We start from the raw sequence: 72,089 nt of genomic DNA, 5'->3' as shown, positions 1-72,089 counted from the left end.
CTCCCTGGAGCTGTGCAAAAATGTTCAGTGACCTCCCAATTCTTTCCTGAAGTGATGGCTCCCCCGACCATTTACTGTCAGGGTCTTTGATGATGTGCCAAGAATTCAATAGAAATTCATTCTAGATGGGAAAACCAAGTGTGAGTGGGACAGAAGGCAATTTATCTCATTGAGATAATTTGAGAAATTATTTTTCTCCCCCAAAGATTGAAAATATGAGGAATGATCTGATCTAGTGGGAAATATCACTGAAAGAAGAGCATTAAGGGATGTTTCTAAGCCCTTTGTCTAAAATTGCTAGAAACCATTGAATTTCTCCTTAGTAGGTCTCTACTACTTTCTTCATTTCTACTTAAAAGGTAAGTTTGTAATAAATTTAATGTTTTAGATAATGTCTAAAGATACAGTGTATGTAATAGAATCATGGCTGGTGTAAGCAAGCTAATTTTAAGCATCTCCTTTTACTGAAGTCAGAGTCACAGGTGCAATACTTTGTCCCCATTCCCTACCTCGTGGACCAACACCACACACACACACACACACACACACACATACGCGCGCGCACACACACACACACACACACACACACACACACTTCAATACCTACCTCTAATGCAAACGATTTTGAGTAACCTCCTTGATAATAGAGACTTTGTATTCCTAGTTGTATCCATTAAACCCAAATAGATGTGTAAATACATGTTTGTTGAATCAATTAATTAATTACTGAGTGAAAATGAGATAAATCAGATGAGACCTTGTGGATGACTAAGGCTAAAATCAATACTAGAAAAGGAAGAAAATCATAAAATATTTTTTAAAAAGTCAGCATGCATGTTCAAAGTCCGAGTATAGAAATAATATTTCTCATTGCCTTTTTTCTTTTATTCTAGAAAATAAAGTATTGCATACAATTGTCATCTTCTGTTTTTAAAGTTCTCCCATTTCATTTAACCTCTGAAATATAGACATCTTACTTATTCAGAACAGTACAAAAAGAAGCTAGTTACTGAAAGCTTATTCTAGAAAGTGACAGCATTCTCCTCACTAAGTAGCGCCTGGGTCTGGTCACTTATCGTCAACAGTCTGACAAACCTCACTCATGTGGGGAAAAACTGGCAACCTAGAATAAGATAACATAAGCTGTCAAAATTTGCTAGACACTTTCTTAAAAATCATTAAATATCTGCTACATTGGAGTTGATCTAATTATCCATTTAACAATGATATCTATAAAACAATATATAATGGATTTTTCAGAATAAAATGAATTTCTCTTGCAAATCTCTCATTGGTGTAGAAGTTCACAATCTTTCAGTGTTTTAACAAAAAAAACAAAAAATAGTTCTTTCCTTTGACCTCCCCGTGATTGTTCTCCCTTACAAAACATAAAGAATGCTAAAATTAACTATGTTATCAAAACTCATGTGGCCATATACCTTGAACTCATTTATGGATAGATTTATTTTTGATTTTGGTCACTGATTTCCAAACTATCCCGTATGGTGAGTTTCTTTATATCATTTTCTAATGATCCCCTATGAATCCTAAATATTTTTTTCTTGCAGTTAGATAGATAAAGTTCTCTTCTCTAACATGAATGCCCTCCTATGGTACACTTTTATCTCTCACCTCCCATCCTTTGTCACTATTTTGTCCTTTTCTAATAATTAAAGCTTCTTTGGTCATTTGCTTCAGGTATAATTTGCAGCATTCATTTTACTCTTACTAGAATTCTCTATCTTTTAAATGTTCAAACAACATAGTTTTAATTGTATTCTTTAATTTTTTTGTTCCCAGAAAAGCCCTTCTGTTTATGACAAAGAATGGTTAATAGTTCCCCTTCAAATTCTAAACTCTTCAGTTGGTGAATCAAAACTGAAGAAGCAGCAGTAACCACTTGGCTCCAGTCCTCTCAATTTCAAAGCTAACATGGGTTGGCCCTAAGTTAAAATGGGCTTGATGTGGCCATACCTGTCAGACATGAGAATATGAAGCAGCACCTGTGTGTGGACTCTTGATTATCTGTACATGAATTTCATTATAAAAACCAAGATAAAGTTGTCTAATAAAGCTAATGATATTATAAATTTGTGGATTAATTGTTTAATATGTGTTTTGTTTCCACATGATAACAAATATTAAATTAAAACCTTGTAAGAAGCAGAAACTTATAATCATCAGGTTTGTTTTTCCTAATTTGAGCAAGTAGCATTTTTGTTTAAATAATATTGCCTCAAGACCAAAGTTTCACTTTCATCCTTCTAGATCTACTCCATGCATCATTAAGTTATTTTTTTCTTATGTTTTTAAAAGCAAAAAGTAATTGATACAAAGATTTCCCTTGATAATACTTCTTTTCCCATTTCTTGAGATTATGGTTGTAATAAAAGCTGTGATATTTATTAAAATTTTATTAATTTGATGCTTAAAATATATAGCAGTAAATTATAACATATTTTACATGTATCCATTTCACATTTTCCATTATTAAAAATGAAATATAGACTTAAATCACATACTTACATGTGTGTATATTTATATCATGGTTATTAAGCATGATAAATTAATTATGCAAAATATTTCAATATAATTTCCTGTTTACCTTTGTTTGGAGGGTAAGTTTTAAATTTTTTTGTAGATAGATACAATCAGATTATACTGTATAGAACTTAATGATTTAATAACTCACAATAAATACTGGTAAGTATAAAGGGTACACTAGGGGCTATGCCAACCAGTTGGATATAAAATTGGAATCTAAGATTTTAAGCATAAAAAATGTATAACACATCACTCATGAAATAAACAAATGGTCACATTAAAATATAGAAAATGTCTAGGGTTCCTCTGAAATGAAGTATTTCTTTCAGAGCGATGTGTTAGCAGTAGACATACATACAAAATAAGCACTGGAGAGCCATGTTTTGGCAGAACCTGCTGAAGCCCTGTCCAAAGAAGATGGCTTTCCTGCCCATGACTCAATCACACCAGGTCCTCTGGCAAGTCTAGTCCTCTCACACTCGGATGCCAATAAATATCTGGATCATAAGACTTTCCTGTCCTGCTTCAGCAAACTTCTACGTACAATTTGGCTTCCAGTGTAGACATGCTTAAAGGATTATTGTGCTGGCCATGTTTCTGTAAATGTGCATGTTCACACGATAGCTCTACTTCCTTTTGGAAATTAGCAATTGGCAACCTGATTCGACATATCATTCTTTGTGATGTGTAATTTGAGTTCATACACTGATACATTTTAAGGGCTAAAATCTATTCATTGCATTAATGAATGAAAAATAAGAGGTTGATTCACATGCATGGTGATCATAAGATAAATATTGTAAACCTGTAGATGTGAGGGCCAAGTGAATTCTCCACAGTGTAAGATGACACATGAGGCTTCTTGACAATCTGACTGCTTTCTTTTCCTGGAGGCAGATTTCATGTGCAGTGTTTTCCCTTTACACTTTAACAGATTGTATCACTGTCTCTAGAACAATAAAATATTTTTGTACTTTTGCATACATAAACAGAGAACAATAGCCACTCTAAAAACAGCTAAATATAATGGATCAAAAATAGACATTTAAGTATGATTTTTTCCAAATCCCAGATTTAAAGATATTTCTTAAAGACATAAACCCATCAGGTCAAATATAACAATAAAGAGACAATAGAACAAAAGTTTCAAATCTGAAAGCAGAAGAATAAGGGGGAAGTAATTTAGCAAAAAAAAAAAAAAAATATATATATATATATATATATATATAGATATATATATATATATATCCACAAAATAAAGAAAACCTTTTTCTAAAACTACTGATAAAGGGAAAGTGGAAGATAAATTCATTCTGCAGAACTTATAATAAGCCTAGGAGTAGGCGGCAACAGTGCTCCTGGGGAGGGGAATGAAAGCTGCAATAACATTAAGAGGGCTGGTGAAAGTCTGTTAGAAGCAGGTAGGTCACCCTGAATATCTTCTCACCCACATCATGCAGGTGGAGGGTGGGACCTACCCACCTGGGCAGAAGATTGAAGTTCAATCCTCTGCAGAGAGCAAATCAGTCTAAAGAAGTCAGTCTAAATCTAACAAGCCTGTGGGTCTCTCTCTGTTTATAGGAGCTATCAGCTATGATAAAGGATCAAGTTAAAGGATAATACAAGGAACAATCAACCAAACCCAGTATGTAGAATATGCTGTAGTCTAAATAAGCTGGCTTCTTCTGTAAAAGCTCAATGGGCAAAAAATGAAAAGTGAAAAATGATGAAACATTGTTTTAGAATGAAAAAGAGTTATGCACATATGCACATAAAAATTAAATAAAATGTGTGGAGTTTTTTTTTCTCAAACTATATTTTATTAATAAATAAAAGATTATTATATACATTAATAACATCTATACACATAATATATACTAAATATCATAGTCATATAGGTATAAATACTATACTATACATAGTATAGTACATATAGATGTCTTATAATGGACATAATTCAATATGGGAAATGGTTATTTGACAACCATCAGACAAAGCTCTATATATGTATATTTGTGTATAGATATAGATTTAGATTACTATCATATATTTTATGTTGTACTATATTTACTATTTTATTTTTTAAAATTTTATTTTATATTAGAATATAGTTGGTTAAAAATATTGTACTAGTTTCAGGTGTACAGCAAAGTGATCCAGTTATACATATATGTGTATTTATTCTTTTTCAAATTCTTTTTTCATTAGGTTATTGCAGAATATTGAGCAAAATTCCCTGTGCTATACAGTAGGTTGTTGTTTGTTATCTATTTTAAATACAGCACTGTGTAAATGTCAATTCCAAACTCCCAATCTTTCCCTCCCCCTCCACTGTTTCTCCCTGGTAACTATAAGTTTGTTCTCTAAGTCTCTGAGTCTGTTTCTGTTTTGTAAATAAGTTCATTTGTATCATTTATATCATATAAGTGATCTCGTATGATATTTTTCTTTCCCTGTCTGACTTACTTTACTTAGTATGATAATCTCCAGGTCCATCCATGATGCTACAAATGGAATTATTTCATTCTTTTTCATAGCTGAGTAATATTCCCTTGTATATATGTACCACATCTTCATTATGCATTCATTCGTTGATGGATATTTAGGTTGCTTCCATGCCTTGGCTATTGTAAACAGCACTGCAGTGAACATTGGGGTGCAGGTATGCTTTCAAACCATGTTTTTCTCTGGATATATGCCCAGGAGTGGGATTGCTGGATCATATGGTAGCTATATTTTTTGTTTCTTAATGAACTTTCATACTGTTCTCCATAGTGACTATACCAATTTACCTTCCCACCAACAGTGTAGGAGGGTTCCCTTTTCTCCACACCCTCTCTAGCATTTAGTGTTTGTAGACTTTTTGATGATGGCCATTCTGACTGGTGTGAGGTGATGTCTTATTGTAGTTTTGATTTGCAATTCTCTAAAAGCCATGTTGAACATCTTTTCATGTGTTTGCTGGCCATCTGTACGTCTTCTTTGGAGAAATGTCCAGGTAGGTCTTCTGCCCATTTTTTGATTGGGCTCTTTGTTTTTTTGATATTGAGCTGCATGAGCTGTTTGCAAATTTTGGAGACTAATCCCTTGTCAGTTGCATCATTTGCAAGTATTTTCGCCCTTTCTGTGGGTCATCTTTTTGTTTTGTGTATGGTTTTCTTTGCTGTGCAAGAGCTTTTAAGTTTCATTAGGTCCCATTTGCTTATTTTTGGTTTTATTTCCATTACTCTAGGAGACAGATTGAAAAAGATATTGCTGTGATTTATGTCAAAGAGTGTTCTGCCTATGTTTTCCTCCAAGAGTTTTATAATATCTGGCCTTCCATTTAGGTTTTTAATCCATTTTGAGTTTATTTTTGTGTATGGTGTTAGGGAGTGTTCTAATTTCATTTGTTAACATGTAGCTGTCCAGTTTTCCCAGCACCACTTATTGAAGAGACTGTCTTTTCTCTGTCGTATATTCTTGCTTTCTTTGTCATAGATTAGGTGACCATAGGTGGGTGGATTTATCTCTGGACTTTCTATACTGTTCCATTGATCTATATTTCTGTTTTTGTGCCACTACCATATTGTTTTGATGGCTGTAGCTTTGTAGTATAGTCTGAAGTCCAGGAGCCTGATTCCTCCAGCTCTGTTTTTCTTTCTCAAATTGCTTTGGCTATCTGGGGTCTTTTTTGTCTCTGCAAAATTTACAACTTTTTGTTCTAGTTATGTCAAAAATGCCATTGGTAATTTGATAGGGATTGCATTGAATCTGTAGATATCCTTGTGTAGTATAGTCATCTTGACAGTATTGATACTTCCAATCCAAGAACTTGGTATATCTTTCCATCTCACCTGATACATTCCTATCAGCCATCAGTGTCCTCATCTGTGTCAGTCATACTTCCAGAGGGAAACAGAAGGCACATTGGGTTAGAATTCCAAAGAGATTAGAGAGATGAAAACAAAGTTAAAAGACTCAACATACTTTAGCCTGGCTATACCTTTTATTACCTGACTTACTGTAAACAGGGCAAAAGATATTCGGATATTACAATCCAAGGAGATAAGTACCCAGAGCACAGCTCACTGTAGAAGAGGGCACATGATGGACCTAGATAGCAAATGGAGAAAAGCCACCCAATAACCTACTGCATACAGGATTCTGACTGCAGCTCAAGTGTATCTCCACAGCTCATAAATTTTAACTCCAAAACTGTAAAACATTGTAATTCTACATCATTTTAGAGACTGCAGGAAAAAAAAAAAAAAGATCCAATTTAATAGAGACCATTTTGCTTTTTCTTAACAGAAAAACTCTGTTTTTTAAACATATGAATATTTAAAATATAATTCATAGAAATGATATAGTAAATATGAGGATAATTAAACTTTAAGCAGAAACTTTAGATTATTTTTCTACTCATTCTATTTTACTTTTTTACAATGATTTTCTCTTTGCATTATTTTGAATTATCAAGGCTGGCTTTGATCTCTGAATCATCCCTGACTGGTTGTCATTCAGCTCAAATCTAATTGCTTACTTCTCCAAATGTTGACATCTCTTTCTGGGCCAGTTATTTTTGTTAACTCAGCACCCCTTATTACATGAACACTTCTATCTTTCCCTATTTTGTACCTCAGAATAGCCAGTAAAGAAGTAGTAAGCAAAATCACGTTGCTTCTAATTTGGTGTTAAAAGGGACTTTCCTAATCAAGGCTCTATTTTACCAAACTTGTAAGATACTGTAAACTTCCATGATCCCTAGCCCATTGTATATAAGCAAGTTTTTTTATAGAGCTTCAGCATATGTTGTATCCTTTCTGTGTCTCATTATCCACCAAATCCCATCAGTTTGCAGCCTTAATTCTCCTCACAATGGGGGGAGAATCAGCTGGTAGGAAACACTATTTCCACTTAAATTTGAGACCTTGTTGCAAACAACTTCATCTTTGAAGTCCCTTGGTTCAGGGCAGCGTGTATTATGTATTGTGGGGTTTAGGTTCATGAAAAGGAAGGTAATTAAGATGACAGAGAGAGAAAAGATATAATTGTAAATAACACATTTTATTAAAAAAAAATGAGGACTAGAGTAAGGGAGAACATCACAATAACTGAAGATATTTAAATATGGACTAACAAAGTAGACTATCATGTCTATTTGCAAATATCTGGTATTTAAATTTTTCCAAATGACTTTGGCACTTACAACAACCAAACCATGTTAAATAAAAATGCATCGATATAGTCTGTTGTGAGAAAAGACCTGAATATTAATGCTATATATCCCTCTGTCAGTACTGCAAAGTTTATCAGTACTATCAATCCTCATATCTAGAGAACTAATGAGTTTGCAATCTTCAAATTATTCTTAGCAAAAATTTGTATAAAAATTATGTCTAAGTTTATATTTTATATAAGCTAATATTAAATAATCAACTTTAATCTGAGATGAATTTTATATCTATGATGTAAAACAAAATGATTTAACCTATTATGTTAATTATACAACTTGTGTTGTGTATGTAAGAGGTGCCATGTTTATAAAGGTTTTATCTATTCGTCAATACACTATAGAAATATTGATAATAAAACCTAGAGGCAAGCATTTTGAAAATGTAAGGACAAAATTAAGACATACTACAAGTCTTATATGACCTGGACTATATTCATCATCAATGCTGAATTTCATTGCTTAACATTTCTTATTCGTATCAGCAGCAAAAATTTTATATTAAGCATACATAAAGGAGATTATGGAAAAACAAACAAACAGAGAAGAAAGAAAAAAAATTGTTCTTAATTTTCAACATATGAATTAGTGTATCATGTCAATGTGATAAAACATACAGGACATAAAATAAGAAAAATGGTTGATTTAGAACAGATCAACTTTTAGAATATGTATTTCATGGAAATTGTGTTAAAAGCTTTTTTTCTATTGTTTTAATTAGAAATTTAAAATATATATAAATTCAAGATTATTTAGCTTATATACATAAAATTGTCCGATTGGTAATATTAACCTAATGTATTATGAAGTCTTTTAATACTTGAAATTATTTCTCACATTGACAGATAAAAATTATTTTGCTATTGATCTTTGGTATGCTGCCCTAATAAATTTGTATTGCTTCCTCTCTCCATTCATACATGACATCATTTTATTCATTCTCTGGCAATTCTATGTTGAGACTCTTCCTTAGTCTTATCCAATAATTCAATGCTCTTTCTACAAGGCCGTTGTTATGGACAGAATGTTTATGCTCCCCCTAAATTCATACATTGATGCCCGAACTTCCAATATGATGGTATTTGTACACAGGGCCTTTGGGAGGTAATTAAATTTAGATGAGATCGTGAGGATGGAGCCCCCACTATGGGACTGGTAAGAAGAGAAAGAGAGACCAGAGATCTCTCTCTCTCTGCCATGTGAGGACACAGTGAGAAGGCAGCCTATGCAAGCCAGGAAGACGGCCCTCAGCAGCAATGGAATCTTCTGGCACGTTGATCTCGGTCTTCTCAACTTCAAGCACTATGAGAAATAAATGTCTGTTCTTTAACCCAAAAAAAAAAAAAAAAAAAAATTTCCCCTAGCATACACATATATATATATATATATATATATACGTATATATATATATATATATATATATATATGTATGCTGAAAGCTCAGCCAGAAGGAAGTACTCACTCTTATTTCAGTATGACTAAAGCTCTAATTATTTTTCACCAGGAACTCTTGAGTAATCCTATTAAATCTCACACCCTAGGGCTGTGTTATTGCCATACAAATATGTAAGCCTGAAATAATACATATCTACCTAAAAATTGCAGAATATTGCCCTGTGCTAACTGCAGTGTTTTACATGTTTGTAAACATCAAGAAACTTTTTACCTTCTTTAAAAAATGGTAATAACAAAAGAATTATATAAAATAATAAATAAAATGAAAAGAGGAAAAACTAAAAGATGAGAACAAAGAAAAACTCAGATCTGAAAAAAAATATCAGATAACCTGAAAAATGAATTAAAAAATCATATAACTGGGGCTTCCCTGCTGGCACAATGGTTGAGAGTCTGTCTGCCGATGCAGGGGACACGGGTTCATGCCTACCTCAGATTTTGTGTGTTGGTGGGAGGATTATTGCGATAACACACTTAAAATATTTGGAAGTGGGACTGGCAAATGGAAAGCCTTCAGTGACAATTATTACTATTTTATTATTTCACCTGTATCTATAACAAATTCTCAAGGGCTACTAAAGCTCCTGAGGCATCAGTTTAAATGTGTTTCAGCTGCAAAATAACAGAAATGCCTCATTCAGATTGGTTTAATTAATAAGAAAATGTATTTTGTACATTGCAGGAAGTCCAGAAATGTGTATGTAGTAAATGGTAAGTGGTCTAAAGATCAGTTGATGCAGGGACTCAATGAGAACCTCAGTTTTTTCAATTCCTCTGCTCCATCTTTCACCAGACGGCTTCATCTTACAACTATAGCAAAAAGGTCTCTGCTACTGCAATCATCACATTCACATACCATAACAGCAAAAAAAAAAAAAAAAAAAGAGAGACATTGTTTTCTTTGTCTTTCTTTTTAGAGTGTAGATTTTTTTCCCCAAAGGCGTACAACATATTTATCATATATTATTGGCCTGAAGTAGTTTGCATACTCATTACTGAACCCGTGGGTCCAAAAGTGATGTTAGCTTTCCCTAAGGCTGGGTGGGGTTCATGGTCGAAAAGAGGAGTTGGGATGAAAGGAAGGAATGGGGGATACTGGATACCTTTAAAAGGCAGGTTTCTACCGAAAAGGAAGAAGAGGGAATGACTGGAGGATACACAACTGATATGCTATCTTCTATAGCAAATATGTCACTTTGAAGTCATAGTACCTATGATTATGTCCTGCACAAGATAAAAGTTCATGAAGTATTATTAACATTGATGTTGCTGATGTTGAAATGTCTTCAATAATATACAAGTTTTAATTAGCTCCAGAATGCACAATTATTCATTCTGTAGAATGTTTAATACTGTCCTAATTAAACATTGATTTTATAACTTAACTGTGTCAAATTCCTTACAAATAAACACAAATCTTTGGAGAGTTTCTTCATCCCTTAAATATGCTGTCAAAAATGAGGTGACAGAAAATACACAGTGCTGAAGATACAGGTTTGTGGTTGACAACAGTAGCCACATTTAATCTCAAGTCATTCTGGTTCCTTTGTGGCACTCCCTCTTTCCCCACTAACACAAAAAACACACACTCTACAGCCCACTGCAACCCGTTAATTGACTTGACGTTATGCTTATTTCAAAGTTGAGTGGAGCAGATTATCCAAAGGGAGATATTTTTCTCATTGATACCCTTTCTCAGACAATGGTCGGCATCTCCACCCTTCCTTTCTCTTAGTGAGGAGCTATTCAGGAACCAGCTATTCTTATATTCTGTGAGTCTTGCTATTTCAAATAGCAAGGTCAGAGTGGAGCTTTACGCCTTCCTTTGATCGTTTCCCATCTATAGTAGAAATACCTTGGGAAAATATTATGTGACAAGTATTGTGTCATTTGCTGTGAGAAAAATAAAAGTTGTATGATATATACTCCTGGTCCTTAAGTAAATTAGAGTGTTATTGTAGAAGCATCATAGATGTATGTAATTTAGAAAACATATATAATAATTTTTAATTTTGTATTAACTAGAAGATTCTAAAGGTACACTTCATAAGAGTTTTAGAAAGGTAGAAGTTATTATGATTTGTAAAAATTGGCAGACTTGGGAATCAAAACATGGTCTTTTAATATTTTTATTCCTTAAATTACTTCATATGAACGAAAACAAAGTCTGCAATAAAGATTGTAATAAAATTTTAGAATTCTTATATTTGGTTGCATGAAAGGATCATATGGCTAATTTCAAAAAAAGGCATCAGGGCTTCCCTGGTGGTGCAGTGGTTGAGAGTCCGCCTGCCGATGTAGGGGACACGGTTTTGTGTCCTGGTCCGGGAAGATCCCACATGCCGCGGAGCGGCTAGGCCCGTGAGCCATGGCTACTGAGTCTGCAGGTCCGGAGCCTGTGTTCCGCAACGGGAGAGGCCACAACAGTGAGAGGCCCGCGAACCGCAAAAAAAAAAAAAAGGCATCAGGTTGGATAGTGCAACATGAGACTAAGTGAATAAAACATTAAAATGATTTTAAGAATTGTTCAATTTAAATGTTTAACAATGACCCACACAAATTGGACGTGGGAATAAATGAAGATAATGCAAAAAGAGAATGTCAAAGTTAAATAAAGACTACATTGAAATTTCAAAATACACTAAAATCATCAATTATCTTTATTTGGCAAAGGGAAGACAATAACAGTAAAATGCATATCGGCACCAACTGTGATTTGAAATTTAAAGCTCTAAAACTCCTTTAAAATCAGGCTGGTAATGATGTACCATATGCACTGATCTACAGTTGCCTGAGGATCCCTAACCCGTGGCTTCCTTTTTTCTGTCAAATTACCTTGTTAAATAAGGATGAGTTGAGAATGTTTAAGTATTCACAAGATTGTAGATAATATAAAAGTTGACAATTTTAGCAATGTATATTTTTCTTCTTGCCTTATGAGATATTCTACATATCTGTTTTAATTTGCCATGTATGCTTGTTTCCAAATTTTAAATATAATGTAATAAAAGCTTTTTATATGGAGTAAAACAAATTAGTCATTCTGACTACAGATTTATAGATACATTCTGTCCGGTAAGGGAACTGGTTTAATATGATGATTACAGATGTCTATTAATCAAAGCACTGATCAGAAGTGATAACAAAAATGATCCATATTTTATCACCATCTTCCAAGACACCCAGTTCTTTACACTACTTTATTATTCACCTTTATAAATAATTCAGTGCCTATTTTCTTTTCCATACACTTATATCTCTTTCATTAACACCTGTGAAAGCTGAGATTTTATACTGAGGGTATAAAAACCAGCAGCTATAGCTGAACATTTTCATTTTTTTAGCTCAGAGAAATTATGAATAAATAAGCTCTGGGTCTATGAGATAAGTGAAATAACATTTTTATTTATATGTTTTTGACAAATTGATTATTCACATTATTTTCCTTTTCCAGGCTTAGTGGTTTGTCCTTACTAAACAGGCATGCCACCACTAGGATTTTCACAGGAGGAGAAAACTATCTTTGAAGTTATTACATATAGTTACGTAGTTTTAAGGCTTGAAATTTAATACATGAAAATTTTAAGGCTGCATGTATGAAATTTAATCTCCACCAAGTTAACTGACCAATCATCCATATTGTAAAATACATTACACATTTTTAAGAGGCTGGCATTATTTACTTTCAAAATTAATTCATTAAAATTCTTTGCTATCAAGTGACATAATCACAGGAACCTTAAATTGTATTACTTGAAGATATTAAAAGTCAAATATTCAATTCTCACATGACATTTCCCTTTCTCTCTCTCTCCCTCCTTTCTTCCCTTCTTTTAGATGAATTATTCTAGAAAACTCTCATGCCTTTTTAAAGAGGAAAAGGGATTTGAATCACTACTGACTTCCTCCCACTCTTTATCCACCTGCTTTCTCCCCACCCCCATTATTTTTGAATAATAATAATAGTTTCTGAAAGGATCAAGTGGAAGAGCACAAATATTCATTTATAATCACTTGAAGTAAAATAAAAGCTTGTTTTTGTTATATTACTTGCATGCATTGTAAAGTGTAACATGAGTCAACACACTTTTTCTGTAAAGGGCCAGCTAGTAAATATTTTCTACTTTGTGAGCCATACAATATTTGTCCCATGTCATTTCTGTCATTTTAGCACAAAAGCACTCTTACAGTATACGTAGATGAATGAATATGGATGTATTTTAATACAACTTTATTAATGGACACTGAAATTTGAATCTTATATAATTTTACTTATCAAAATATTCTTAATTTTTGTAAATTAACATCTAAAATACCTTCAAAATAATATCTAAAAATATAAAAACCAGTTTTATCTCTCTGTTCCAAAAGGGATGGCAGGCCATATTTAGCTTGCATGGTGTATAACCCCAGGTATATAATAATAATACATAGAATGGCTTCCAGTTAAATCATGATTCAGGTAAAAAAACAATAAGTACACATAAAATAATATTGCCCAAATCTCAAAGTTGTTTTTTTTTTAATTGATCTGCATAATACATAAATATTTGCAAGGTCAAGTATCTTATTCCTGTGTGTTTTCTACTGTTTTGAAGGAAATTACTTTGTTTCCTCATACATATATATGCATATATATATGTGTGTGTGTTTGGGTGTCTGTATTCCTTCCTGATAAGATGTTATAATCCAAATACAATTAATATTAATATTTTTCAAACCATAATCATAATCAATGAGTCCATTCTGCCTAGACACCTACAGTCAATTCATATCCTCTGTAAATAATTTGGAAATATACTTGGGACAAAGTTGAAACAATCCCTGCTAACTTCCTAACCTTTAGTTCCTGACCCTTCTATTTGAAAGTGCAAAATCTCTTTAAATGTCTGTTTAGAGGTTCTGGCATTGTTATATGCCCAAATCAGTCCATTTGTGTGTCCCACCTATAGATCTAGAAACACCAAACAAAGTACCTTGTGATTCGTCCTGCTTGGATGCACATAAAGAATCAGTTTGACCCTTGACTCATTGAAAATGCTTCCTTAATTGTATTTTTAAAAGCAAACTTAGAGCTTAGAGGAAAGTTCCTTTAAAAGCTTTGGTTTTACACTTGCAAATAAGCTAATTTACTTACTTTGGGGGTTAAGCATTATATTTTTGAATCATCATTTCTTGTTTCTGACTTTGAATTTCTTTCATTTATTTAAAATATATGTGTTAAATCTCAAAGAAGCAGCAATCTTCTTCTTTTTGTTTTGAATTTTATTACCTCTTTGCTATCAGAAACATGATTTGGTGGATAATTCTATATGCATTAAAGCAATTTTGCCCCCCACACCAAAAATGTAACAAATAAGAAAATACTGCTCAAGGTAATCCATTTGGGAGCAGAGAAACATTTTCAGTTATGTCATGTGACCATTATATTTTAGAATAGGAATAAATGTGCTTCACTTAATGTGTACCCTAATTTCCATATATCTTTAGGTCAGCAATATTTTTGGCATTAGCAGACATCTAGACTAAACTTAGGATAGAAACTATATATAATCAAATACCGAGGAATGAGGTCTGTCTCCGACTTTGACAAACTCTATACTTTTTATAGGTCAGTTTGATTATAATATCAAGCCAGATCAGAACCAATTTAGAACTGTTTACAATAAATACACAGAATTTTTGCTTAACATAGATTTAGCCTCACTAAACTTTAGACAGGTTTCTGCCTGACTCTGGACCTCTCTTGTCTTGGAGCATTTCCTTTAGAAAACCTGTAAAATGTAAATTCTTTCTCTGCCCTTTGAGGTATAAATTTTCTCCCAGCCTCTTTCCAGTTTTACAACCCAAGAATGTCTTCCTCAAGGACCTGGGAGTCATTCCTTTCAAATATAATCACCAAGAAAAATAGCACCCTTATCTCCCAGGCTCCCTGAAAAGGTAGCTGTCTAACTTCGATCAAGATCAATGTCAGTTAGCAAACGTAGATGGTCTAATCACACTGACCAGTACCCCCACTAATGACCTCCAGCACTGCTCCACTAGCTCACCCCAGTGCTTAAAAATTTTCCTGCTTTTTGTTTTAGCAGATTTAAGTTCAATCTCTCTCCCTTATTTAAATAGTCTTGAATATAGTCTTCCTTTCCTCTGGTGCAATTTTTCTTTGACATTTTCCTGCATCTGTCTTACTTGAAGTAAGTATGAGTGTTTCTGGTAGCAGACTGCATACATACACGCACTACATACATACATTCCCACACCAGAAAGAGTAATGCAGTAATAAATCATTCCAGGATAGAGTATAAATGCTGATAAAGCTATTCCTTGTTTCTTTATTTTTCCCCACAGAAAAACATACATAATTTCAAAGAGAAGTGGATTTGGTGGGAAAAGACAAAGGGGAAGGTCTATTCCATTAGAAGTTCAGTTAATTCTTACCTGCTACAAGTGCTGCCTCTTCCTCACATATAATGTAATGTGATTCCATTTGGAAATACCTGCTGATGGGTTATATTTTGCTTCTAATTCATTAGGTAGGTGTATTATTTATCTATTGCCACAAAAATGTTGAATAACAGAGAACATCAGTGATATAAAATAATAAACATGTATTTGGCTCCTGAGCTTACAAAGTTCAACTGATTTGAACTGGGCTCGGCTGATCTTGGCTGCTCTCTCTAATGCTTCTGCAATCAGTGGTGAGTCAACTAGGCAGCTCTAGTGACCTTGTATGGTCTCATTCACATAACTGAGTTTATAAAGGAAATCCTTGGCTGAAAACTTGGACAATTTGGTTCTGTTCCACATATCTTTCATCCTCCACCAAACTAGCTCAGGCATATTCTCTGGCAAAGGAAAGAAAGGCAAGTGGAAATACACAAATACATTACCGAGTCTTTTTTGCATCACATCTGCTAGCATCACATCTGATGACATCTTACTGAGCTAAACTAATCCAAGATACCAACAAGGCTAATCCAGATTCATGGTGGTGGTAGCAATGATGTAAGAGTGAGGAACATAGTGAAAGACCCAAAAAAGTCACATGGGAAAGAGCATGAATACATAAAAAAGACCCTAAAAAGTCACATGGGAAAGAGCATGAATATAGTGAGAGGCAGACAATTGGGGCCTTTCATATGCTTGATCCACTAAGGTAGAAATATGCTCTCTTAAGCCTATTTCTGCATCCTTTTTTTGGTTTACAATGTCCTACTAATTATTTTGCAAATATATTTATACATATGGTTTTATTGTAAATTTTTATGATCCAAGCCATTATCTGCTATGGCAAAATGCTCTATTTCAAGTATATAGTAATCATGAGTTTTAGAATAATGTGTTCTCTCATCCTTGGTTGAAATTTTTTTGATGTTCTAGGCACCTTTACTAGAAGAGGGAAGTTAAACATTAATAAAGTTTTCATTTTGAAGCATTTTAATTAAACTTTGGGTGATTTTACATTTCACTTAATCCTCTTACATTATCTCACATTTTTGGAAAAAATTAATGAAAAGGACACACAGTATTCATGTTTTATTAAAGGGTGGAGGCAAACTCAGTTGAAATAGATGTTCAACATTTTGCAACACTAGCCTCAGGATTTGTTACATACAAATCCTTGAGGTAGAGCTTCCACTTTTGATAAACCCACCACCATCTCATCTCATTTTAGGCAGGATTCTGTGTTTCTTCTGTATTCACAAACAAAGACACTGCAGTTCAATTGTTTGTATGGCAGCTAAAATTATGCAAATGTTTGATTCATTGTAGTCCTTGATTTTCTTTATCAGCTTGTATTCTTGCAGGGCCAGCTAGAGTTTAATGTTTCCTAATTGTAATCTTCCTAGTTGGCCACAAGCAGCTGGTTGAAAAAAATTAATTTTGTAGTCTTTAAACTTCCCACCCTTTTACTTGAATTTACTGCAAAGCACTGTGGCAATCATGCTAATAGGAATACTTGCACAAAATATGCAGTTTCCCCAAAACTCCAGATATATGACTAGAAAAGTAAAAATTTAGGACTCTGCAATTCAGAATACTCAATAATCCATATCTTTACTTTTTCTCTAAGAGACTTATAAAGCATTAGTTTACATGTCATCAAGGGGTAGTCTATGTGGACATCACTCAGAATTTTCAAATACTTTAGCTATTAGCCACTTGTTCCACTGATTCAATACCCGTATCTGCTAAGAAGCACACAGGAAAAAAAAATCTCCATCTCTGTACTATTTTGACCCTGGATTTGGGTTTGAGAAGAAAAAATCTTGCTTTCCCTTCTCTTCTCTATCATTACTTACTGTATGATTTTGGTTTAAGTCACTTCCATGTCTGAATCTTAGTTCATCTTTAATACGAGCTTAATATGATCTACCATTCAAGATATTGTAGAGTTATAGACAAAGCTACACAGGTCCCAACTCCGTGACAGCTAGACTATTAGCATAATTATCATTATTATTAGACTCTTCTGAAGTCAAGGGTATCTGTACAACACTAACAACAAATTCAGTTTTTTAATTTATGAAGTCCCAGATAAATCATGCAATTGCTCGTCACAGAGGTTCTCCTCATGTGTGTGTGCAACAGGCTGGGTACATTTTATGGGGGGGATGGGTATTTTTAATCCATTTGATAAATTCATAATATAGATAATTTAGACAAATAAACAGCCATTCCTAATTTTAAAATGGTTGAAGAGTGGTAGCTTTGATCAAAATGAGTAGAAAAGTCCTTAGAATCTGCCCCACGGAAAAGAATTGGTTTTAAAGCTGAGTTCTCTATGGAAGAAGTCCTTTGCAGCCTGGAGTTTTGGCTAACAAGGCTTCAAAATAACACTTCAAGATATATGAAGTTTCTATACACTCAAGTTGACTAAAAATGACATGTCCTGTTGAAAGCGGAAAACATTAAATCATATTTTCTAGTCATAAATTTACTTTTCATAGGAAAACTATTAAATTATATGGAATAGTGACAGAACAATCCTGGTACCAGTTTTCATTACTGGGTTGTAAGTGCTGTGAAAAAAATTTATTTCTTTTTGCATGTTTGTGGGGTATTTATAAAATCTGTGGAATTTGGAATTTTGTGAAATTACAGTTATATGCCAGTAGTAAATATAATTTAATACCCTCTATTCAGGAGGTACTATGATAGGCACTTCTACACACATTATCTCCTTTGATAGACTGGTGAAGCTACTCTGTTTACAAAAGAGCACTTTTATAGATAATACCTTTGTTGAACAGCAAGAGAGTTTTAATCAGTATGATAGAGCAGCTTATTTGGGGTGGTTGAGTTTGTTATTATCACATAAAGATAAGGAAAGTATCTTTTATGATAAATTTTAAATTTCCAAATTTTGTTCTTTATTTTAAATGTGTACACAATAAAAAGAGTTGACATTATAGAAATTTAATGCTAATATTTCTTGTTAAAGTAAGAAATACCACACTTATATGCATGAAATAATAATTTCTGCTGGAAATCCTAGCAAATCATTGCTACTAAGTATAAAAAGAAAATTATTAAGCAACTAGTTAGGCACAAACAGGGCTAGACTCAGGACAATAGCAGTTATCATAGGGTAAAATAACACATAAAGCTTTTTAATATCAAAGAGCAGGAGAAGTACAAAATAAATAATATTATATATTACATACAATATTTGAGTAGTTTGTCCTGAATATTCCATCACAGTCTCTGACATTAGATTAGGGCTTTTTTTACTGCCAATACATTATGTTTTATTCTATTCTTATTTAACACACTCTCACTCTTATCCCACCACCTCCCCTGGTGGCTGAAGCTGATAGTTCTGAAATCTGGAATTTTATTTTATTGTCCTCTGCATGCTCAATCTCTAACAGTTTACTGGACATCTCTCTTTGTTTTTTTCAGCAAGCAACTCCAGCTAACTATGTCCCAGAAACTTACCCTTTTTTTATATTTCTTATTTTAATTAGTGACCCTATGAGGCACCCATGATGGAGACTTGGAATTTAACGTGAAATTATTTCAATAGGCTTAATAACTACTTCTTAAATGCCTGTGTTTTCCACTCTATACTTATTGCAAATAGTTCCTTAGTTCAGATCACCATTATTCTTGTATGGCTTAATGCAATATACAGTATTGAAATTTATTGTGGAAAGTGATGGCTTAGCTGTGCCATTTGAGTAGTTGGAGGATATCTTTAAAGTCTGATGGTAATTTGAAGAAGTTGCCACAAGATAGTGTTTTCTTCTTTTTAGTTTAATTATAGACGTTTGAAACCTTGACTAAGCCATACAAGATAGGTATGATATATGAATTATATTTTCATTGTTGAAGGACTGACTTATGAAGTAGTCAATACATACATATATGAACTATGAGAGATTGTACCAATTGAAGTAAAATAATGAGGGATATGTTATCCAAGTTTAAATCAGTGTTTTCAAAGTTTTATAAGCAATATTGAGTGCTTGGCAATAGGGTAGTCCACATATACTATTAAGCTTCAAAGAGATTCTGCACTCTAATAAGGGGAACCCTATTAGTAAGATCATAATTTTATCTGTAAGGAGAAAGCAGCACAGGAGATGATAAATCAGTTTACTAGCTTTCAGACTTTTGACTTTCTTGCATCCCAGGATCCCATAAACTCCTGGGTCTTTTTTATTCAATAGTCTTTTCTTCTCTATTGCAAACTTCCTAGTTCCCAGACTACAGTTTCTATAAAGACAGCTCCCCAGTCCAAAGCTCTAGTGTCAACTATTCTTTCTAGAGCCACACACACTTTACTATAAACCTATTTATTTTTCAACACTCAGTAGTTTCTGTTTAACCTCAGATATTATTTTTATAAAAGTCAAAGCATGAATCTTCAGTCTTCTTTGATCGTATCCTCTTTCTCATTCTGTCCCTATGCACACATCCATCCAAAAAGATGTCGCATATTCAATATTGTGTTCTAATTTGTTCTCAAAGCTATTCGTTTGTCTTTATCCTAATGACTTTAAGGCCTTATTTCCTCAACTTCTAGCTCCAGAAGGCACTTTACATATATAAACACTCACATTCATCTCACAGAAATGTACACACACACATACATACACAAAAGTTTTGTTTTAAAAATAATAAGCCAACATATATCTGTCATATAATATTTATGTCGTATTATGTATACATAATAACAGTATATATTTTGATACATCTGTATTAATAAATAAAGAGTTGTTCTTAGGTAAAAGAGCTCATAATCACTTATTCAATTAATGCATATAAATCTACATCACTCCTTATTACCTTCATGTCATGATATTATATGGATGTTCTATAATTAAATTTGTTTTTTCTCTATAATGGACATTTAGGCTGTCTCCAATTTTTTCACTATTGCCAATAATATTACAGAGAATATCCTTATAAATGTGTCTATGCAAGACTTTTTCCCACCCTGTGAAATGGAATCACATATTATGAATCATTTGACTTTGTACTTTTAAAATTTTTGTAGCTACTTCAAGCTATCCTCCAAAAATGATATATTAAGTTGCACTATCACAAAGGTAAGAAATTGCCCATTTTTACTTATATTTAACAGCAAAGATATTATTATTTATTTAGTATTTCCTGAATTTACCATAAACTGTTGTTTTTGTAAATTTACATTTATAGATATATGTTTAATGAGGTTCAACAACTTTTTAGATATTTACTGGTCATTTTTGCTTCTACCTTGAATTTTTTCATATCCTTTGCCCATTTTTCAATTGATAGTTTAAATTTATTATTCCATTTATTTGTGAGAGACTTAACATAATATGTATATAGTATATCTATATATATATACTGCTATTGTTGTTAGGATATCAATTCTCCCCCAAAGTTTTAAGTGATTGCTAATTTTATCAAAAATTATTTCTATTTCTCATCAAAAATACCTTTTTGCTTCTCCATATTTCTGAATTTTCTATTACAAATATGTGATATTTTTGTTTAGGAAAACAAAACATAATTATTGCTTTAAAATTACTAATAGAATTTGTGGGGGTGATAAAATTAAAGCACTGTCAGTCTTTTTTTTTTACAGCTTTATTGGAGTATAATTGCTTTACAAAGGTATGTTAGTTTCTGTTTTATAACAGAGTGAATCAGTTATATATATGTTCCCATATCTCTTCCCTCTTGCATCTCCCTCCCTCCCACCCTCCCTATCCCACCCCTCTAGGTGGTCACAAAGCACTGAGCTGATCTCCCTGTGCTATGCAGCTTCTTCCCACTAGTTATCTATTTTACGTTTGGTAGTGTATATATGTCCATGCCACTCTCTCACTTTGTCACAGCTTACCCTTCCCCCTCCCAATATCCTCAAGTCCATTCTCTAGTAGGTCTGTGCCTTTATTCCTGTCTTACCCCTAGGTTCTTCATAACATTTTTTTTTTCTTAAATTCCATATATATGTGTTAGCATATGGTATTTGTCTTTCTCTTTCTGACTTACTTCACTCTCTATGACAGACTCTAGGTCCATCCACCTCATTACAAATAGCTCAATTTTGTTTCGTTTTATGGCTGAGTAATATTCCATTGTATATATGCGCCACATCTTCTTTATCCATTCATCCAATGATGGACACTTAGGTTATTTCCATCTCCTGGCTACTGTAGATAGAGCTGCAATGAACATTTTGGTACATGACTCTTTTTGAATTATGGTTTTCTCAGGGTATATGCTCAGTAGTGGGATTGCTGGGTCATATGGTAGTTCTATTTGTAGTTTTTTAAGGAACCTCCATACTGTTCTCCATAGGGGCTGTACCAATTCACATTCCCAACAGAAGTGCAAGAGGGTTCCCTGTTCTCCACACCCTCTCAACCATTTATTGTTTATAGATTTTTTGATGATGGCCATTCTGACTGGTGTGAGATGATATCTCATTGTAGTTTTGATTTGCATTTCTCTAATGATTAATGATGTTGAGCATTCTTTCATATGTTTGTTGGCAGTCTGTATAACTTCTTTGGAGAAATGTCTATTTAGGTCTTCTGCCCATTTTTGGATTGGGTTGTTTGATTTTTTGTTATTGAGTTGCATGAGCTGCTTATAAATTTTGGAGATTAATCCTCTGTCAGTTGCTTCATTTGCAAATATTTTCTCCCTTTCTGAGGGTTGTCTTTTGGTCTTGTTTATGGTTTCCTTTGCTGTGCAAAAGATTTGAAGTTTCATTAGGTCCCATTTTTTAATTTTTGTTTTTATTTCCATTTCTCTAGGAGGTGGGTGAAAAAGGATCTTGCTGTGATTTTTGTCATAGAATGTTCTGCCTATGTTTTCCTCTAAGAGTTTGATAGTTTCTGGCCTTACATTTAGGTCTTTAATCCATTTTGAGCTTATTTTTGTGTATGGTGTTAGGGAGTGATCTAATCTCATACTTTTACATGTACCTGTCCAATTTTCCCAGTACCACTTATTGAAGAGGCTGTCCTATCTCCACTGTACATTCCTGCCTGCTTTATCAAAGATAAGGTGACCATATGCACATGGGTTTATCTCTGGGCTTTCTATCCTGTTCCATTGATCTATCTTTCTGTTTTTGTGCCAGTACCATACTGTCTTGATTACTGTAGCTTTGTAGTATAGTCTGAAGTCAGGGAGCCTGATTCCTCCAGCTCTGTTTCTCGTTCTCAAGATTGCTTTGGCTATTTGGGGTCTTTTCTGTTTCCATACAAATTGAGAAATTTTTTGTTCTAGTTCTGTGAAAAATGCCAGTGGTAGTTTGATAGGGATTGCATTGAATTTGTAGATTGCTTTGGGTAGTGTAGTCATTTTCACAATGTTGATTCTTCCAATCCAAGAACATGGTATATCTCTCCATCTATTTGTATCATCTTTAATTTCTTTCATCAGTGTCTTATAATTTTCTGCATACAGGTCTTTTGTCTCCTTTGGTAGCTGTGTTCCTAGATATTTCATTCTTTTTGTTGCAGTAGTAAATGGGAGTGTTTTCTTGATTTCACTTTCAGATTTATCGTCATTAGTGTATAGGAGTGCCAGAGATTTCTTTGCACTAATTTTGTATCCTGTTAGTTTACCAAATCCATTGGTTAGCTCTAGTAGTTTACTGATAGCATCTTTAGGATTCTCTATGTATAGTGTCATGTCATCTGCAAACAGTGACAGCTTTACTTCTTCTTTTCCAATTTGGATTCCTTTTATTTCCTTTTCATCTCTGATTTGCTGTGGATAAAACTTCCAAAACTATGTTGAATAAGTGTGGTGAGAGTGGGCAACCTTGTCTTGTTCCTGATCTTAGTGGAAATTCTTTCAGGTTTTCACCATTGAGGATGATGTTGGCTGTGGGTTTGTCATATATGGCCTTTATTATGTTGAGGAAAGTTCCCTCTATGACTACTTACTGAAGGGTTTTTATCATAAATGGGTGTTGAATTTTGTCAAAAGCTTTCTCTGCATCTATTGAGATGACCATATGGTTTTTCTCCTTCAATTTGTTAATATGGTGTATCACATTGATTGATTTGCATATATTAAAGAATCCTTGCATTCCTGGAATAAACCCCACTTGATCATGGTGTATGATCCTTTTAATGTGCTGTTGGATTCTGTTTGCTAGTATTTTGTTGAAGATTTTTGCATCTATGTTCGTCAGTGATATTGGTCTGTAGTTTTCTATCTTTGTGACCTCATTGTCTGGTTTTGGTATCAGGGTTAACATGGCCTCATAGAATAAGTTTGGGAGTGTTCCTCCCCCCCTGCTATATTTTGGAAGAGTTTGAGAAGGATAGGTGTTAGCTCTTCTCTAAATATTTGATAGAATTCGCCTGTGAAGCCATCTGGTTCTGCACTTTTGTTTATTGGAAGATTTTTAATCACAGTTTGAATTTCAGTTCTTGTGATTGGTCTGTTCATATTTTCTATTTCTTCCTGTAGTTTTGGCAGGTTGTACATTTCTAAGAATTTGTCCATTTCTTCCAGGTTGTCCATTTTATTGGCATAGAGTTACTTGTAGTAATCGCTCATAATCTTTTGTATTTCTTCAGTGTCAGTTGTTACTTCTCCTTTTTCATTTCTGATTCTATTGATTTGAGTCTTCTCCCTTTTTCTTGATGAGCCTGGCTAATGGTTTATCAATTTGGTTTATCTTCTCAAATAAACAGCTTTTAGTTTTATTGATCTTTGCTATTGTTCCTTCATTTCTTTTTCATTTATTTCTGATCTGATCTTTATGATTTCTTTCCTTCTGATAACTTTGGAGTTTTTTTGTTCTTCTTTCTCTAATTGCTTTAGGTGCAAAGTTAGGTTGTTTACTCGAGATGTTTCCTGTTTCTTAAGGTAGGCTTGTATTGCTATAAACTTCCCTCTTAGAACTGCTTTTGCTGCATCCCATAGGTTTGGGTCATCGTGTCTCCATTGTCATTTGTTTCTGGGTATTTTTTTATTTCCTCTTTGATTTCTTCAGTGATCACTTCGTTTTTAAGTAGTGTATTGTTTAGCCTCCATGTGTTTGTATTTTTTTTTTTCTTTGGTATGCGGGCCTCTCACTGCCGTGGCCTCTCCCATTGCGGAGCACAGGCTCCAGACGCACAGGCTCAGCAGCCATGGCTCACGGGCCCAGCCGCCCCGCGGCATGTGGGATCCTCCCGGACAGGGGCACGAACCCGTGTCCCCTGCATCGGCAGGCGGACTCCCAACCACTGCGCCACCAGGGAAGCCCCGTGTTTGTATTTTTTACAGCTCTTTTCCTGTAGTTGATATCTAGTCTCATAGTGTTGTGGTCAGAAATGATACTTGATACAATTTCAATTTTCCTAAATTTACCAAGGCTTGATTTGTGACCCAAGATATGATCTATCCTGGAGAATGTTCCATGAGCAGTTGAGAAAAATATGTATTCTGTTGTTTTTGGATGGAATGTCCTATAAATATCAATTAAGTCCATCTTGTTTAATGTATCATTTAAAGCTGTGTTTCCTTGCTTATTTTCATTTTGGATGATCTGTCCATTGGTGAAAGTGGGGTGTTAAAGTCCCCTACTATGAATGTGTTAATGTTGATTTCCCCTTTTATGGCTGTTAGTATTTGCCTTATGTATTGAGGTACTCCTATTTGGGTGTATAAATATTTACAGTTGTTATATGTGTATATATATATATACTTGGATCAATACCTTGATCATTATGTAGTGTTCTTCTATGTCTCTTCTAATAGTCATTATTTTAAAGTCTGTTTTGTCTGATATGAGAATTGCTACTCCAGTTTTTTTTTTTTTTTTTTTTTTTTGGTTTCTATTTGTATAGAATATATTTTTCCATCCCTTCACTTTCAGTCTGTATGTGTCTCCAGGTCTGAAGTGGGTCTCCTGTAGACAGCATATATATGGGTCTTGTTTTTGTATCCATTCAGCCAGTCTGTGTCTTTTCGTGGGAGCATTTAATCCATTTATATTTAAGGTAATTATCGATATGTATGTTCCTATTCCCATTTTCTTAATTGTTTTGGGTTTGTTATTATAGGTCTTTTCCTTCTCTTGTGTTTCTTGCCTTGAGAAGATCCTTTAGCATTTATTGTAAAGCTGGATTGGTGGTGTTGAACTCTCTCAGCTTTTGCTTGTCTGTAAATGTTTTAATTTCCCCATCAAATCTGAATGAGATCCTTGTTGGGTAGAGTAATCATGGTTGCAGGTTTTTCTCCTTCATCACTTTAAATATGTCCTGCCAGTCCCTTCTGGCTTGCAGAGTTTCTGCTGAAAGTTCAGCTGTTAACCTTATGGGGATTCTCTTGTGTGTTATTTTTCCCTTGTTGCTTTTAATATGTTTACTTTGTATTTAATTTTTGACAGTTTGATTAATACATGTCTTGGTGTGTTTCTCCTTGCATTTATCCTGTATGGGACTCTCTGTGCTTCCTGGACTTTATTAACTGTTTCCTTTCCCATATTAGGGAAGTTTTCAACTATAATCTCTTCAAATATTTTCTCAGTCCCTTTCTTTTTCTCTTCTTCTTCTGGAAACCCTATAATTTGAATATTGGTGCATTTAATGTTGTCCCAGATGTCTCTGAGACTGTCCTCAGTTCTTTTCAATCTTTTTTCTTTATTCTGCTCTGCAGTAGTTATTTCCACTATTTTATCTTCCAGGTCACTTATCCGTTCTTCTGCCTCAGTTATTCTGCTATTGATCCCTTCTAGAGTACTTTTAATTTATTTTATTGTGTTGTTCATCATTGCTTGTTTCATCTTTAGTTCTTCTAGGTCCTTGTTAAATGTTTCTTGCATTTTGTCTATTCTATTTCCAAGATTTTGGATCATCTTTACTATCATTATTCTGAATTCTTTTTCTGGTAGACTGCCTATTTCCTCTTCATTTGTTAGGTCTGGTGGGTTTTTATCTTGCTGCTACATCTGCTGTGTGTTTTTCTGTCTTCTCATTTTGCTTATCTTACTGTGTTTGGGGTCTCCTTTTAGCAAGCTGCAGGTTTGTAGTTCCTGTTGTTTTTTGGTGTCTGTCCCCAGTGGCTAAAGTTGGTTCAGTGTGTTGTGTAGGCTTCTGGGTGGAGGGGACTACTGCCTGTGTTCTGGTGAATGAGGCTGGATCTTGTCTTTCTGGTGGGCAGGTCCACGTCTGGTGGTGTGTTTTGGGGTGTCTGTGGACTTATTATGATTTTAGGAAGCCTCTCTGTTAATGGGTGTGGTTGTGTTCCTGTTTTGCTAGTTGTTTGGCATAGGGTGTCTTGCTCTGTAGCCTGCTGGTCGTTGAGTGAAGCTGGGTGCTGGTGTTGAGATGGAGATCTCTGGGAGATTTTTGCCTTTTGATATTACGTGGAGCTGAGAGGTCTCTTGTGGACCAGTGTCCTGAAGTTGGCTCTCCCACCTCAGAGGCACAGCACTGACTCCTGGCTGGAGCACCAAGAGCCTTTCATCCACACGGCTCAGAATAAAAGGGAGAAAAAGTAGAAAGAAAAAAAGAAAGAAAGATAGAAAAAGGATAAAAGAAAATAAAATAAAGTAAGGTAAAATAAAATAAAGTTATTAAAATAATAATTATTAAGAAAAAAAAATTTAGTAAAAAAAAGAATGGATGGATAGAACCCTAGGACAAATTGTGAAAGCAAAGGTATACAGACAAAATCTCACACAGAAGCATACACATACACCCTCACAAAAAGAGGAAAAGGGGAAAAAAATAATAAATCTTGCTCTCAAAGTCCACCTCCTAAATTTGGGATTTTTCGTTGTCTATTCATGTATTCCACAGATGCAGGGTACATCAGGTTGATTGCGGAGATTTAATCCACTGCTCCTGAGGCTGCTGGGAGAGCTTTCCCTTTCTCTTCTTTGTTCACACAGCTCCTGGGTTTCAGCTTTGGATTTGGCCCCGCCTCTGCGTGTAGGTCGCCGGAGGGCATCTGTTTTTCACTCAGACAGGATGAGGTTAAAGGAGCCGCTGATTCGGGGGATCTGGCTCATTCAGGCCATGGGGAGGGAGGGGCACGGATGCAGGGCGAGACTGCGGCAGCAGAGGCTGGCGTGACGTACCAGTCTGAGTCATGCTGTGCACTCTCCCGGGGAAGTTGTCCCTGGATCCTGGGACCCTGGCAGTGGCGGGCTACACAGGCTCCCTGGAAGTGGGGTGTGGATAGTGACCTGTGCTCACACACTGGCTTCTTGGTGGCGGCAGCAGCAGCCTTAGTGTCTCATGCCCATCTCTGTGGTCCACGCTTTTAGCCGCGGCTCACGCCAGTCTCTGGAGCTCCTTTAAGCAGTGCTCTTAATCCCCTCTCCTCGCGCATCAGGAAACAAAGAGGGAGGAAAAAGTCTCTTGCTTCTCCGGCAGGTCCAGACTTTTCCCTGGACTCCCTCCTGGCTAACAATGGTGCACTAACCCCTTCAGGCTGTGTTCACGCCACCATTCCTCTCCCTTCACTCCAACCAAAGCCCGAGCCTCAGCTCCCAGCCCCACCCTCCCCGGCGGGTGAGCAGACAAGCCTCTCGGGCTGGTGAGTGCTGTCTGCACCGATCCTCTGTGTGGGAATCTCTCTGCTTTGCCCTCTGCACCCCTGTGGCTGCGCTCTCCTCCGTGGCCTGAAAGCTCCCCACACTGCCATCCACAGTCTATGCCCGCAAATGGGCTTCTAGTGTGTGTAAACCTTTCCTCTTTCATGGCTCCCTCCCACTGGTGCAGGTCCCATCCCCATTCTTTTTTCTCTGTTTATTCTTTTTTACTTTTGCCCTACCCGGATACGTGGGGAGTTTCTTGCCTTTTGGGAGGTCTGAGGTCTTCTGCCAGCGTTCAGTAGGTGTTCTGTAGGAGCAGTTCCACGTGTAGATGTATTTCTGGTGTATCTGTGGGGAGGAAGGTGATCTCCACGTCTTACTCTTCCACCATCTCTCCCCTTTTCCCCAGTCAAATTCACACTGTCAGTCTTGATGTTAAATTGTAAACCTCCTTTTTCTTCTTCCTCCTTTCTGCAATCAATCTCTGGCACTTGCACCCCACACAGAAAGTCAGGTATATAACTAGACAGGCGAGGGTGAAAAAGGAGAAAAGAATCAGATTCTTTATGGTATCTATTCAGATTGCTCAGTGTCTTGTCATACCAATTGTCAAATATTTTAAAATCACTTCTGCCAATGTCAAGTGTAAACTCTATTTAAGGTTTCTTGTTTTACATTTAGAAATCAAATTCTACTTTTGCCCCCATACTATGACCCTGATGGTAACTAAAATTCATACAGCTTCCAAAACTCACCAAATACGGTCATGCGTCTTATCTCATGACGTTCACAAAGATATGAGAAAAGTAGGGTAGTAACTAATATTTGCATTAAGGAGAAACAGAACTGAATCAAAACTAAGATGTTACTCAACTTGTCTAATATTATTCAGTTAATCAAGTGTTGGAACCAGGACATGAACTTAGCTTTTCTGATACTACCCATCTATCAGCATGGTTTCTCTGTTGAATTGAATTGAATGCTTTTCTCTAAACAAACCCTGCTCTTTACCAAACTCCTGTATTTTATAATACAGTTTACTTTATTTGGAATCCTTTCTTACTAGGATTGCCATATTTAGCAAATAAAAATACCAAAACACCAGTTAAATTTCAATTTTAGATAAACGATTTTTTTTAAATAATAGGTTTGTCCGATATATTACATAGGTCATACTTATTCTAAAATAATATTTATTGTTTCTCTGAAATGCTCCTTTAACTGAGAGGACTGTATTTTACCTGGTAACCCAACTTCCAGTCCTGTTTGTTCTCAGAATCTTAGCCATTCTTTAACAAAATGGATTCTTCCTCCTTGAAATGTATCCTAACCTTCTTAACTAATCACTTTTCTTGTGACTCATTAAATTCGATCTTATATCATAGTTTTGTGGCTTCTCCTTCCTTTCTACTATGTTACAATGACTTTGACAGATACAGGTTATTCATCCTGTAACATCCCAAAACAACTAACATCCTACATAGGATGTTCAAAAAACTTCACTAACTTGAGTTAGTATATGCCAATCTCTAGCCATCATTTCAAGTTACCTATATGTATTATCTACGACAATACACACTAATAAGAACAAAAAAAAAACTGTTCTTGTACATTTTAAAAGAGAAATTGTCTGAAATTAGTTAAATCATAAAGATGTTTGTATATTTGGGATATCTGCATGTTTAGAACAACTTCTTTTTCAAGGTGCTAAGTAGCCAAGGTCATATACTACCTGTTTTCCTTTTTAAGCTCCTGAGTAAAAGTCTACTTTTCTTTCAAATTCTTCAAATAATTGATCATAATCAGGATGAGAGAGCTGGGTCCGATTTTTTAAAAAATCTTAACAATAATTTATAAAGTTTCTCTTACATTCAAAGTAATTTAATTTCCAGATGCTGTCAGTGATATTGAAACAAATAATTGCCTCCATTTAATGTTTGGGTACTCTGTGCCAGGTCCTGTGTTAGAGATAAATGAAGTTACATGGTCCATGATCTTAAAACATTCACATTTGAAATTATATATATATATATATATATATATATATGAATTTTTAATGTAGGCTCAAAGTTTCAACTTATACTTTACATCTACCTTAAAATTAGCTTAAGGAAATGATGGATGCAAAAATTCAGCTAAACAGATGTCCATCCCATCCTATGTGTGAATGAATATATATATATATATATATATATATATATATATATGAAGTTGTGATAATATTGTCATGAAAAAGATGTTTTCAAGAAATTGTTCAGTGAAAAAAATTAATCATCATGGCAAGAACTATACAGTTGTTGCTGTTTTTGTATAAAATAGATGAGCCTATATGCATAGAAAAAAATTAAGAAAGGCAAATGAAACCACTTCAAGGAAAATGATTTTTTAATATCACTATATTTTTTACATATTTAACTCTTTTTATCTATTTTTCTGGTATACATATGTATTTTACTTTTCTATCTACCCATCTTCCATTTATATAAAAGTTAAAAGATAGTAAATAAAATTGTTCTAAGTAAAAGTTAGACTTGATATTAATAATTATTTTGGATACACAGATGCAGGAAACAACACAAATAATGTCACTGAGATTCAAGCTCTTTCTGTGACTAACCTACTCAATCTCAATGAATCCAGTTACCTCCAGGTACAAACAGCAGATTTGAGGATTGGCCAAAGAATTTTGATCCAGATGAAGCACTGATGGTGTTAAATGCATCTTGGAAAGGAACAATGGCATGTTTATGCTAGGTTAAACACACACACACACACACACACACGTGTCAGAATGACCATCATTGAAAAGTCTACAAATAACAAATGCTGGAGAGGGTGTGGAGAAAAGGAAAACCTCCTACACTGTTGATGGGAATGTAAATTGGTGCAGCCACTATGGAAAACAGAATGGAGGTTCTTCAAAAAATTAAAAATAAAGTCGCTATATGATCCAGCAATCCCACTCCTGGGCATATATCCCAACAAAACTATAATTCAGAAAGATACATGCACCCTTATGTTCATAGCACCAGTATTTACAATAAATAGCCAAGACATGGAAACAACATAAATGTCCATTGACAGATGGATAAAGAAGATGTATTACATATATACAATGGAATACTACTCAGCCATAAAAAAGTTGAAATAATGTCATTTGTAGCAACATGGATGGACCTAGAGATTATCATACTAAGAGAAATAAGTCAGAAAAAGAAAGACAAATACCATATATGATATCACTTATATGTGGAATCTAAAATACAACACAGATGAACATATCTATGAAACAGAAACAAACTCGCAGATATAAAGAACAGATTTGTGATTGCCAAGGGGGGGGAGGATAGTGAGGGAGGGATTGATTAGGAGTTTAGGATTAGCAGGTGCAAACTATTATATACAGAATGGATAAACAACAAGGTCCTACTGTATAGTACAGGAAACTGTATTCAATATCCTTTGATAAACCATAATGGAAAAGAATATGAAAAAGAATGTATATATTTCTATATAACTGACTCACCTTGCTGTATATCAGAAATTAACACAACATTGCAAATCAACTATACTTCAAGAAAATATTTTTTTTTTAAAAAGCTTTCCCCTTCTGTTACTGTCTTTATTTCAAAATGTAAATATGTCAATTCGTCACAGTAGAAGTGTCTTTTTTGAGCTCAGCAAATCAGTTTGGAGTTCAGTTTACCTACTAGGAGTTAAGTTATTTTGCCCTTCCTTCTGTGACACCCTTTACTCTAGTACCTGCCTCACACAATATTATAAATATGTAGCTCAGCTACTCTGTACTTAGAGGCTATCCATTTGGGTCAGACTTAACTTGTTAAACTCTTCCTCCTGCTGGAGGCTTTTCTATTACTTTTTTATAAGGTGACTGTTCTCTAGAATTTAGCAAGTGAAATTTATTTAACTTCAATAAAATAAATATTTGTTCCTAAAATTTTGGCATGAATTTAGCTTAGGATTTATGGGCAAGTAAAGTATATAATTTTTAAAAGAACTAAATCTATTTGTGTAATAATGTTCACATTTTAAAGAACATATTGAACATGTCAATAAAATTTGTTAAAGTACACACACAAGTGTTTCTAGATACAAAATATATTTTAATGAAGTGAAATTCTCTTTATTTTTTTTATTGTGTGTTCACAGAATAGATACAGAATAGGCGTAGCAAAAGAGCTTTCCAGTACTCTTATAAAAAAATGTGTCAACCATGTTGTATACAGAACACCTCTATGGGTGAGATGATAGTTCAGTGAGGATGTTGATTCAGTTTGTATCATTGACCGAGACTGCCAACAAGGGTACCACTTGCCAACTGGCACCCATTACCCTGGCTTTTCCCCTTAGGATAATTGCTTACCAACTAGGAATTTCATTTATTCATTGGCACTATAAATTTAACTTCAGTTTTTGAGGCAAGCTCTAATACCTCCAGAAATTTTGTCAATAAAATTATTTGAGATTTTTTATTAGGCTATTGTTTGAAAACATGGTATTGTTGGTTGATTTTGTTCCTCTTCACTGTACTAATTGTTTATAAAAATTACACTCCATAAGCTTTTTGAGGAATCAAGTACTTTAATGAGCACACCATTTTAAAAATTGAGGATAAGTGATGTAGGAGCCCAGGCACTAGAAATTTGCCTCAAATTATTTTAAACATATCATCCAGCAATCATTATCTCACTAAGTTTATCACAGGTAAAATTCAGAAAGGTTATGATTTTATTTATGTCTACTCAAGTGTGATTCAATGACCTACTAGAGAAGGAGCAGGAAACTTGCTTGTACCTCCGCCCACTCTGATTAATGTGAAATTTACTGTGAGGAGTTCTGCTACCATAGGCATATGCATGAGAGGAGAGGGATGGAGAAGAAAAATCAGCTCAGATCTAGGACCCTCCACTGATATGAAGCAGAATTCTGCTACCACTGTGGGAAGAGCAAGAATGCTGAGGGCACTCTACCAATGAGGCACTGCTGGAAAAGGTCTACCAGTGAGAAAGCGAGAGAACTAAGACACTCTTCTACAATGAGTAAAAAAGGAAGAAGAGTTTATTGCTGGGGAAGAGATAAAAGAAGAGAGAGAAAGAGACTTCTTCTATGACAAATGCATGTAGGACTTGTTGGGGAGTAACAGAAATGCTAAGAAATACTTCTCAATACTCCAGGCCTCATATTCTGCACAAGACATTAGCTGCATACAACCAAAGAAATGTGAAGCCTCTGGTTCCCTGAAGAGAACTAGGACAATCAGAAACCCACACTCAGCTCAACTTCAAGACTGACCTTCTCCTAATGTCAAGAAAAAAAAAAAGAGTTTTGCACATTTCTAGGTTTAAATATTATTTACCTCAGCCTCTATTGTTCTTTTACTTACAATATCTAGCAGTCTATCAAAAATTACGAGACATTCTCAAAAACGCAGCACAAGAGTATAATGCATGGCAAGGCAGAATAAACAGTAAAACAAAATAAACAAACAACCAAAAAATGAGACTCAGAGGCAAAGGAAAGTATTGAAAATATTAGAGATTTTAACAAAACTATGATTAATATATTGAATCATTTAGGGTACAGGGTGAAAAACAGGCATGGACAGATGGGGAATTTAAACAGAGATGGAAACTTTAATAAAGAATCAAATGGAGGAGATTGAATCAAGATGGCAGAGTAGGAGGACATGAAGCTCACCACTCCCCACAAACACATCAAAAATACACCTACATGTGGGACAATTCTCATGGAAAACTAGCTGGAAACTGGCAAAAGAACTCCTATACACACAAAACTGCAAGAAAGATTTCCATATAACCAGGTAGTATGGAAAAAAGGCATAGGGTTGGGACCTCCACCCCAGGATGGATGTGAAAGAAAGAGAAGCTCTACACACATGAACCCTCACCCTGGAAAGCGAGCAGGTCAAGCTACAGACTAGGCATTCCACTCCTGGGTTCCTACACAGAAGAGACAAGCTTGCTTGGCTGCTGGGAGAACTGCAGGGATAGATAGAAGGGCTAGAGAAGCTTATATTCTGCTCACAAAGAGTGTGTAGGTGCTGGCTTGCCAACAATCAGAGTAGAGAGAGCTCTGCACTCGTAGTTGCTGCCTCACTGTGTTCCCCAATCCAAGTGGAGAAGACACCTCAACACTGATCTCTCCACACCACAGCTGGCATAGGATCTGGGTCTAGCTATGCAGGCTGTCCATGGGCCTGGGGTGTAGTCCAGTTTGGGTGGTGGTGGCCATACCTTGGTCCCCACTCCAGGCCGCATCTCCCAGCCAAGGGAATTCTCCAGCCCCACCCACTGAACACTACAGCTTGGTGCAGTATCTGGGGCAAACAGGTTCTGAGAGAAGACTGTCATAAAGGCAGCCCAGATATCTGCCATCAGCATGGCCACCTCAATTCCTGCAGCCATGATGACTTTAACCCCATTGTCAGCCTAGCAGATACTCTGACTCCACCCACTCCATGCTGTAAGCTTACACTAGGTCTGAGACAACCACAACAGGGGAAGGGACGTGACCTTTTACTGAATGTGAGCAGAGCTGTGGACCCCAACACAGGTGGCACATCATTCCTCTTTTAGCATGTAGGCCTCACTTGCTGCAGAAAACCCCTCCTTTTGGGCAAAGGGGAATGGAGCCTGATTGAGTCCAAGTCTCAGGGCTTCTACTCCAACATCTAGGGGGCGGACCAGGACCCTGACAGAGCAGCAACATCCACAGAACATAGAGGAAGTCTCACCTCACACTCTGCACAAGCTTTAGATATTCCAACACCAACCACTACCCCAATCAAAGTGATAGTGGCCAGTACACCCTGAGGAAAGATGTGGCTGAAGTCCATATCAAAACCAACCCTTGCACCAAAAACACTGAACACACAGCTTACACAGAGACACTCACATAAAACACCCCTTCAAGACCAAAATAAATAACTGTTTCTCCTAAATTCACAGAGACAGAGAAAGTTAAGGAAAATGAAAAAGTAGAGGAAGTACTCCTAATTAAAAGAGCAAGAGAACTCCCATGAAAGAATACATAATGAAAAAGAGCTCATCACTTTACCAGATACTGAGTTCAAAAAGGTGGTAAAGAAAAAAAAAATACCTGGATTAAAAAAAGATTATCTTGATAGATAATCTTGTGGATCACTGCAACAAGGAACTAGAAACTATAAAGACAAAACAGAAACAATCAAAAATAGATAGTTCAATTTCTGAGATATAAAGCAATGAAACAGCAATGAATAGCTTACTGAATGACATAGAAGAATGAATAAGTAATCAAGAAGATAGAATAATGGAAATCACCCAATCAGAACAGCAGGAAGAAAGACAAATAAAAAAAAAAAAAGAAAGCAACATACAAGAGCTGTGAGATAATATAAAATGTGTCTACCTATGCATAATATGTGTTCCACAAGGAAGAAAAAGAGAGAAGGGGAACAAAAAGGAGAAAGTATTAGAAGAAATTAGTTCTGAAAAATTCCCAAATCTGAAGAAAGAAACAGATATCCAGGTAGAAAAAGCTCAGAGGATCCCAAAAAGATGAACACAAACGGACCTACAACAGACATATCATAATTAAAATTGCAAGAGTTAATGATCAAGAGAGAATTCTAAAGGCAAAGAGAGAAAAAACAAAGAGTCAGTTACAAGGGAACACCCATAGGGCTATCAGCTGATTTCTCTGCAGAATTTTTTCAGGTCAGAGGGAGTGGCATAATATATTCAAAGTCCTGAAAGGGAAAAAGTGCAACCCAGGATAATCTACCCAGAAATACTATCATTTAGAATAAAAGGAATGATAAAGAACTTCTCAGACAAACAAAAATTAAAGGATTCAACAATACTACACTTACTCTAAAAGAAATACTGAAGGGTCTTCTCTAAATAGAAAAGAAGCCAGAATCTATAGGAAAGGGAAAAATCACAATAGGAAGAGCAAATATATGATAAGGAATGAACTTCACTTCAGTAAGCCAATATGTAGATTAAAAGGCAAACAAAAAAATTGTAAAAGAGATTACAACAACAATAAACACTAAAAGGATAAGCATGGGGCTTCCCTTTTGGTGCAGTGGTTGAGACTCCACCTTCTGATGCAGGGCACACGGGTTCATGCCCCGGTCTGGGAAGATCCCACATACCACGGAGCAGCTGGGTCCATGAGCCATGGCCGCTGAGCCTGTGCATCTGGAGCTTGTGCTCTGCAACTGGAGAGGCCACAACAGTGAGAGGCCCACATACAGCAAAAAAAAAAAAAAAAAAAAAAAAAGTATAAGTATGAAGATGTAAAATAGGAAATCAAAATCACAAGATGTAGGAGTGGAGAGTATAAAAATGTCATTATTTAGAATGTGTTTGAGCTTGAATGATTATCAGTTTAAAGCAAGTATTGGGTTGGCCAAAAAGTTTGTTTGGTTAATTAATAGGTTGTTCAATAAAGTTCTTGGTGAAAATGAACAATGTGTTTTTTATTTTTTACTTAAAACAGAATGAATTTTTGGCCACCCCAATAGATATATTTATGGATCAACATATATGATCCCATGGTAACCACAAATGAAAAACTTAATAGATTTACAAAAGCCAAATCAAAAGGAATTCAAGCATACTACAAAAGAATATCATCAAAACACAAAAGGAAAAACTAAAAGAAATAAACAAAGAACTGTAAAAACAACTTGAAAACAAGGAATTAAATGGCAATAAGTGCATACCTATCTGTAATTACTTTAAACATCAATGGACTGAATGCTTCACTCTATGCTTCACATAGAGTGGTTGATAGGATTAAATAAAATAAAAGAACCTGCAATATTCTGCCTCTGTAAGACTCACTTCACAGTGAAAGACATACACAGACTGAAAGTGAGAGGATGGAAAAAGATATTTTAGGCAAATGAAAATGACAAGTAAGCAGGAGTAGCAATACTCATATTGGACAAAATAGACTTCAAAACAAAGCCCATAAAGAAAGACAAATAAGGACATTATATAATGATATATATGATAAAGGGATTAATACAAGAAGAGGATATTATTATGCTTATTAACATATATGCACCCAATATAGGAGTAACTAAATATATAAAGGAAATACTAACAAATATAACAGGAGAAATTAACAATAATACAATAATAGTAGGAGAATTTAATTCTATGCCTTTGGATTGGAAGAGTTAGTATCGCTAAATTGTCCAAAATGGGTAGCCAAAGCAATCTACAGGTTTTAATGCAATCCCTGTCAAAATACCCAAAACATTTTTTGCAGAACTAGAACAAGCCATCCTAAAATTTATACGGAACCACAAAAGACACAGAATTTCCAAAGCAATCCTGAGGAAAAAGAACAAAGCTGGAGGTATCATGATCCCTGACTTTAAACTATACTACAAAGCTAAAGTAATCAAAACGGTGTGTAAATTACACAAAAACAGAAACATAGATCAATGGAACAGAATAAAGAGACCAGAAATACGCCCACACACCTATGGTCAATTAATCTATGACAAAGGAAGCAAAAATACACAATGGAGAAAAGAGAGTCTCTTCAACTACTAGTATTGGAAAAACTGGACAGCTACATGTAAAACAATGGAATTAGAACATCCCCTCACATCATATACAAAGATAAACTCAAAATGGTTTAAATACCTAAATGTAAGACATAATGCCATGAAACTCCTAGAAAATAACATAGATGAAACATTCTTTGACATAAATCATAGCCAAATGTTCTTAGATCAGTCTCCCAAGGCAAAAGAAATAAAAGCAAAATAAAAGTGACACCTAATCAAATTTAAAAGCTTTTGCACAGCAAAGGAAACCATCAACAAAATGAAAAGACAATCTACAGAATGGGAGAAAATATTTGCAAATTATGCAACCAATAGGGTTTAATATCCAAAATATACAGACAGCACATACAACTCAATATCAAAACAACAAAGAACTCAATCAAAAATTAGGCAGAAGAGGCAACTCCCTCCCATCAGGAAAGTTGCAAAAGTCTCTTAGATAGCCTCATCCACCAGAGGACAGACAGCAGAAGCAAGAAGACTTATAATCCTGCAGCCTGTGGAACAAAACCCACATTCACAGAAAGATAGACAAGATGAAAAGGCAGAGGGCTATGTATCAGATGAAGGAAAAAATAAGACCCCAGAAAAACAACTAAATGAAGTGGAGATAGAGAACCTTCCAGAAAAACAATTCAGAATAATGATAGTGAAAATGATACAGGACCTCAGAAAAAGAATGGAGGGAAAGATTGAGAAGATGCAAGAAATATTTTAAAAAGACCTAGAAGAATTAAAGAACAAACATCTAGAGGAATTAAAGAATAAACAAACAAAGATGAACAATACAATAACTGAAATTAAAAATACACTAGAGGAAACAATAGCAGAATAACTGACACAGAAGAACGGATGAGTGACCTGGAAGACAGAATGGTGGAATTCACGGCCACAGAATAAAAAAATAAGAATGGAAAGAAATGAAGACAGCATAAGAGACTTCTGGGACAACATTAAACACACCATCATTTCCATTATAGGGGCCCCAGAAGGAGAAGAGAGAGAGAAAAGACTCGAGAAAATATTTGAAGAGATTATAGTCGGAAATTTCCCTAACATGGGAAAGGAAATAGCCATCCAAGTCCAGGAAATGCAGAAAGTCCCAGGCAGGATAAACCCAAGGAGAAACACATTGACATACATAGTAATTAAACTGACAAAAATTAAAGACAAAGAAATATTATTGAAAGCAACAAGGGAAAAATGAAAAATAACATACAAGAGAACTCCCATAAGGTTATCAGCTGATTTCTCAGCAGAAATTCTACAGGCCAGAAGGGAGTGGCATGATATATTTAAAGTGAAGAAAGGGAAGAACCTACACCCAAGACTAATCTACCCAGCAAACATCTCATTCAGAATCGACAGAGAAATCAAAAGCATTACAGACAAGCAAAAACTAAGAGAATTCAGCATTACTAAACCAGCTCTACAACAAACACTAAAGAAACTTCTCTAAGTGGGAAACAATAGAGAAGAAAAGGACCTACAAGAACAAACCTGTAGCAATTAAGAAAATGGTAATAGGAACATACATATTGATAATTACCTTAAACGTAAATGGATTAAATGCTCCAACCAAAAGACACAAGCTCACTGAATGAATACAAAAATAGGACCCATATATATGCTGTCTACAAGAGACCCACTTCAGACCTAGGGACACATACTGACTGAAAGTGAGGGGATGGAAAATGATATTCCATGCAAATGGAAATCAAAAGAAAGCTGGAGTAGCAATACTCATATCTGATAATATAGACTTTAAACTAAAGAATGTTACAAGAGACAAGAAGGACACTACATAATGATCAAAGGATCAATCCAAGAAGAAAATATAAAAATTATAAATATATATGCACCCAACATAGAAGCACCTCAGTACATAAGGCAAATACTAAAAGCCATAAAAGGGGAAATGGACAGTAACAAAATAATAGTGGGGGATTTTAAATAACACCTCAATTAAACCAATGGAGAGATCAACCAAACAGAAAATTAATAAGGAAACAGAAGCTTTAAATGACACAATAGACCAGATAGATTTAATCAATATTTATAGGACATTCCATCCAAAAACAGCAGATTACACTTTCTTCTCAAGTGCACATGAAACATTCTCCAGGATAGATCACATCTTGGGTCACAAATCAAGCCTCAGTAAACTCAAGAAAATTGAAATTATATCAAACATCTTTTCTGACCATGATGCTATGAGATTACAAATCAATAACAGGGAAAAATGTAAAAAAACACAAACACATAGAAGCTAAACAACACGTTACTAAATAACCAGGAGATCACTGAAGAAATCAAAGAGGAGATCAAAAAATACCTAGAAAAAACTTATAGCAAAAACACCATGATCAAAAACCAATAGGATGCAGCAAAAGCAGTTCTAAGAGGGAAGTTTATAGAAATACAAGCCTACCTCAAGAAACAAGAAATATCTCAAATAGACAATCTAACCTTATACCTAAAGGAACTAGAGAAAGAAGAACAAACAAAACACAAAGTTAGTAAAAGGAAAGAAATCATAAAGATCAGAGCAGAAATAAATGAAATAGAAACAAAGAAAACAACAACAAAGATCAATAAAAATAAAAGTTGGTTGTTTGAGATTGATAAGCTTTTGGCCAGATTCATCAAGAAAAAGAGGGAGAGAACTCGAATAAAATTAGAAATGAAAAAGGATAACTTACAATGAACACTGCAGAAATACAAAGCATAACAAGAGACTACTACAAGCAACTCTATGGCAATAAAATGGACAACCTGGAAAAAAAGGACAAATTCTTACAAAGGTATAATCTTCCAAGACTGAACCAGGAAGGAATAGAAAATATGAACAGACCAATCACAAGTAATGAAATTGAAACTGTGATTAAAAATCTTCCAACAAAAAAACGTCCAGGACCAGATGGCTTCACAAGTGAATTCTAGCAAACATTTAGAGAAGACCTAACACCCATCCTTCTCAAACTCTTCCAAAAAATTGCAGAGGAAGGAACACGCCCAAAACCATTCTATGAGGCCACCATTACCCTGATTCCAAAACCAGACAAAGATACTACAGAAAAAGAAAATTACAGACCAATATTGCTGATGAATATAGATGCAAAATCCTCAACAAAACACTAGCAAACAGAATTCAACAACACATTAAAAGGATCATACACCATGATCAAGTGGGATTTATCCCAGGGATGCAAGGATTTTTCAATATATGCAAATCACTCAATGTGTTACACCATTTTAACAAACTGAAGAACAAAAACCATATGATCATCTCAATAGATGCAGAAAAAGCTTTTGACAAAATTCAACACCCATTTATGATAAAAACTCTCCAGAAAGTGGGCATAGAAAGAATCTACCTCAACATAATAATGGCCATATACAACAAACCCACAGCAAACATTCTCAGTGATGCATTTTCTCTAAGCATTTCTCTGAAAGCATTTTCTCTAAGATCAGGAACAACACAAGGATGTCCATTCTCGCCACTATTATTCAACATAGTTTTGGAAATCCTAGCCATGGCAGTCAGACAAGTAAAATAAATAAAAGGAATACTGATTGGAAAAGAAGAAGTAAAACTGTCACTGTTTGCAGATGACATGGTACTATACATAAAGAATTCTAAAGATGCCACCAGAGAACTACTAGAGCTAATCAATGAATTTGGTAAAGTTGCAGGATACAAAATTAATGCACAGAAATCTCTTGCATTCCTATACACTAATGATGAAAAATCTGAAGAGAAATTAAGGAAACACTGCCATTTACCATTGCAACAAAAAGAATAAAATACCTAGGAATAAACCTACCTAAGGAGACAAAAGACCTGTATGCAGAAAACTATAAGACACTGATGAAAGAAATTAAAGATGATACCAACAGATGGAGAGATATACCATGTTCTTGGATTGGAAGAATCAATATTGTGAAAATGACTATACAACCTAAAGCAATCTACAGATTCAATGCAGTCCCTATCAAACTACCAATGGCATTTTTTACAGAACTAGAACAAAAACTCCTAAAATTTGTATGTAGACAAATAAGACCCTGAATACCAAAAACAGTCTTGAGGGAAAAAACGGAGCTGGAGGAATCAGACTCCCTGATTTCAGACTAAACTACAAAGCTATAGTAATCAAGACAATATGGTACTGGCACAAAAACAGAAATATAGATCATTGGAACAGGATAGAAAGCCCAGAGATAAAGCCATGCATCTATGGTCAACTAATCTATGACAAAGGAGGCAGAGATGTACAATGGAGAAAGACAGTCGCTTCAATAAGTGGTGCTGCGGGCTTCCCTGGTGGCGCAGTGGTTGAGAGTTCACCTGCCGATGCGGGGGACACAGGTTCGTGCCCCGGTCTGGGAAGATCCCGCGTGCCGCAGAGCGGCTGGGTCCGTGAGCCATGGCCACTGAGCCTGCACATCCGGAGCCTGTGCTCTGCAACGGGAGAGGCCACAACAGTGAGAGGCCCACGTACCGCAAAAAAAATAAAAATAAAAAAAAATAAGTGGTGCTGGGAAAGCTGGACAGCTACATGTAAAAGAATGAAATTAGAACACTCCCTAACACCATATACAAAAATAAACTCAAAATGGATTAGAGACCTAAATGTAAGACTGGACACTCTAAAATTCAGAGGAAAACATAGGAAGAACACTCTTTAGATCCACCTCCTAGAGTAATGGAAATAAAAACAAAAATAAACAAAGAGGACCTACTGAAACTTAAAAGCTTTTGCACAGCAAAGGAAACTACAAACAAGACGAAAAGGCAACCCTCAGAATGGGAGAAAATATTTGCAAACAAATCAACGTATAAAGGACTAATCTCCAAAGTATATAAATAGCTCATGCAGCTCAATATTAAAGAAACAAATAACCCAATCAAAAAATGGGTAGAAGACATAAATAGGCATTTCTCTAAAGAAGACATACAGATGGCCAAGAAGCACCTGAAAAGCTGCTCAACATCACTAATTATTAGAGAAATTCAAATCAAATCAACAATGAGGTATCACCTCACACCAGTTAGAATGGGCATTATCAGAAAATCTACAAACAACAAATGATGAAGAGGATGTCGAGAAAAGGGAACCCTCTTGCACTGTTGGTGGGAGTGTAAATTGATACAGTCACTATGGAGAACAGTATGGAGTTTCCTTAAAAAACTAAAAATAGAATTACCATATGACCCAGCAATCCCACTACTGAGCATATACCCAGAGAAAACCATAATTCAAAAAGACACATGCACCCCAATGTTCATTGCAGCATTATTTACAATAGCCAGGTCATGGAAGCAACCTAAATGTCCATTGACAGATGAATGGATACAGAAGCTGTGGTACATATATACAATGGAATATTTCTCAGCCATATAAAGGGATGAAATTGGGTCATTTTTAGAGATATGGATGGATCTAGAGACTGTCATACAGAGTGAAGTAAGTCAGAAAGGGAAAAACAAATATCATATATTAATGCATATATGTGGAACCTAGAAAAATGGTACAGATGAACTGGTTTGCGGGGCAGAAATAGAGACACAGATGTATTGAACAAACGTATGGACACTAAGGGGGGGGATATTTGGGGGGGTTGTGATGAATTGGGAGTTTGGGATTGACATACATACACTAATAGGTATATAATGGATAACTAATAAGAACCAGCTGTATGAAGAAATAAATAGAATAAAATTTAAAAATTCAAAAGAGAAAAAATAAGCAGAAGACTTAAATAGACATTTTTCCAAAGAAGACAAATAAATGGACAACAAGCAAATGAAAGAGGCTCAATATCAGTAATTATTAAAGAAACAAAAATCAAAACCACAGTGAGTTATCACCCACACCTGTCAGAATGGCTACTATCAAGAAGTCTACAATAATACATGCTGGAAAGGATGTGGAGAATAGGGAACACTTATACACTTTTTTTGAGAATGTAAGTTGGTATAACCTCTTTGGAAAACAGTATGGATGTTACTTTAAATACAAAAAGTAGAACTATCATATGATCTAGCAATTCCATCCCTGGGTATTTATCTAGAAAAAATCAAAAATACTAATTTGAAAAGATGCATGCAATCCAATGTTCATAGCAGCATTATTTACAATTGTCAAGGTATGAAAGCAACCTAACACAGTATTTAAATCAACTATACTTCAATAAAGATAGATAGACAAATAAACATAAGAAATTAAATTAAAACACTTCCTAGTCTAGAAAAGAGTCAAAAGGAAATTCTAGAAAACAGAAACACCATATCAGAAATTAAGAATCCCTTTGATGGAATTATCATGACACTTGATAGAGCTGAGGAAAGAGTTAGAGAACTGAAGTTTAGTTCAATGGAAATTATCTAAACTGAAAAAAAGAGGAAAAAATGTAAAACAACAACCCAATAGTGTATTCAAGAGCTGATGGACAATATAAACAAGCATACAGGTAATGAATATATTATAGAATATACAAAACCACCACAACCAATCAATTTACCCTAATTGACATAGAAATCTAAAAAAAAAAAAAATACAAGGAAAATAATTATTTCCAAATTATCTGCAACATTCACAAAATAGACAACATTCTGGGCCATGAAATAAATCTCAATACATTTAAATGTTAAAATCATTTAAAATATGTTCTCTGAATATAAGGGCATTAAGCTATACATTTTAAAAAACACAATAATTTTCCATAAAATACCTAGAAAAATCTACAGTGTTCACAAATTAAGCAACACACTTCTAAAAAATCGATGGTTAATGAAGAATTTACTTAGTGAGAAAACATTCTAAATTAGATGGATCAAGAAAAATTAGAGAATATGCAAGTCACCAATATTAGGAATGATTGAGGGAGTATCATTACAGACTCTACAGAAATTAAATAGATAATAGGGATAATTATGAACAACTTAATGACAATCAATTCAACAATTTAGGAAAATAATCAGATTTCTTGGAAGACACAAACTGTCTAAGCTTATTCAAGGAAACATAAATAACCTGCATAGCCCTATATTTATTGAATAAATTGAAATTATAGTAAAAAATTTACTCAGACAAAGTTTCAGACCCAAAAGTTTTCACTGGGAAATTCTACTGAACATTTAAGTAAGAAATAATCCAATTTTACATAATCCCTTCTAAGAATGGAAAAATAAGGACAAGTATCTAACTCATTTCATGAGAGCATCCATACATTTGTTCCCAAAACACAGACCTTACCAAAAAAAAAAAAAAAAAACAAAAATTATAGACTATTTTTCCTCATGAATATAGATACAAAAATCCTTAAGTATATTACAAACATTATATTATAAAATAAACAATCATTATATTATTAAAAATTATAAATAAAATCTAAAATGTATAAAAATGACAGTACATTTTGACCAAGTAAAATTTTATTTATTTATTCCACTGATACAAAGTTGATTCAAATTTGAAAGTCTTCCAATGCATGTCACCATATCAAGACACTACAAATTGAAAATGTTATAAAATCTCAAAAGATGCAGAAAAACCTTGATAAAATTTGATGTCAATTTATGTTGAGTGCTAAGCAAACTAGCAATAGATCAGAACTTCCAAAATCTGATAAAAGCCATCTAAGAAAAATATACAGCTAACATCACATTTAATGGTGAAACCTTGAGTCTTTTTACTGAATATGTAGTAAAACAAAGGTGTCCAGACTTACCATTTCTACTTAACATTACTAATGTAAGTCATAATCAGAATTATAATATTGAATATCATATTGTTATATAAGCTTATGTATATATCTCATGGGTATATCTTGTGTCCATATATATGCTTATGTATGCTTACAGATAAGTGAAATGAATGACAGCAATGATGAAAGTGATGGGAGAGAGGAATTACAATTATTTTGTTATCATAAACTAATCACACTACCTGTGAAGTAGTACAATGTTACTTGTGTGCGAACTTGAATTAGCTGTAAACTATAATGCAAACTAAAATATGACCACATAGAAAAGTGTAAAAAAAATATAAACAATATGTTGAGAAAGAAGACAAAATGGAAGTACAGTTGAACCTTGAACAATGTGGAAGTTAGGGGGGCCGACACCCCAGCAAGTCAAAAACTCTGGATATAACATTACGGTCAGTCCTCCACGTCCGAGATTCTGCATCTGTGAATTCAACCAATCACAGATCCAGTAGCACTGTAGTACATATTTATGGAAGAAAATCCACATATAAGGAACCTGTGTGTTTCAATCATGTGTTGTTCAAAGGTCAATTGTATATAAAATGCTCAAATAAAACCACAATTTGTAGGGAAAGTTGGAAGACAAAATTAGGAGCAAAGAACAAGAGCAACAAATATGAAACAGTAACAAATATAGTAGATAACTAGTTTACCTCTATCAATAGTCATTTTGAGTGTCATCAACCCAAATGTATCCATTAAAATAGATAAGGGAGATTGTCAGGGTGGATCGAAGCATAAGACTCAACTATATGTTTTCTCCAAGAAACTTACCTTAAATATGAAAACACATATAGATTAAAAGTAAATGGATAGAGGAAAATATACCATGTTAATCAAAAGAAAGCAGGAGTAGTTATATTAATTTCAGACAGAGCAGAATTCAAAGCAAAGAGAGTTATCAGGGATAAAGAAGGGCATTACATAACAATTCTTAATGTGTATGCACTTAACAACAGAGCATCAAACTATGTTAGCCAAAAACTAATAGAATGGCAAAGAGAAATATATGAATTCACTATCATAGTTGGATACTTCAACAATCCTGTATCAGAGACGGACAGATCCAGCAGGCAGAAAATCAATAAGGACAAAGATGAACCCAACCACACCATTATTTGACTGGATATAGTGGACATTTATGAACTGTTTCATTCAAAAAACAGCAAAACACATCCAAGAATTCATTCTTTTCAAGCTCGTATAGAACATTAATTATGATAGACCACATTCTGGGCCATAATGCATACCACAACAAATTTAACAGAATAGAAATCATACAGTGGTTGCTCTCAGATGATGATGATATTTAATGATGATGAAGATATTACTAGAAGTAAATAACCAAAAGACAAACTGGAAAATCCCCAAATTCATGGAGATTAAACAAGACATGGTTCAAAGAAAAAAATATCTCAAGGAAAATTTAAAAGTATTTTGAGCTTATATGAAAATGAAAACACAACTTATAAAAATTGGTAGCAAGCAGTGAAAGCAGCGCTTAGGAGAAAATTTATAGCATTAATGCATATATTAGAAAAGAAGAAAGGTCTAAAACCAATAATATAAAGTTTACACCTGAGGAAACTAGAAAAGAAGAGAAAATTAAATCCAAAATAAGCAAAAGAGAAGAATTAATAAGAAGTAGAGGAGAAATCAATGAAATGGAAATAGGAAATCAATAGAGAAAATCAATGAAATCATATGATTCTTTGAAAAGATCAATAAAATCTGTAAGTCCCAAGCCAGGGTAACTAAGAAAAAAGGAGAGAAGCCACAAATTACTAAAATCAGAAATTAAAAAGGAGGCATTCCTAGACATCTTATAGACATTAAAATGATATTAAGGAATACTGTGTACAACTCTATACCCATAAATTTGATGAACTAGATAAAATGAACCAATTTCTTGAAAGACACAACTGCCTAAACTCATAAAAGAAGACATAGACCATCTAAATAGGTCTATATCTATTGATGAAATTGAATCAATAATTAATAACTTTTGAAAATGGAAGGCACCAGGCCCAGGTGCATTCACTAGTGAATTCTACCAAACATTTAAGGAAGAAATTATACCAATTCTCTACAATCTCTGTCAGAGGATAAAAGCAGAAGGAATACTTCCTAACTCATTCTGAGGCCAGCATTATTCTAATACCAAAACCAGATAAAGATGTTATAAGCAAAGAAAATTGCAGACCAATATCCTTCATGAACATAAATGCAAAAATCCTCAACAAAAAAAATTAGTAAATTGAATCTAAAAATGTCTGAAGAGAACCACACCGCAACCAAGTGAGCTTTATCCTAGTTATGCAAGGCTGATCAGCATGTGAAAATCAAATAATGTAATCCATCACATCGACAGTTTAAAACAGAAATCAATTGATCATATCAATAAATGCAGGAAAGCATTTAACAAAATCCAACACCCATTCATGATAAAAAGTCTCAGTAAACTAGGAATAGAAGGGAACTTTCTCAATTAGACAAAGACTATGTACAAAAAGTCTACAGCTAAACACCACAGTTCATGGTGAGAAACTCAAAGCTTTCCCTCTAAGATCAGGAACAAGGATAAGACATTCCTTCTCATAACTACTTCTCACCATCATACTGGTATTTCTAGCTAATGAAAAAGGCCAAAAATTAATAAATATATAAAAGATGAGAGGCCAGCACAGTGGTGTGGTAACAAACCAGATCTCTGGGAAGGAAAGAAAGAAAAAAATAACCTGATTGTAGTGTTGGGTAATTTCTGTGGTGTAAATACTCCCACCATGGGGAAAATTTCGAGCTACCACCATACCACTGAATATGGAGTTAGACGTAGAGTTGGACATATGGAACACAGGGTGAGACTGGATTTTCTAGTCTTATACATACTGGTTCCAGAAAGCTGCTGAGTCAACACCAAGCAAAATATTTTATTTAAAAATTTCTTGTCTCTTTCCATTTGCTTGAGTGCAAAGGTGCCCACAACTTGCACTTGATCTTTTTCAATATTATGAACTTGAGGCAGTAGGCTATGTCCCATAAAGTTCCCAGAGTGCTTGGTTCTCTTGGGTACATAGTATGTGTCTTCTCCAATCCAACCAGGTCACTAGTGATATGTTGAATCTAAATTCAATGCCCAAAACAGCCATCAGGTCCTGATTTTTTTTCAACATTCTCACTCATGACATTTCAGGGAGCTTTATTTTCATTTTTGTTCTCACTCTCCTTATTTCAGATAGAATTCCTATAGTGACCAGGCTCTTGTTAATGGCTCTTCCACTACCCACTCATTTAAAATCTGCTAGTATCTTTTCCCCCCGATCAGATTCTTCTTGGTTCTTGCCTCTTAAACTATACCTGAGCTTATATTGCCATGCAAACCCCTTGTATTTTTTATTAAGGTATAATTGATATATAATCAAACCTCTTGTATTTTATCTCTATTTTTGTCAGTATCAACCTTCAGACCACAATTTATGCCTCCAATTATCCACACATTTTTTTACCTACTATTTCTTCTCTGAGCATGCCATTCTGTCTGTACCAATAGCAATGTATTATTAAAGTGTGACTGGAAACTGACCATGTTGCTATGAAGGCAAAAAGAGAGATATAAATATAAGCATATATAAAAATGCTCAGTGTATGTATAAATATCATATATGATAGAATATGTAGTTACTGAGAGTATAGACATATCTCCCCTATTTGACTGTATGACAGACTCTTCAAACAATAAAATACTACAGAGATTTTAACTATATTTGCTAAAATTATTAATTAATGTAATAAAAACATATCACAAAGATAGTACTTTTTACCAATACTGTGAGAATTCTTGCATTTAAAAAATAATAATGCTTACAAAATAACTTTAATACTTTTCAGCACACAGGTCATTATACAAAAATGTAAAAAATGAAAACAACTTTTCTCAACAAGCTCAATGAAGTTTTCATTGCTAGTTTAAAAAAGAAAAACAAAATTCAACATATTAAAGGCAATATAATAAAAATTTTTGAGTTATATGCTATTCAAATAAAACACTAGATATACACTAAAATGTTAATAGTTTTTTTTCTCAAAGTTACAAGGTTGTGAATGGCTTTCTTTTTTCTTGCATTTTCCACTTTTTCCATAGTGAGTATGTATCACTCTTATAATGAGAAAGAATTTAAATTATGTCCAAAAATTACTTTTTTAAAGGAATATAATGTACTCAGTTTAGTTATTCCTTTTAAATATTACTCAATGAGCTGAAGGAATCATTGGTACACTATCTTTAACAGGAAGAAAAAATATTTATTCCATTAAATGAAAGGGCTGATTTAGCCATTAAAAACTGTATGAAGAAATATCAGAGAATAGCAAAAGTTTTGATTAAAACATCTTGAAGTTGTGGGGAACTATAAAAAGATTTTACAATTAGCAAATATGGAAAGGCAAAAGTTACTCAATGAAGTATTCAGGCTGCTCTTCTAAAGTAATGATTTTCAAAATCTATTTAGTCATAGACCTCTTCCTTCAAAGAAATCATACCTGGAGATCTAAGATACAAAACAGGCAAAAAAGAGAGCTGCCATTGTTGAAATAAAGATGGGGAGACCCTCAGCAGCAGCTCCTTCTGTGAGACCCTGGGGCACAGTCTAAAAATCACTTTACTGGAGTATAGAAAAGAGCAATAAAATTAGAACTGAGAATATTAATAACAAGCAGGTCCTAGTATATACAAGTATTATTTAATTCCATAGATATTAAAATATCCCAAATCCTTGAGATGAGTCTGTGAACAATGACAGAAAAGAAAGAAAAAAAATCAAAAGAAAGTATCCTGAGCCCAGAAGCTTACCGTGGCTAAAGAGTAGAGATTTATGCTGGCAGCAATTAATGAAAAGACAAACAATGCTGTGTTGCAAGAAAGAAAAAAAAGAACACATTTTCATAATCACTACCTCACAGAGAAAAAAAAAAATCTTCGATTTTGAATACACAATTGTATAATACAAATGTGGTGTTCACAAGGCAGAAGGAGAGCCACATAAGGTTTATGTCTTTAAAGATCCACTTATTCACTGGAAACAGCATTATGTACATAATACACAATATAAAAATATGCACAGGCAATTGTACCACAAGATCAAAATTAAGTATGACATTTCTATAGAATGCTGGATTGAAGAGGAACAAAACCAATTCCAACTAATATAAACCAAGTAGAATGTGCTGCATACAGTTGTAATTGTATCTTGAATGAATAGGATTGACAGGAGGGTTTAGAAAACTTAATTATTCTCCCTTTGACCATTCAAATGCTTCCTGTGGGTTAGGTTATTCCCCTGACTCTGGATGAGATCTAGTGCAAGTTTATTATCTCAGATAATAAAAAGACTTACAGATTCAATGATTGGTATATTCAGTCCTGTATGACAAAAATAAATAAACTCCAACTTTCATTTAAAGGTAAATCTCCAGTTTAGGTTCGATACCCTGTATCTCCACTCTTTGTTTTAGAAAAAGAAAGGAAAGTTAGTTAAGGAAAAGGAAGGGAGAGGAAGACAGAGAAGGGAAGTGAAGGAATGTCTCCCACCTTCATTGAAAAGGTAAAGCTCCCTACTGCCTTGGACCTGCTTCAGGCTGGCAGGCTGAAAGTTGAGGGTTCTTAGTAACATTTCTCTTTCCTGGTAGCCAGTTCCTCACCCCTGCTCTTCAGGCTGCCTCTGACTTCCCCAAGGCTGAAGAGAAAGAGGGAAGGGATGGATAGAGGTAAGGGAAAGAAAAAGTCACACTTAACCAGTATCAATCTAATCTAATCTGATCTCCATTTCCTATGACCTGATCATATGTTTAAAGCAGACTTTTTTCTCTTATCATCTGTCCTTTCTGGGTCATACTAACTGCAGCTGCCATGGGAAGGGGATAGCCTGTCTTTGGCTTGCTGCTTAAAATCACCTATCAGGGTCTGCATCTGTCACCTCATCTGACCAGGACACCATTTCTACATCTGACTGATAGGGACAGAGTAAAGGGGCAAAGTAGGTAATTAAATAGTTAACCCCGCTAGGGGATTGTAAGTAAAGGAAAAAGTATGGGAGTTAAGTAAGTTAATGATCATTCAAGAAAACAGGTTTGCTTAACCACAAAACCAAGCAGGCTTTGCTTAGCAACAAAACCATGCAACAGAAGCATACCCCAAAACAATAAAATAATGGTGACATGAGACCCACTTCCTGCCCAGTGATCTCAGTAATTTAATGACCCCTAGGATATACTCTTTGCACACATAAAAAACAATAATTTATGGAAAGGTGACATTTCAAAATGAAAGACCCTCATTGTACTGAGACCCAAAATAATTTTTCCATAGTGCCATGACAGTCCTGGCTCGACCATGTAGGGACAAGAAATATTCCCTGCCCAACCTGGAGGAGGAGCTGCTGATGAAAACTTGACATCTACTCAAGAATTTGGAAGAGGGTGGTCTTTTCCCCTTCCCCACTTTTCCTTTGATTATAAAACTGTAGCCCACTAAGTTCTCGGGGCACATCACCCTCTTACCTGTCCATTTGTAAGCCTCACAAGCATTCTATTCTAATCACTTTTTTTTTTACTTACAATTATCTTTGTTTATTTAAATTTTGCATTCACCAAAGTTTGTTTGTTCTCTTTCCTTGATTTTTTTAAGTTGATACCATTTCCTTTGTTTCAATTTTTCTTTTTGTTTCAAATTTAAAATTATGTTTCTCTTCCCAACAATTGCAATTTCATTAAAATGTGTCTAGATGTGACTATATTTTCAATGCTATCCAAGATTCATCTCTGTATTAAAATCTGGGAAATTATCCACCATTTATGTCTTTAAATATTACCTCTTGCTCATTCTCTGTTCTCGCTTTCCATATAAATGAGAGAGTGTCCAAGATGAAAGCCACAGTCTTTTTTTTTTTAATTTGATTTCAGAAAAGGCATTCCATCATTTCTATGATATTCAACTTTGTAAAAGTCAAATAAGTCTAGCCCACACACAGGGATACGAATCCAGGACACAGATATTATTAGGGATTATTCTAGAGACTGCCTACCACAATAATAAGTAATAAGTAATAAATCACTTCTTATCTATCATTTTGCTTCGCGCAGAATTCTTTCTGCACTGAGACATAAAGAACCAGAGGTCCTAGGAGTCCCCTGAAACGCCACCTAGCGGTTTCAGACCTTGAACCCACCATCAGTGCTAGCAAATTAATCTCCATAGAGCCTGTTCCCTGCTGCCCTGGCTCCTCCTGCCACTCTTACCTGTAGTTCCATTTTGTTATGGACATAATTCAGACATTCATCTACTGTGTTTCCCAAAATCCAAGGGACAGGGAGTTAACTCTCACCGGAGGTTAACTCTCAGGTTAACTGTCCTTCTTGGGGCTCCTCTCCCTAAGGGCGTGGGGTGATTAGCAAGCAAATTCTGCTCATCCCCACAGGAGTTTGAGGTAGGTGCAACAGCTTATCTAAAGAAATCCCCTTCCTAATCCTCAGGCCACTTCAACGTCAATCCTTTAATACCTCAAGTATTTTTATTTTGTAAATTTTATATTTATTATAACAAAAATGGCATGTTAATTTGTGAATTCTGCTTTAATATAACTCTTGGTATGTAAATGATTTAACTGAATTCTATACAATCATGCTGATTGTGGCAGCAGTAAGGAACAGAATTAAAAAGTGTCTGCAAAAGAGGCTGGGTGGGAACAGTAGAGGAAGAAAAAGGGTCAGAGGCCCCTCAGGTGCAGATTCGTTTCCAGTGGCCTAAGGTCCACCTTTTTGAATAGCAATGCTCTTAGCAGTGCTCAGGCTCATCATTCAATGAGCTAAAAAGTTGGGGGATGAGGCGGTTGTGGGCAGGAAGGTGTGTCAGAGGGGAAGGGAAGGGAAGTCAGTTGTTTGCGTGTCTACAAAGCCAGTCTTCAATGGCTCCTTTGCAGTCCCACCACGTTATTTGGAAAGTGGGAGTACTTACGACCTATGGATTTGTATTTGCCCTTGGAGCTTGAACCAAAACTAGGACAAAAATAGTGCCATTTTAACACCCTGTAATATTAACTAATGGAGCAAAGATGATTTTCATCCTGTGCACATGAAATACAACTGCCACAGTAGTGCCAGAAAATCATATCTGAAATGAAAACATGATTATAATGATAGAGAAACCTATAAGTTGAACTAGTTTCTTCACAATATATAGGAATAGCTATATTTATATATATGATCCTGGTAAAACAATAAATCATCTCTTATCAGTACTCTTAATTTTTTTTTTTTTTTTTTTTTTTTGCAATATGCGGGCCTCTCACCATTGTGGCCTCTCCCGTTGCGGAGCACAGGCTCCGGACGCGCAGGCTCAGTGGCCACGGCTCATGGGCCCAGCCGCTCCACGACATGTGGGATCCTCCCAGACCGGGGCACGAACCCATGTCCCCTGCATCGGCAGGCAGACTCTCAACCACTGCACCACCAGGGAAGCCCAGTACTCTTAATTTTAATTAATAAGCTAATAAAGTTTGAAGGACAAAAATTAAATTAATTAAGCAATTGTCTCCCTGAAGTCAAATTGTATTATTCACCAACACACCTCACATGCACACACAAACAAACTCAAACACATGTTGTGCTGATTAAACTGATGGCTGTTTTCTGTGATTTGGAAATGGTTATGAACATATAAAGATTCTCAGTGTTTCTTAAGGTTTGCATAATGACTCTGATACTTAGGATACCACAGTAAAACAAATCCAAGCACAATATATGTAGAGAAACAAAAGTAAAGTGGATAACTGAAACAATTATCTTGAGATTTCATGCCTAATTTGCTGAAATATCCAGACAATACCAATTACAGGCTGTGAGTATAAAAGTTTCTGGAGAGAGGAGTCATCTCAAACCAATACCCCACTATCTGGCAATGAAATGTTGTTTTTTGAGGAAACAAGGCTTTTTAAATTTTCTGTTTAACATATGGTTACAGAAGGCAGGTCTCTTCCTCCAGGAAAAATCACTAATGAGCATATGCTAAAAAAAACTCAAATCTGGTGGCAGGATCTGAAGATGCAGGGCAATCTTACCAGGCTTTACCACTTGATAATAGGAAAAAGCATTTAAAATTTTCTGAAAATGTTCCTTCCAGGTATTAATTCTTCTATTGTTTATTTCTCCTTCTCTACCTCCTTTGCTTTGTATTCTAGTGAGTTGGTAAGTATGCAGGGATGTCAGAACACATTTTTAAATAAACTTAAAAAAAATTAGATTAGTTTTAGATTCTCAGACAAGTTGGAAAACTATTTCCCTTACCTCCTCACCCAGCTTTCTCTATTATAACATCTTACGCTACCAGGGTACATTTGAAACAACGAACACTGGCTCATTACTATTAGTTCAACTTAGATTTCACTAATCTTTTTCTGTCCCAGGATCTAGGGCACCACATTACATTTAGCAGTCACATCTCTCTACTTGCCTATAGTCTATGACAGTTTTTCAAGTTTTCCTTGCTTTTCATGACCTTGAGAGGTTTTTGAATAGAAGGAAGTTATTATATATAAAAGTTCTCAGTTTCTGTTTGTGTGATGTTTTTCTCCTGGTAAGCCTAGGTTTAGAGGTTTTTAGGAAGAATATCATAGAGGTGAAGTGTTCTTCTCACAGCATAGTAAGAGTACAGGTTATCAACATGACTTTTCCCTGACAATGGTCACCTTGACCATGCGGCCAAGGTAATGTTTGCCAGGTTTCCCCACTGTAAATTTAATTTCCTCTTTTCATACTCATTTCTTTAAAAGTAGTCATTTGGTGCAGTCAACACTCAATGATGAGGAAGCTAGTCAAAACACATTTTAAAATGCATAATTGTCTTTAGTTACAAAGTAATTTTGAGTCTGATTCTTCAATTGGACACAAAATCTATAAGTTTAGCTGCATCATATTTTGAGAGGAAAACAGCAATTCTATGTAGATTTTCATATTGTTCCATGTAGACTTTCGATTCAAATATTTTTGCCTTCTCAGGGGTTAATGCAGTATGCATGTGTTTGTGTATCTACATGCACAAGAAATTAATGTAAATATTTCAAATATAATTTTTTTGTACTTAAAGGAAACAGTGCATTTATAAATGCACAGTACCGAATATCTGACAGTAATTTGGCAGTATACCAATTATATTAAGACCTGAGTATACTCATAAATAATTTATCCCAATATTTATAATAAACATTTATTTTTTTATTGTTTTGAGTGCCATTCATTAATATCCATTCTTTGTAGAATAAAACAATGGAAAATAAAGCAAATATAAAGAAAATTTAAATTGCCCAAGATGTAAATGCCTAAAATTGTAAATGCCTTGCATCAACTATATGTACTTATAAATCTTTCTATTCAAAATGCCTTTCAGAGTGAGCACACTTTTCCTTTATAGGTGTAAATATCAGTTTATTGTCCAAACCTTAGGTCAACTTGTCATAAATAATTGGAGAGATTTTCTCAAACTTACAATTGTATAAACCATGATGCATATATCTTGCATAGAATTTCCTCTCACCAAGATAATTTTTCTCGTTACTCATGATTCATCAACTAGATTGTCTGAGAAAATGAGAGCAATACAGTCAAAGGAACATGGAAGAAAGATTGGTAGCCAAAAAAGAAACAATAATCTAACATATTAGAATACCTTAAAGACACAGGTTGACTTTCAGAGCAGAATAAAAATTTTTTTAATTTAATTGTGTAGAATAACATTCACTTATGCAATCAACAATTATTTATTGATCTATCAAATACTAACTACATGACAGTCACTCTTCTAGGTATTTGAGTTTTAAGAAAAATTACCTGCCCTTTCAAGGTCATATTGGAACATATTAACAGGTACACCCAAGATTATTTAATTATCAAGCAAACATGTCCTTGTTGATATATGCACTTTCTTAAGGAGGCTCATCTTTTCATTCACTCAGCATGTCTTATGTGCATCCCTGTAAAACATTTTGCAAAATAAAATTTAAAATAATTTTAAGACCTTTCTGGGGACTCACCTTTAATAGGAAGTTGGGGTTATTACTAATATTTATGATTTAATGTTTTGTCCCTGTCACCTATAGTCAACAAAAAGAAACTCATGCAGTATTTCTTGTAAACCCCTCTTCTAGTTGTAATATGTTATTTCCTCCATATTATTAAATATTTTCAACATTATATGAATGGCATCTGTCATTTGCCATTTATGTTTCTCCAATTTTCCTTTATAGTCAAAAATTCTGTATGTATTCATCCTTTTAATCAAATATTTGATAACTTCCATGATTTCTTAGGAAAAATTCCTAGAAAATAAATGTTGGGGTCAAAGCACATTAATTTTTTAAGACTTTTAATATATTTTACCAACATTCCCTCTGAGTAGATTATTGATTTTGATTTTATTGCTTACTGAAATGTTTTCACCTCTTTCATTTCTTGGATCTTATTTAACCAAATCATTAGTTGGATCCTGGACTGGCATAGTTCATTTTACAGTTTATAGCAGGGTTTATTTAGATAGTTCTCCACCTACACTATAGGTAATAATTGCTCACTTCTTATTTTATTGATTCTTAATATAAAAGTGTTTGAATCAGTTAGATCTGGCAGCTTACATGCTTTCATTATGGAAAACATCCATGCTTTTTAGTATTTCTCACTGCCTTCTTTATACATTTTTCTCGTTTTTTTCCTAGAATAGCTTTAAACTACTCTTTCAGGCTGCACAGTAGGCCCTGTGATTCAAAGATTCAGCATTTCTGCTTTCAACAATTGGACAGTAACCACTGAAGTCTAGGTCACATAATTATTGAAATTTTGCCAAACAGAAATTTGAATGGTGGCAATGTGAGTCATTTAGTTAATGCATCTGCATCTCTCTGCACATCTTATTTACTGGCAGATTCATCTCTGTTATCTCTAGGGAAAGCACTAATTCTTATTTACTGTGAGAAATAAGGCCTGAAAAAAATTCACCTTATAAAGTTGGAGCAGAAATATTAGACAAAACAACGGGTTTTTAAAAGGCTTTGGATATCAATGAGGAAATAGAGAGTCTTGGTTAAATAAAGCAGTGACTTTATTAATATCCACAACCAAGCTGTGGATCTTATCTAAGCTATTTTTGCTTTCATCTCATGTTGAGTAAAGAAAACAGGGCAGTACTTGCCACTTCTCAGCAAGGGCCTTGACAGTATGTTGCATCAACTTAGAGGTAATACCCGAGAGACTTTAAATACTACTAACTTGTGTTTTGAGGGTATTCACAGCAAAGACATACCTCTTGAAGAAAATGCAATCCAGGTTAAACCCAGGAACCTGTGCAAACATTTCCACAAAGGTTCTGAACAAAATAGTACTGTAAATAAAAGTTGCTATTTAGAATTTTAAGAAGAATTTAATTGGAGAAGCAGCTTTTGCCAAATATGTACCTGCTAAGGCTTAACCTCCCAAGCCCAAAAACTTCACAGAAGGGAAGGTCCAGAGGCCAGAAAGAGTCAGTGAGGACAAGCCTGTTTGTACTGAAGAAAATGCCTTCCTGACTAGGCAAGCATTTAATCCATGCACTGCTCAGCTGTAATCATCATTCATCACCATTGATTCACTTTGCTGACTCAGAGAAGTTCAGAGTTAGGTTACTACAGTAATAATGTAATGTAATGTGGAGTTTATTTTAAAGGCAGAATTAATTTTAACACCTTTATAGATTACTTTAGTTCTGTATTTATAGAACCATTAAAGTTTTGAAGGGGTCAGTCATTTTTTTAGTTACACTTTACTGCATTTATAAAGAAAGTTATGTGTTATGTTGGTATGGGTGAATTAACAGATGTCAAAAGCTCTAAGGGTGTAGGACTCAAGAATATACTCTGTTCTGAAACATAAGTTATGAGTTCCTCTACCCTCTCAGCATCTACAAGTTTATTCTCACACTTAAGTGAATAATTCTTCCCAACACTTGCTTTCTCATGGGAAACAACAAATTCTCGAAAAATCTAAACATCTTTAAAAGGTAAAGTGCTGATTAACCAAAGGTAAAACTAGTCTTCTTTGTAAGTGCCTCCATTATTTTTCTTTATCATCCATCATGCCCTCTTGCTTTAAGCACAGGCTGTGACTGACCAAAGAAGATATGAATTACAGAAACAAAGTTAGAAAAAACAACCTAAATACCTCTTCTCTCCACTGTGTAAAGTGTAAGAACTATATGTAAAAGCATAAAAGGTAAACTTGCTTATCAAAGAAGGTATTGGAAAAGAGGCATGCTGCATGATAATTATATGTTAAGATCTTAAGATTTTATATGATGATACCTTAAACTCATCTTGGAAATTAATTGAGATATTTTCTTAAGAATAATTACCTCTAAGACTATGGACTCTAGAAAAAATCATAAAGATGCTGTCAAACATATTTCAGTAAGCAGCAAATGAACCACACTTGCAACCATAAATCATTAATCTTTAATCACCAGCCAATTTCTCAGTAAGCTCATTGGCATAGAAACTGTAAGATACTCAAAGGATAGTTCTCGCCAATCTGGCATGCATGGCTGGCTTGTGCGTTTAATTACTGTTTATGCATCGGCAGGATCCAGGCTTTTGTATGCAATAAATAGAATGCAGTCATAGTGTCCAGATGGTTTTAGATGCAAGGCCCAGGGAGCATGTTTGGAGATTACAGGACTGATTTACTTTCTGTTTGCACCAGTTCAATTGTAAAAATCATTCTAACAGTATGCATATCAAGAATTCTGCATTATGGAAATAAATGCAGTGCTATACTGGTTACTTTGAAAGACATTTAAATTTGCCTTTACCTTATCATCAGAAAATTTAAAGAAGTTTTGAAGCAAAATTAATGTCTTTGTTTAATATTGTGTTCTTTTATTTTTGAAGGAGACAGAAAGAGAATACCTACCTAGGGTCTAATCACTACCCCATGAAATGGGTTTTTAAAATAAATGAATATATGAACAGATGTTTTCTAATAACAACTCAAAACAGCCCTTTCAAAAATTAAAAAAAATTCTCATTATTCATGGTAGTATTCTTAATAATAAGTTGTAGGAGTGATAAAAGTGTAACCACTGACTCATTTTCTCCCACTCTTTTGACTTAATTCCACATTATAATATTTTTAATGAGAAGATCTGAAATAAAAGTGAATTAAATAAAATATTATCTATTGATAATTACTTTATTTTCCTCATATGAGTTATTTTTGTTTTTGGAAAATTCAGACACAGGTTGTTAAATTCAAGTTTTGCTGAAATAGTAGAACATTTTCAACATATGGATAATCCAAAATCCTTCAGTGTCATTCTAACTGGTTTGAATCATGAGCTTTGCCACCACTCTTTATTAAAAGGAGGAGGAAAAGAAAAAAATTTTTAAAGTTTAATACTCTTTTAAATGACTGGTTTGAGGACTAAAATTAGAATAAGCTAAAAAAAAAAAAAAGAGGATATTCTGTACTCAATTTCAAAATCTATAAGAACATTTCTATCCAGGAGTCTGTAATTGAACATTTACAGCTGTTTGCTGAAAAAAATATCTATAAGAAAGAAAATTGTTCTAAAACTGGCCTTTGACAGAATTTGTGAATGGGTAGAATCTATTATCCCTCTAGGAAGTAATTAGAATTCCTATTAAAATGTCTTAGTAGAGACACCAATTATTTCAGAGTCACTCTGAGAAACATGTCCATTTGTATGTCATTCTTGGGAAGGAGCCTAACCAGACTTACAAAGAGATTGTGATTTTTAAGGAGAATACAGTTTAATAATGATCATCTAGCTATTCCATTTTCCCTATAAAATGTCTTTAGCTTATGATTTGGCAGGTTTGAAATACAATTTATCAGCATTCTTAATGGTTTGTCTGAGAAAATGTGTTAACATGTACCAGGAGATGCTGATGGGAGACCTCAACACACAAGGGGATGGGAGGAACCCCCTGAGCAAGCAGGTAAGACATGCGGGGGAGTGAGGGGGCAGAAGAAATGGAGGCCAGATGGGACCAGTGCCCCTGAGGGGTGGCTGGGGGAGAGGAGTTCCCATGCCTGGAGGGACCATGGGGGGTTTGGAGGATGGGGGAGAGGTGGTTAGTGTTTCCCCTGACCACTTGGGCTCTGGGAAGCCTGCTGAGGTCCAGGGCCTGATCATCTGCACTCCAAAGCCAGAGGCACTACAGGGTCCCTCTGACAGCATTTATCCTAAGCCCTGCCCCACACCACCACCACCCCCAGCACCTTTTCTGGCCACGTGGGTTCTAGACCTAGATCCCACCCCCACCTAAGACCTGTCTCACCTAAGCACCTCCTCCACCTAAGCGCAACCGCCCCCCCCCCACCGCCCGCCCCGTGACAACCAAGGCCTTTTCTGGCCATTTCTTTTTACTATTTTGCTATTGTGGTTCTGTTTTACCTTCTGGTTTTTGTTTCATTTATATATATATTTTCTAACATACCTGTTAGTTTTCAAATCTTATTTTATTTTTTGCTCTTTGTTATTACTCTGCTTTTTTTTTTTTCTTGTGCCATATGAAAAAATTCTTGGGAAGGTAAAATTTTCTAAGACTGAACCAGAAAGAATTAGAAAATGTAAGCAGACCTATCACAAGTAATGAAATTGAAACTGTAATTAAAAATCTTCCAACAAATGTCCAGGACCAGATGGCTTCACAGGCAGATTCAAACAAACATTTAGAGAAGAGCTAACACCTATCCTTCTCAAACACTTCCAAAATATTGCAAAGAAAGGAACACCCTCAAAGTCATTCTACAGTGCTGCCATCACCCTGATACCAAAACGAGATAAAGAAATCACAAAAATAGAAAATTACAGACCAATATCACTGTTGAACATAGATGTAAAAGTCCTCAACAAAATACTTGCAAACAGAATCCAACAACACATTAAAAGGATTATACATCATGATCAAGTGGGATTTGTCTCAGAAAAGCAAGGATTCTTCAATATATGTAAATCAAACAATGTGATACACCATATTAACAAATTAAGGAATAAAAACCATACAATCATCTCAATAGATGCAGAGAAAACTTTTGACAAAATTCAACACCCATTTATGATAAAAACTCTCCAGAAAATGGGCATAGAGAGAAGCTACCTCAACGTAATAAAGGATATATATGACAAACCCACAGAAACATCATTCTCAATGGTGAAAAACTGAAAGCATTTCCATCAAGATCAGGAAGAAGACAAGGATGTCCACTCTCACCACTCTTATTCAACATAGTTATGGAAGTCCTAGCCACAGCAATCAGAGAAGAAAAAGAAATAAAAATAATACAAATTGGAAAAGAAAAAGTAAAACTGTCACTCTTTGCAGATGACATGATATTATACATAGAGGATCCTAAAGATGCCACCAGAAAACTACCAGAGCCCATCAGTGAATCTGGCAAAGTTGCAGGATATACAATTAATGCACAGAAATCTCTTGCATTACTATACACTAACAACGAAAGATCAGAAAGAGAAATTAAGAAACAATTTTGCAACAAAAAGAATAAAATATATAGGAATAAACCTACCTAAGGAGGCAAAAGACCCATACTCAGAAAACTATTAAACACTGATGAAAGAGATCAAAGATGACACAAAGAGATGGATAAATATACCATGTTCTTGGATTGGAAGAATCAATACTGTGAAAATGACTATACTACCCAAAGCAATCTATAGATTCAATGCAATCTCTATCAAATTACCAGCAGCATTCTTCACAGAATTAGAACAAAAATTTTACAATTTGTATGGAAACACAAAAGACCATGAACAGCCAAAGCACTCTTGAGAAAGAAAAATGGAGCTGGAGGAATCAGGCTTCCTGACTTCAAACTATACTGCAAAGCTACAGTAATCAATACATTATGGTACTGGCACAAAAACAGAAATACAGATCAGTGGTATTGGATAGAAAGCCCAGAGTTAAACCCACACACCTATGGTCACCTAATTTATGACAAAATAAACAAGAATATACAATAAGGAAGACAGCCTTTTCAATAAGTGGTGCTGGGAAAACTGGACAGCTACATGTAAAAAAATGAAGTTAGAACACTACCTAACACCATACACAAAAATAAACTCCAAATGGATTAAAGGCCTAAATATAATACTGGACACTATAAAACTCTTAGTGCAAAACATAGGGAGAACACTCTGACATAAATCACAGCAAGATCTTTTTTGACCCTCCTCCTAGATTAATGGAAATAAAAACAAAAATAAACAAATGGGACCTAACTAAACTTAAAAGCTTTTGCACAGCAAAAGAAACCATAGACAAGACAAAATGATAACCTTCTGAATGGGATAATATATTTGCAAATGAAGCAATGTACAAAGGATTAACCTCCAAAATATACAAACAGCTCATGCAGCTCAATATTAAAAAAAAAAACAACAATCCAATCTAAAAATGGGCAGAAGACCTAAATAGACATTTCTCCATGAGTACATTCAGGTGGCCAAGGCACATATGAAAGGATGCTCAACATCACTAATCATTAGAGAAATGCAAATCAAAACTATAGTTAGATATCACTGCATACTGGTCAGAATGGCCATGATCAAAAAATCTACAAACACTAAATGCTGGAGAGGGTGTGAAGAAAAGGGGACCCTCCTGTACTGTTGGTGGGAATGTAAATTGATACAGCCACTCTGGAGAACAGTATGGATGTTCCTTAAGAAACTAAAAATAGAACTACAGTATGACCCAGCAATCCCACTACTGGGCATATACCCTGAGAAAACCATAATTCAAAAGGACACATGTTCCCCAACATGGAAACAACCTAAATGTCTGAAAACAGATGAAAGGATAAAGAAGATGTGGCACATATATACAATGGAATATTACTCAACTATAAAAAAGAATGAAATTTTGTCATTTTTAGAGATGTGGATGGACCCAGAGTCTGTCATACAGAGTGAAGTAAGTAAGAAAGAGAAAAACAAATATCATATATTAATGCATGTATGTGGAATCTAGAAAAATGGTACAGATGAACCTATTTGCAGGGCAGGAATAGAGACACAGATGTAGATAACAGACATGTGAACACAGGGAGGGAAAGGGAGTGTGGGATGAATTGGGAGATTAGGATTGATATATATACACTACTATGTGTAAAATAGATAGCTAGGGGGAATGTGCTATAAAGCACAGGAAACTCAGCTCGGTGCTCTGTAATATCCTGGATGGGGGGGATGCGGGGTGGGAGGGAGGTCAAAGAGGGAGTATATATATATATATATATATATATATATATATATATATATATATATATATATACATACATACATATAGCTGATTCATTTAATCATACAGCAGAAATTAACACAACATTGTAAAGCAATTATACTCCAATTTAAAAAAACAAAATAAAAGCAAAAAAACAAAGAAAACAACAACAAAAAATAATCTATCAGTATATCTAATTTAAGGACCGAGCAACTAACAGAGAAGTAATATGTTTGCATGAGAAATAACAAAAACAAAACAGTAAACAGACTCACACACCTACAGCCACTTGATTTATGACAAGGTAACCCTGAAGTATATTGGGTAAAACATGTTCTATTCACTAACCCTTGAATCAATTGTATATCCACAAGGAAAACAATTAATCTTGATCCCTACCCCACACCATACATAAAAATCAATTCCTATGACTAACAAATCCACTCCTTGGCATGTACCCAACATAAATGTGTTAATATGTGTACAAAAAACATGAAAAAGAATGTTCATGGAGGTATTCTTTGCCATGGCCCCAAACCGTAAACAATTCCAACTTCTATTGGCATAAAATAACAGTAATTTGTTCCTGGCAAACTTTTGGAACACAATTTGTGCATCAAAAATTTTAAATATTTTTTAAGGTTTTGGCCATATTATTCTTCTGAATTTTTGAAGTTAATGAATTATATCAAGGTGACACATTCTATGGATACCTTGAGTACTATTCATAGATATTTGCTGAATGAGGCAAGCATAAACATAGGCTGGAAAGAGTCCAACAGACCAGATATTTCTATTTATATCTGGGTGCCTGGTTAGGAAGAACTTTTGTAAAGATGCCAATTAAAAGTTGCCAGATGCTTCTTTATCTACCTGGATTTCTGGAGATTATATATATTATTATTTTATTATATATATTATTATCTTATAATATATGTAATCTCCAGAAATATGTAAAATATTACACATTTTTAGACAATATGCATTTATATAGTATACAATATAAAATATATACTATATATATTTCATATATCATATATTTTATATTATATTTAAGTTATGTTCAACAATGACTATATATGTGCATGTGTATATATATATATATATATATATATATATATATATATATAGAAAGAGAGAGAGAGAGAGAGAGATTCACCTTTGATCATATCTTCTGTGTACTGTGAAGAATTGGTTCTAGGATCAAATGGTTTAAAAGCTTAAAAAAACTTCAAACTTAAAAAAGTAGTTATTCTTAAAGTTGAGAAATTGAAAAACTACAAAATTACACTTGAGTGTAATATAAACTCATTCCTGTAAAATAAACTGATTCCCAGATGCCATATACATCTTAATTTGTTTTTCCTCTGGCTGTAATATCTTCAACTTGTAGTGCCACCACCATCCTCTCTACTTATCTAAGCTCGTTCATCGGTTAGTCTGCACTAGCATTTCAAATAGATCTAGAGACCATGCAATGTGGATTCAAACATATATATATGATATAAATTTTCCTATCCTCAAGATGCCTTCAGTCTATAATATCAAATCCATTTGTAATTAATAATTTGAGCTCAGATAATTCATTTTTATTCTGGTATAGCAGAGGAAAGATGGCATCCCCTACTTCCTTTCTCAGAAATAACTTACAATTGATTAGAAGAGCAAGGACCAAATATCATCTTCTGTGAAATTAAGATTTATCTATATTCCTGGACTACAATGGCAATCAAGGTCAAAAAGAAATATTATAAGACTTTGAGAGAGGATGTCCATCAGACATTGCTGGTAGAGAATCCTACTCTGAGGAAGGTGGCACACACCTAAAAACAAATAACTCCTTGTTTAGAACAATGAACATCATTACAGGCACCTGCTGTAAGAACTTCCCTGAACCAAAAGACAAGTCAAATTTGCAGAAAGAGGTTTGTAGAGGAGGTGTGGTGAAGAAAACAATGCTGTCAGCACATCTATGGCTTCCAAGCTCTGTTCGTTGTTGCATGGCGAGGTATAACACCTAAAAGATCCAGCCCTGCCTTACACACACACACACACACACACACACACACACACACACACACAAATATGTGTCACAGAGGATTTGTACTAGCCAGAAACTAAGCTTACTCCCTTCTCAACATAAACATCTTGGTTTAAGAAGAATATACCTCATAGAAAGGTAAGTAATAATCACAAAGAAACCAAAGGAAGTATAAGATGCTCCATGACAAAAGGAGAAAGGGAACAGGAAAGGCCAATGGCAAGTAAAAGACATTGGCCAGAAATATCTCTTCACACTGTAAATGAAATGAAATGCTCATGAATGGAATGAAATGCTCATACATATAGTCATATGTATATGAAATAACAAAAAATTGCATGTGTAAAAGACCAAAGCACAGATATAAAAATTCAGGGTTAATATGGCAAATCAATAGGAATAATTAAACCATGAGCTGGTAGAACTCAGGAGAAATAGAATTTTAATAATTAAGTGAGTGGATATGTCAAATGCTATAAACTATTTGACATTGGCTAGGATGACAGGATAAGTCTTCAAAGAAGAGAAAAAAATAATATAGCTATTAAAGGATGAACAGAATTGAGGTCAATCTGGAGACAAAAATAAGTCTAGTCATATATAACATGTACAAAGGCATAAGTGTATTTTCAGGGAACTAAAAATTGTTATCCACATCTGAATATGGGATATGAGAGAGAGAAAAGGGACAGGAATTGTAGATAAATACTGTATTTTGAAGAGTATTTTTTGCCATGCTAATAAATGTAACTTCATGTTATTAGTGAAGAGGATCTGCTAGTGCTTTATATCAGAGGTTTCACATGATCACTTGTATTTTAGAAAGATGATTATGTCAACAGTAAAGGAGGAGGATAGATTAGGCTGAAAATGGGGGGTAGACAAAGCTATGAGAATAATGGTCATTCCTTTCAACAATCTAGATAAAATATAATGTCATAATTGTATATATTGACTATAGGGATAGAAAATAGTGGGGGAAAATGTTTAATAATAAATATCCACAAAACTGCTTGGTCAATTGAAAACAGTATGAAAGGAAAAGGACTTAAGAATGACGCTAAGTTTCTGCAATTCTTGACTGGTTGTACGTCATCATAGCAATCAGTATAGACATCCTGCAGGATACACAGGTTTGATGGAGGGAAGCAAGAGGAAGAGATAATGAGTTACTCATAAGGAAGTATATTATAATAAATCGAAAAATCCAAATTACTAAACTTGAATAAAAGATGATAAGGTATCAATGCTCAATACCATAATGATACTGGCAAATTTTGGCTGTTGTTAAAATAAGGAAACAATCCATGTTTTCACAACAGATTTCATGAAGAATTTTCATCCAGTATGGTTTTAAATGTCTTAAGATATTAAAAACCATCACAAATTGTGTTTCTCTCAGTAGCACTAAGCTGTTGGAGAATTTGCACAGAAATTAGGTAATTTTGAAAAGTAAATCTTTAAGGAAATCAACCTAAATTACTGAAATCATGTTATAGACTTGGTTAGGAAACATGAGTACTCTCTACTTAAGAACAACATTACCTTCCTGTTTTTTCCTAAAGTAATGTGTTCTTTGTAACTTTATAATATCAACAATTCTAGATAATAACAACTCATTCTATTTATTTCAATCTTTTCATTTAACTTTTACTTTCTTGTTGATTAATATGATGAATATAATCTAGATTTTCTGTTGTGCTATATAAATTTAAGGATACCTTTTTTCTTGATGAGTACAGTTGCTTTACAATATTATACTAGTTTCAGGTGTACAACATATGGACTCAATACTTTTGTAGATTATACTCCATTTGAAGTTATTACAAAATAATGGATATATTTCCCTGTGTTTAAAATATATTCCCTTTGCTTATCTATTTTATACATAGTAGTTTGTATCTCTTAATCCCATACCACTGTCTTGCCCCTCCCATTTCCCTATCCCCACTGGTATCCACTAGTTTGTTTTTTATGTCTGTGAGTCTGTTTCTGTTTTATTGTATACATTTGTGTGTTGTATTGTTCAGATTCCACATATAAGTGACAACATACAGTATTTGTCTTTCTCTGACTTTTTCACCAAGCATAATATTCCCTAGATCCATCCACTTTGTTGCAAATGGCAGAATTTCATTCTTTGTTATGACTAATTTTCCTGTATGTGTGTGTGTGTGTGTATACACACATTTTCTTTATCTCTTCATCTGTTGATGGACACATGGATTGCTTCCACATCATGGCCACTGTATAATAATAATAGTGTTATGAACATTGGGGTGCAAATATCTTTTTGAATTAGTGTTTTCTTTGTTTTTTTCAGATGTATACCCAGGAATGGAATTGCTGGATCATATGGTAGTTTTATTTTTAGATTCTTTAGGAACCTCCATACTGTTTTCCACAGCTGCTGCACCAACTTACATTCCCACCAACACTGAACAAGGGTTTCCTTTTCTCCACATCCTCACCAGCATTTGTTATTTGGAGACTTTTTCATGATAGCCAATATGACAGGTGTGAGGTGATATCTCATTGTGGTTTTGATTTGCATTTCCCTGATGATTAGTGATGTTGAACATCTTTTCATGTGCCTGTTGGCCAACTGTATGTCCTCCTTGAAAAAATGTCTATTCAGGTCTTTTGCCCATTTTTGATTTTTTTTTTATATTGAGTTGTATGAGTTATTTATATATTTTGGATCTTAACTCTTTTTGGTCATATCATTTACAAATATTTTCTCCCATTTGGGAGATTATCCTTAAATTTTGTCAATAATTTCCTTTGCTGTGTAAAAGCTTTTAAGTATAATTAAGTCTCATTTCTAAAAATTTTTGCTTTTATTTCTTTTTCCTTAGGAGACAGATCCAAGAGAATATTGCTATGAGTTCTGTCAAAGAGTGTTCTGTCTATGTTATCTTCTAGTTTTATGATTTTATGGTCTTACATTTAAGTCTTTAATCCATTTTGAGTTTATTTTTGTATATGGCATGAGGAAATGTTCTAATCTCATTCTTTAACTTGTAGATATCCAGTTTCCCCGGCACCACTTACAGAAGAGTCTTTTTATCCATTGTTTATCCTTGCCTCCTTTATTTAGATTAAATGAACACAAGTGCATGGGTTTATTTACAGTCTATTCTGTTCCATTGATCTATAATTCTGTTTTTGCACCAGTGCCATGCTGTTTTGATTACTGTAGGTTAGTAGTATAGTCTGAAGTCAGGGAGTTGATACCTACAGCTTTGTTCTTTTTTCTCAAGAATTGCTTTGGCAATTCAGGGTTTTTCATAGTTCATTATGAATTTTAAGTTCATTTGTTCTAGTTCTTCAAAAAATGTCCCTGGTATTTTGATATGGATTGTGTTAAATCTGTAGATTGCTTTGGGTATTATGGATATTTTAACAATATTAATTCTTCCAATCCAAGAACACAAGATATCTTTCCATTTCGTTGTATCACCTTCAATTTCCTTACTCAATGTTTTATAATTTTCGGAGTATAAATCCTTCACCTCCTTGGTTAAGTTTATTCCTAGGTATTTTATATTTTATGATTCAATTTTAAGCTGGATTTTTTTAAACTTTCTTTTTCTCCAAGTTCATTATTAGCATATAGAAAAACAACAGATTTCTGTATGTTAGTCTTGTATCCTGGAATTTTACTGAGTTCATTTATTAGTTCTAGTATTTTTTGGTTGAGACGTTAGGATTTTCTACATATAGTGTCATGTCATCTGCAAATAATGACAAATTTACTTCATCCTTTCCAATTTGTATGCTTTTTATTCCTTTTTTGTGTCTGATTGCTAAGGTTAGTACTTTCAATACTTTGTTAAATATAAGTGGTGAGATTAGGCATACTTGTCTTGTTCCTGATTTTAGAGGAAAGGCATTCAGTCTTTCACTGTTGAATATGATGTTAGCTATGCTTTTGACATAAATGGCCTTTATTATGTTGAAATATGTTCCCTCTACACCAACTTTCATGAGAGTTTTTTTTACTATGAATGGATGTTGAATTTTATCAAATGCTTTTTTTGAGTCTATTGAGATGATCGTGTGATTTTTATCCTTTCTTTTGTAAATGTGGTTTATCATATTGATTGATTTGCAAATATTGAACCATCCTTGCATCCCTGGAATAAATCCCACTTGATCATATTATATGATTCTTTTAATATACAGCTGAATTCAGTTTGCTAATATTTTGTTGAGGATTTTTGCATCTATATTCATCAAAGATATTGTCCCTTAATTAATTTTTTTTCTATTTTGTTGTGTCTTTGTCTGATTTTGGTATCAGGATAATGGTTGCTTTGTGTGATGAATTTTGGAGTGTTTTCTCCTTTTCAATTTTTGTGAAAAGTTTGAGAAGGATAGGTCTAAGTTCTTCATATGTTTGGTAAAATTCCCCAGTGAAGCCATGTGGGTCTGAAATGTAGATCGCTGGGAGATATTTTTTGGTGTGTGTGTGTGTGTGTGTGTGTGTGTTGTTTTGTTTTGTTTTACAGATTCTATTTCATTTCTAGTGAACAGTCTCTTCAAATTGTTTGTTTCTTCTTTACTCAGTTTTGGCAGGCTATATGTTTCTAGAAATTTCCATTTCTCCCTTTATATCTGCTTGTATTTGCTTTATATATTTAGGTGCTCTTGTATTTGGTGCATATATGTGAACAAGTGTAATATCCTCTTCTCGTACTGATCCTTTTATCATTATATAATGCCTGATTTGTCTTTTGTTAAAGACTTTGTTTTAAAGTCTATTTTGTCTGATATGAGTATTGCTACTGCTGCTTTCTTACTGTTTCTGTTTGCATGAAATATCTTTTTTTCCATCCTCATTTTCAATCTGTGTGTGTCTTTAGCTCTGAAGTGAGTGTCATGATAGCAGTGTATACATGAGTCTTGTTTTTAATCCAATCAGTCACCTTATGCCTTTTGATTGGAGCATTTAGTCCATTGACATGTAAATTAATTATTGATAGGTATATACTTATTGCTATATTATTACTTGTTTTCCAGTTGTTTTGTAGTTCTCTACTCAGTTTTTCTTTTGTTTCTTCCCTTTTCATTTGTTTGATGATTTTCTGTAGTGTTATGCTTGTGTTCCTTTCTTTTTAGTTTTTGTGTATCTATTGTACGTTTTTGATTTGTGGTTACCATGGGGTTCATATATGTTGACCTATAACTATATCTACTTATTTTAAAGTGGTAGTCATTTAAATTCAAACACATTCTAAAAGACCTACATTTTTTGCTCTGCTTCCCCCCACATTGTATTTTTGATGTCTTACTTTGCATCTTCATGTTTATCCCCTTTAATTTTAAATGATAACCTTGCTGAGCAGAGTATCCTAGGTTGCAGGTTTTCCTTTTCAGCATTTTGAATATATCATGCCACTCCTTTCTGGTCTGCAAAGTTTCTGTAGAAAAATCAACTGATAACCTTTTGGGGGTTACCTTGTATATGACTCTTTGTTTTTCTCTTACTGCCTTTAGAATTCTCTCTTTAACTCTTGCCATTTTAATTATGATATAATTATGGTGTTGGTCCATTTAGATTCATCTTATTTGGGACCTCTGTTCTTCCTATACCTGGATATCTGTTTCCTTTTTAGGTTGGGGATTTTTCAGCCATAATTTCATCAAATACATTTCCCAACCTCTTCTCTCCATGTTAACCTTCTGGGACCCCTGTAATGTGAGTGTTGATATACTTGCTGTTATCCCAGAGATCTCTTAAACTGTTCTCATTTTTTTGATTTGTTTTTCTTTTTTGCTCTCCTAAATGGATGATTTCCATTCTTCCCTCTTCCAGATCATTCATGTGTTCTTCTGTATCACTTAGTCGGCTGTCCTTCTAGTGTTTTTATCATTTCATTTATTGTATTCTTCAGTTATGACTGGTTCTTTTTTATATTTTCTAGTTCCTTATTAAAATTCTCACTGTATTCATATATTCTTTTTTCTAACTCAGTTAACATCTTTATTACTAGTGCTTTGAATTCTTTATCTGGTAACTTATTTAACATTGTTTAGTAATTTACTTTTTCAGGGGTTTTCTCTTACTCTTTCAATTGAGACCAGTTCCTCTG

The sequence above is a fragment of the Stenella coeruleoalba genome (assembly GCF_951394435.1).
Source record: "Stenella coeruleoalba genome assembly, chromosome: 17".
NCBI classification, from domain to species: Eukaryota; Metazoa; Chordata; class Mammalia; order Artiodactyla; family Delphinidae; genus Stenella; species Stenella coeruleoalba.
Note: the sequence above shows the minus strand (reverse complement) of the source record.